General features: G+C 39.4%; 1 protein-coding gene across 1 annotated transcript; it reads right to left on the bottom strand.

Annotated features, from left to right (window-relative positions):
- Window positions 1-36,096: 36,096 nt before the first annotated feature.
- Window positions 36,097-38,737, bottom strand: LOC122167010. The gene is made up of 2 exons (XM_042831203.1): window positions 37,844-38,737; window positions 36,097-37,678 (listed from the first exon to the last, which is right to left on the bottom strand). The coding sequence occupies exons 1-2, from the start codon at window positions 38,660-38,662 to the stop codon at window positions 37,109-37,111; spliced, it is 1,389 nt and encodes a 462-aa protein (XP_042687137.1). The 5' UTR covers window positions 38,663-38,737; the 3' UTR covers window positions 36,097-37,108.
- Between the last annotated feature and the right edge of the window lie 33,352 nt (window positions 38,738-72,089).

Below are 72,089 nucleotides of genomic sequence, written 5' to 3'. Positions count from 1 at the left end.
AGACAGCGTTAAATTAGATCATCCAGACAGTAATGATAATACAATCAAAGCCATGGGAATGTTTGATCTAAACACATTTATCTTCAATTCAGTTCCAGTCTGAGTCCTTATAGCCTGCACATTGGCTCCTGTAGGTTGCTTTCTTCTATGCAATTAATTGAGGAGTACTCTGACAATGTCCATACAGACTTCCAAGGCAACTTAGTTGGGGTGATTTTAAGATGCCTTCAGAGCACTTATTTTTCTCTCTGTTTATTTGCAAGTACCCTCTATTCTCAGACATGAAAAAAGTAGAGAAGAAATACTACACCATAAAATGAAGGAATCCATTAATCACCTCATACTGTTAGTTACCAAGAAACAGTCTCTTACATGTTTTGGAAAGAAAGAAAGTGTGGAAGAGAAGCAAAGGGAGAAAAACAACTTCATGTGTTAGTTAAGAAATGCAAGCAACTTTAAAATTACTACTGGAGCGACACTACTTTCAAATGCTAAAATATTAAAATTGATTGAAGTTGTGAAACAAGTGTATTACTTAGCCTTCTGTGCATTAAAATTAATTTTTTATCTTCTTATCCAAGCATCTTCCCTAATGCCTTTTACTGAGCATTCTTAATATTTTATATGCTTAAGGAAAAACAAAACAAAACAAAACAAAAAACAAAAAAACAAAACAAAACAAAAAAACCCACTGCACTTTGACATCTCAACATGGGATGTATTTTTTTTTTCCCTCTCCGATGCAACACATTTTCAAATAATGCATGAACAAGAGGAAAAAAGAAAAAAAGAAAAAAAAAAAAACAAAACAAAACTGTTTTTGTTGCATTATTCTGGGCTTTAGTTCCCTTACAATTGTGTATGCAAGTGTTAAGAACACTATTCTTCTCTGCATTATTATTTTGCTCTTCTTTGTTTCCCACTATCTCACTCACGTGGCTTGCATCAGGCAGGAGCCCCAGCATTGTTGAGGACATCAATAATTTGACTGTAACTAAACAATAATAAACAATGAAGCAACTTCATCTGAGCTGGAAGATCTGGTCTTAACCTCTTCCTATTTACAGCTCTGGAAGGTTGGTATTCAGGAGAATTTAAATCAGCAGAGACGTGCCCGTCCTCATGTACTGCAGCACTGACATAAACATAGCAAAACTGCTGTTATTAGAAGATAAGTTCTTATTTTGTACCCCTACAAACAAAAGGTTTTAGTATATCATCGTTGGTACTAAAAGCAGCATAAGCAAATGGTCCCAGATAAGACAAACAAGTGCTTAAATCACTGTAGCTTGTTCTCTGCCAGGAAATTAAATATGCAAAACCTTCAGTATTATAGTCCTTATATTCACATGCTGAGGCTTTATCATTTGATACAGTAGAGCTTTATGCCCTAAGGGCCACTCTAGGAACTGCAGTTCTTCCAACAAAGCTGTAATTTTAAACCTTTCAGCCTGAAGTAATATGCATACCTGTGTATTCTCCTCTGAGTGCGACGGTCCTATCACTGTATACCTTTGGATTTACATGGACGAATCTTCACACAGTTACAGATAATCAGATCTGGACTGAGACATACAAGTCTGTTCCCTCTTGTGAGAACTACAGGTCTAGGCTTGCTTGTCTCATCATTCCTGTGGAAAATATTACCATCAGCACTCTTTACAGACAAACAAAACAAAACAAAAGAGCAAAACTAAAGATACATCTTGCTCATGGCTTCTTTCATTAGCTGTAATTCTCCTCTGTACTCAACATCATATATTGAAAACTGGAGTGGTTGGGAACTGCGGCAGGATGAAGTGAAGTTGGGATAATTAATTTTAACAGATCAAAGTTTCTATGAAAGAAGGCTTTGATTCTTTTCACCTAAATTTAAAAGAACTACTTAATGATTCAGGTAAGAAAAAGGGGCATCTTAAGCTCCATTTGCAAGTAGTGGAGAGAGATGGGCATCTCCACACCCTTGGAGTTATGGGCAAATTTTTGAAGAGAGGCAAACCCAGGTTGCATTGATTCCTTGCATTTTGTCTTCATAACCATTACAAAGGCATTTTATTCATTCAGTGAGCATCCTGTAACTTTACAAAGTCCTGCCACTTCTTTCTTCATTTCACCTTCTGTGTGTCCTGAGCGTTATGGTGTCCATACTGTCTTTTGCCAAAGAAAGAAATGGAGCCTTGCCTATTCCACAATGACTTCAGCTATTGCAGATATAATTCAGAGTTGCTTAAATCAGAGAGTAAAAATGATGTACTGGTTTTGGTTGGATCAATTTTCTTCATAGTGACCTGCATGGTGCTATGTTTTTTATTTGTAGATAAAAAGAATACAAGCAAACAAACAAAAAAAGCCCTTAAGTGCTTTAGCGAGAAAGTACTTACACAGCATCAAGGCTATGTCTCTCTCTCATGCTGCCTTGACAGCAACAAAGGCGGTGGTTGCACATGAAGTAGGGAAGGGACACGGATAGGACAGCTGATCCCAACTGACAGAAGGTATATTCTTTACCGTATGACAATATACTCTTCAATAAAAGCTGCAAGAAAAGGAGGAGAAAGAGTGGGACATTCAAAGTGATGGGTTTTGTCTTCCCAATAAATCATGATGTGTGATAGGCCCCGCTTTTCTGGAAACAGTTGAACAGTGTCTTTCTTGTGCATGCAGTTTTTGCTTTACCTTATAAACTGTCTTTACCTCAACCCCTGAGATTTCTCACTGTTTCCTTTTTGGCTCTCTTCACCATGCCACCTTGGGGAAGTGAGTGAATAATTATTTGGGGCTGGGTTACTGCTGGGAGCAAAGCACAGCATTCAGTAAATATCTCTTTGCACATCTGTCCTCTAAACCCCCTCGCAATTTGAAATCCTTCTTCACTGAAAGTTCTCTGGGGGAAAAAAAAAAAAGAGTGGCACAAAAATCAGAAGCCAAAACCTACTGAGACTCCTAACCAAAAGTTCCACTGCATTACTCTTTTTTTTTTTTTTTTTCCTAACACCCACTAGCAACATGAGACAATCCTAGACTGCTGTTCCTCTACTCTTGAGGCTTGTGGCACAGATCTCCTTTGTTCATCTATTACATTAGAAGGCTGCATTTGCTTTGTGGTCTCACAGGAGAGGTTTAGCTTTGATATTAGGAGGAAGTTTTTTACACAGAGTGTGGTGAAGCACTGGAACAGGTTGCCCAAGGAGGTTGTGGATGCCCCATCCCTGGAGGCATTCAAGGCCAGGCTGGATGTGGCTCTGGGCAGCCTGGCCCGATGGTCAGCAATCCTGCACACAGCAGGGAGGTTGAAAATAGATGGTCATTATGGACCTTTTCAATCCAGGCCATTCTGTGATTCTATGAAAATGTACCCATGCCTAAGAGCACTGCAGGAAGTGACATACAAACAAGTCATCTTCAGTAGTTTGGTCAGCTGTCACTGGTGGAGATTTTTCCCATGGGAGTCTCAGTTTACCTGGAGTAATAAAAGTCAGAGTCATGGGAGTCACTTACACAGCAGTTATAGGAGCATATGATGGGGATGGAGACAACTCTAGTTCACTTTTAAATATATTCTGAAGATGTCTGGACACATTTTCAGCGTAGAAACCAAGCTCTCATAATTTTCAGCCTTCATTTCTCAAACATTGCTTAAGCAGAACTTTTTCAGAGATAAAAAATTATTTGTTTCAAAGGATTGTGCAACTTTTGACCTTCCCTAAGTTAGGTGAGCAATGAAAGGTCAGCTGTAGAAGTTTTAGAATACTAGCATTTATGTATCAAGCACTGAGTTAAGAAGACCACATAATTACAGAGGCAACAAAAGTTTGAATGTTATTAACAACCTTTAAAATAAGAAGCATTTTATTTAGATTTCTGTGTAATGCCATCTGCCTGTACCAGATGTGATCTACTGAAACTTCCATATCTCCATTTTACATTATTGAATGTCCATAGTCAGATTACTCATAGCAGACAGTGTTAAGATCTTGCTAATATAGCAGCATAATATTCAAATACATCCTCAGAATTAAATGCAATCTGAATTTGTTCTTGATCACAATAGTTACACATTATAAATCAGGGCAAAGTTATATAAACATTATGAAAGCCACTGAAATATTGTGAAATCTACTGACATCATATTGCACCTGAAATCTCTGAATCTAACTTCACAGATCCATGAAACTAACAAAAAATGCTTTTTGTTTTTGGTTTTTTTTTTTTTGAGCCTAAGATTACTATAGCGCTATGTAGCCCATGTTCATATGAGAACAAGGAGTGGTCTCAGTTTGCTCTTAAACCGTGACTCTAGGACCTCGGTTCAAGTGCTGCACTTGATAGAGTATTCTGATTTGCCCTGAAAAGTTAGCATGTTAAGTCCCTTATGTACTCTTAATAATGAATGGAAACTTGCCAATCCACAGAAGACCAAAAAAGCAACTAAAGTAAGGTGAATGACTACAGAATAGACCTGCAAGATGAGCCTCATTTGTAGATGAAGAATAAAAAATTCAGACTGGTGAAAAAGGTAGTTTTTCTCTCCTGACTCTAGTCCTCTCAGTTTCTGTGAATTCAATAGGCTGTCTCATTTCAGCTTGTATTTATTTTTTGTCTTCCTTTTCTTTCAGAGTCTTCTAAATTACACATTGTGACTTACTCATTTTTAAGTTGTTTCTGAAGGCATCTGTTCTCTTCAGATATCTCTCCCTTTTCTTCTGGAGAAATAAATAAATGTATTATAGAATCCTAGGATATTCCAAGTTGTAAAGGATCCACAAGGATCACAAAATCCAATTCCTGGCCCCACACAGGATGATCCAAAAATCAAGTGCTATGCCTGAGAACACTGTCCAAAGACTTCTTGAACTTTGGCAGCTTGAGTCTGTGATCACTCCTATAGGGAGCCTGTTCAGTGCCTGACCCCCCTCAGGTGTAGAACCATTTCCCAATCTGACCTTCTCCTGATGCAGCTTCATGCTTTTTCTTTGGGTAATATTGCTGTCACCAGAAAGCTGAAATCAGAAAACACTTTTCCTTTCATGAAAAAGCTGTAGGCCACCACGAACCCTCCCTTCAGTCTCCTCCTCTCTAGCTTGAGCAAATAAAGGGATCTCAGTGACTACTCATACATCTTGCCCTCTAAGTCTTTCGCTATCTTTTTAGCCTTCCTTTTGACACTACCAACTAGCTTTATGTCCTTATGTTATGATGCCCAAAAGAGTACACAGTGCTCAAGGTGAAGCCACACCAGCATAGAGCAGAGTGGGACAATCCCTCTCCTCACCCATCTGGCAGTTGCCATTTTGGTTGCCAAGGCATATTGCTGGCTCACATTCAACTTGCCATTGACCAGAGTCCCCAGGATCCTTTCCATAGGGGTGCTCTCTGGCCTGTACATACATTCAAGTTTGTTCTTCTCACCTGCAGAATCTGAAAATTACTCTTGATAAATTCCATGTGACTGGTGATTGCCCAGCCCTGTGATTTGTCAAGGTTTCTCCACAAGACCTCTCTATTCTCAAAAGAGTCAGCAGAACCCCTACTTTAATATGCCCTGCAAACTTAGTATACATACAAGTCCTGCATCCAGATGAACTGTAAATACATTGATGAGATTTTCCTAAAATGAAGCCTTGCAGAACCTCAGTGTCTGCAGCCAGCCAAATGGAAGTCCATTTACAATAACCCTTTAAATCTTACCTATCAGCCAACTGTTTACCTATCATATCATGTACTTATTTAGATGCATATTGAGCATTCTGTGCAAAAGGATAGTGTGAGAATTGGTGTTGAAAACCCAAAACATTACATCAACAAGCTTCCCCTGGTGAACTTGATGGAATTTTATCATATATTTTCTCAAATGGGACTTTCCACACATGAACTTGCATAGGCTAAGATTGCAATGTCTTTAAAGTATTTTTCAAGAACTCTAATAGTAATCTCCGTTACTTTAATAATTGCTGAAGTTAAGACTGACATTTGTAGCAGAGTAAATTCATTTTCTCTTTTCTCTGTTTTATATCTCTTCTGTTTGAAGTTATTCATCTCTCCTAATGCTGAGAAGATTGTTGGATCTCCTAAAACTGGAATGAACTCTCAATACATTCTGAAATTATGGCATTAGATAGAGAAGGGATAGAAGCCTCAATGAGAATGAGAACAAGTTGATATCAGCCACACGCCTCCAACTATGGATACCTGATGAGTAAAGTCATTTTTCCCTGGAGATTTCCTTGGCTACATTGATTGTATCACTTTCAATATTTCTTCTGTGGTTACAGGCGACTCAAGAGATTTCTCTCTCTAAGTTGTCTAGCTTTGTCAATTCCAATTTATCTAGATATTCTTTTACCTTTTTCCTAGACAACAAAGGTTTGTGATCGATAGAAAGCCTCATAAAAGCCCTAGAAGGTATCACTAACCTTTCTACCATACATTACCTATTCCCCCATGGGTCTAAAGAAGAATGTTATCCAACAACTTGATTGGTTGGTGGATACCATCTGTACCAACAGTTTACTTGGCATCCTCATTTTCCTCCTAGCATGTCTCTGCTTCTGTTTAATGAGGTTTCTTTTTTACTTTTTTTTTTCTTCTTCTTTTATCCTATACTTAAAAATAATAATGAAATGAAATAAATTAAAAGATCTCTTCTGCTGTCTGGAAAACAAGCCAGTGACATTTTAACCCTTGGAGAGTGTCCATATTTTTATTCATCCAGAAATTCATAAATGATCTTTGCCTGCTGCATCCATTCGGTTTAAAATAAAAACACTGTCATTTTGTTCCTTTTACACTGAAATACTCCAAGCAAACAAACAAGCAAACAACAACAACAAAACAATGGAGGATCAATAGATAAATTATATTTTTGAATTCAGTCTAGGTTGGGAATTGCTGTGGCTAGCAGGTCATTTCATTAGCCATGTTATGTTCAATGCTCCCCAGTGCATTTGATTATTAAAAGTTCCAATTTTTCAGTAGTTGTAATACGAAAAAGCCAGTAAAGTAAAAAAGATGAACACCTGTGGTACACACTTCCTTTCAAGCCTACAAATGCATTTCAGAATATCAAACAGCATTTCTGCAAAATTTGGTACTCAAGAAGACACATGCAGGTTAAATTAAGTTTAAAATTCTTAAAAATATGGTGTTTGGTTGTTATTTTGGCATTAGTGAATGACTTACTGTAAAGAACAATCCCAGCATGCCAGAAAATCTCCTTTCTACATCACAGCACATCGAGCTAAAAATCTGAATGGATTTTCAATGGAGCAAAGCTAAAACAAATAAACAAGTAAACATAAACATTTGGAGCTGCTTTTTTCCTTAACAGGAAAAAGTAAAATAAAATAGAATAAGTTCTTCCAGATCAAAATGTGATCATACTGTTGAAATTTGACCAAACTTTTGTTAATTTAACATCCTCTGAAAACTGAATTACACCAACAGAGAATAATGAGTTTGCTCTGAAAAGAAAGGAAAAGGAGAAAGTCTTATGTTTTTCTCTTTATTCAGTAAAATCATGGAATTTCTACTTTGCACCTAGGGAGCAGTGGGAAGGAGAACATTCTGCTTTTCACTGTGGTTTGGAGATCCAGTAGTTGGATTGCCTTTAGGAGAGGCATAGTACTCAGATATCCGTGTGGCAACAAAGGAAACACTAGTGAGAAGGAGCTGCTGTCCAGCACAGCTTGTAAGATTATTTAGTCTTCTCACATTTAAAATGGAAAATGTAAACCATTTTCTTTCTATCGGCCTTAACCACTGATCAATACTGACAGCTTCTTATAAACAATGCACTCATCAAAGTAACACAATCTTCTTTCTCACAGAACTCTTAAATCTTAAGAAGAAAAAAAGGAAAAAAGGGAGGTGTGTGTGCATGTGAGTATGTAAGACAGAGAGAGAGATTAATTTTCTTTCACTTTGTCCAAGGATTCAGTTTGTTATCAATTTTCTATCATCAAACAACAGCTAATAATCCTGTTTGTTCTTCTGGTGACTGCCAATCAGTACAGTAATTTGAGATCTTCTCCCACCTCTCTTCCTGTGACCTATGTATTTGATCTTGCAGTTCCAGTGGCTGAAGTCAGAAATGATAGTCCCCTCAGTCTCCACAGACAATTGCTAACACTTGGCACATCGGGCTTTATTTTAAGAGATTCCTCTTTCATATTGTCTTTGAGAATGGAGTCTGAGAAGTGGTAAACATGGACATCTTCATCGGCAAGACATAGGGTAAAAGCCAACACAGACACACACACGTGTAAATATATTTGAAATGGTCTCTATGTGAATTTTCACTGTGTAAACAGAGACCTTTTGAATTTGTCATTTAATGAAAATCCTTTGGAGAGAGATAAGCAATATTTGTATATAAGAAGTAGCACCCTAGAAGCTTAGCCCTTGAGTTATTTAGGCTAGATCAATATTAATAAAACTCATGAAGTGCAAATATCACGATTGCCTGATTCAGGTCAGTTGTTGTCATGATCCCCAGCATTTGATCCTTGACACCTGACACTGCTCCATCCAACGCCTTTGAACTTGCCTAGGAGAGCATGACTCAATAACTTGTCCTATGATCCCTTTCTGGACAAAACTTGGAAGCCTGAACTTCTTCAATCAATTTTATGTGACTCTTTATCTCATGGTTACTTTGGAGCTGTATTTTTCCCTGTATTTCTTCCTCAACTTAGACCTGACAAATTTTTCTAGCCTACATTCTGGAATGAGTTTACTAAATATTTCCAGCAGTCTGCTGCTAAAGCTACTAATTTCAGTCTGTGGCTACCCAGAAAACATGAGATGTTAGCTGCATTCATCAGTTCTATAGCAATTTACATGAGCATGTAGTATTAAGACAAGGAGAAATGATTTTAAACTAAAGGAGAGAAGATTAGATATTTAAGAGGAAGTTTTTAATTCAGTGAGTGATAAGGTGCTGTAACAGATTGCCCAGATAAGTTGTGATGCCCTGCTCCTAAAGGTGTTCAAGGCTAGGTTGGATGGGATCCTGGGCAGCCTGATCTAGTAAGTGGCTACTATGCCACTACAATTAGATAATCTCTATGGACCCTTCCAACTCAAGTCATGCTATGAATCCACAATGCTATAGCTTCTGTTACTTCTACATGTCTAGCAATTTCAGACAAAAGGTCGGATTTCTGGAACATTTTCAAGTAAGAATTTTTAAACAATGGCTGTTCTGAAAGTAATGCCTTTTATTTTATTATGTTGGCTAATGACTTCAGAGATGGATGTTGGTAATATGGCAAGAGAGGTTGAACCTTTCTACCATTATTTCATTAATATTTGTTGCTATATAACAGATGGCAGCAGAGGGCCAGTCAGACACAATAGTGTCTGCCATGGAAGAGAGTATGAAGAAAAGATGTGTCTCTGAATTCCTTTATACACCCATAGACATTCACTAAGACCAGGGATGTGCCATCCCTGGGAGCATTCAAGGCCAGGCTAAATGAGGCTTTGAGCAACATGGTCTAGTGGGAAATGTCCCTGTCTATGACAGGGTCATTGGAACTACTTCATTTAAAGATCCCTTCCAAGCCAAACCATTTTATGATTCTATGATTCTATGACCCATCTTTAACATCTATATTGATTCTCATTTTGATAGCTTTATTATTATGTAAAGTTAATATAAATAAATGAATACTGCTTTATTAAATTAGGAATTATAAGTGGAACATAGGAATCTGGTATCTAAAGATGACTATTTCTTTTCATCACCATAGGAAGAGAGCAAGTAGTATCATAACAAGATAGCTCAGTTACCTGCCTAAAATCATATGGAAGCAATTGTTGTTCAGCCATTGCTAGTATCTTCTGGAAAAAAAAAAAAAAAAAAAGGAAAATTAATACATTGTAGGATTATCCTCATAAGCTATAAGAAGGAAGATGGGGCTGAGGAAGTAGAACTGCTTTAAGCCATTTTAGCTGCTTCCCAGTGGGAAAGGAAGTAGTCACTCCATGACATGGAAGAGCTAGAGGCATTTCATTTTTTTTCTTTATCCTTTTCTTTATCCTTTTCATTTATTTATTTATTTTTAAATAAGCCTTCCTTCCTTCCTTCCTTTCCTCCCTTCCTTCCTTCCTCCCTTCCTTTCCTCCCTTCCTTCCTTCCTCCCTTCCCTTCCTCCCTTCCTTTCCTTCCTCCCTTCCTCCCTTCCTCCCTTCCTTCCTTTCCTTCCTTTCCTTCCTTTCTTCCTTCCCTCTTTCTCTCCTTCCCTCCTTCCCTCTTTCCCTCCTTCCCTCCTTCCCTCCTTCCCTCCTTCCCTCCGTAATAATTTAAAGAGCATTAGTTTAGATGATTAACTGAAATATTTTTCAAATTATTCATGGTGACTGGAAAAGAAGCATGAGCCAGAGGACTACTGTCAGGTTAGATTCTCTGAAAAAAAAAGTCTTGGATTACAAAGTGTATTTCTTCACTGAATCAAATAATCAGTTTTTTGCTTTGCTAAAACCTTCAAATACCACAAATGGTCCCCTCTCATTTTTCCTATTTGCATTACCCAGTAACAATGAAAGAAAAAGACAGCTTGCCTCAGATTTTTGGACATGAAATACAGACCATAGCATTAACCCTTCTGCTGTTTTGTCACAAGATGAAATTCACATGCAGCATGGCTATCCTCCAAAGAGAAGCTGAGTTGAGACACATATCTGATATGCAACCTCAAGACTCATAAATTAATTTTCTGCTTAAATTTCTGAGTTGATCTGTTTTATAGCTAGACAACTTGCATATTGCATTTTTTGAGTGAGTTGTTTAAAATAAAACATGGGTACCTAAGTGCCTTTATGAGTCAGGATCTAAAATGAGAGGGGTTAATGGGAAAATCCAATTTTCAAGTGTTCCTGCTACTGAGAAAAGAGTAGAGTTCTGCTTCAGACATTCATGTGGAATTCTAAGACTCATCAAACATGTTACAGTAGCTCCAAAATTGAAGGGTTGCATCTGGAAAAGCACACTCAAGGAACATATGTAGGGCACCAACCTCTTTAAAGTTAACTTTACTGTGTCCAATGAACGAAATACAGAACAGCAGGCATATTATTTTTTAAAAGGGATATAAAACAATAGCACAGCATTGCTTGCTTATATTACAGTATCTATCTTCTCATGTATCAGCAAAAACTAGCATTGAAGTATACCTAATTATCATATTTACAATGGTACAGGTAGTAAAACAGTTATGTTTTGCATTGCTCAGGATGTTCAAGGCTGAAATAGATAAACTATGTGGGAGATTAGTAATAGGTAATTATTCTCTACTTACATATTCAGCTTCATATTTCTAAATTAAGGTAAGTGGAAAAAGCTTATAAAATATTCAGGGCTCTTTTATCTTTCCTCCTCCCTCTTATTAGAAACTGTGCATGAATTTGCATAGAATAAACTGAGCCCATAAATCATAGCAGAAACTGCAAGAATGCTCTTTGTAAGTTATAATTTAAGGTTAACTGTAGCACATTTTGCTTACTGTATTATTAATGACTTTAGTTCACTCATGACAAGATTACATATTAAAAATTGTTGGTAGACAAAACTCTAGCTCAAAATCAATTTGCTTCCTAACCTTAGAGAGCCACTCACCATATTCTCATTGTACTTCCAAAGGAGAGATTATCAGAAAGAAAGTAAGAAATGATTGAAAGGAAGTTTTACAGACAATATTTTACTTTTGCCATGATCTGAAATAGCCCTCCTGCATTTACTGAAGGGATTGAAGTGTGAAGCCTTGCTTGGAGTTTGAATTGTTTTAACGTGGCATAATGGCAGGCTTGGAAACTTAACCTGTACTCTTGGGTGACCTGGGGTGCATAGATTTACCTACATGACCAAAAACTGTAGAAACACCTGGAGAACTTTAAAGCAGAAACTATATTACCTGCAGAGTAACTTCATGATTCTTTATGCAAGCTAATGCAGAGCATTAAATCATAACACGGATATAATGAAACAGTATATTTGCACAACTCCACTGGTTGGATAGTTACTATAGCCTAGGAAGCTTCCAATCCTGATGCCACAAATCCCCTAGCACTGCTGAGCAAAATTCAAGCATTGCATCATCTCTGGTGGGGCTGTCTACTACTTGGCTCAGGAACTTAGTAAATACCAGAAGCCTCCTACAGTTCACTGTGTTACTTTTCCACAAGACATCGGAGTACTTGAACTCGTCCAACAGGACAGAACTCTGTAAATGCAATGCCTCTTCTTCCTGGAGTAAGGCAGCTTCATCAATAGGCTCTACTTGATCAGGTGGTCTGCTGTAGAACTAAGCCAGAAAGGCTTTTATTGACTCTCCCATATGCTTTCAAATTGCTTGTGTCCATTCTTCAGAGACAGGTCTTCACACTCGATTCCTTTCCTGATGTAGAGGGCAACACTTTATCCTCTCCTTCCTTGCCTGTCGCTGCTGAACGGTTTATAGATGTCAATAGCCATATGTCAATCACGGGAATCATCCCACCAGGTTTCAGTGACTGCAACTATGCAACTACTTTCAGGTTTTCCAGCAGCACAGTGCCTTCCAAATTCTGTTTTCTTCCCAAGTTGCTTTGGTTACAGCTGATGATATCCTAGAAATTTTATTAAAAACATCTTGACTTTGATTCTCAGGAAAGAAAAGTGGTTTCTACTGTCTCTATTCAAGTCCTACCACATAGTCTTCCAAGATCCATGACAGTCTATTAGATAGATGGAAAAGTAAAAGGAAAATACAGTGAATATGGACCAAAAAAATTACTACGTGTAAATCCTGCTGGTGTTAGCACAAGATTTCTGGTTTACAGAAAAGCAGAAGCATGTTATTTGGTACTGTCCAGAATAACAATTTCCTGTCATCACTCAAAATACTATTTTATTCTACCACTAAACTGCAGTTTGCTGGGGGAAAAAAAAAAAAAAATATATATATATAGTCTCATGATTTACTTGATCATTTAGAAGTAAATAAATAAATAAGCATCCAGAAATAGTCCTAAAATCAAAGAAAAAAAAAAAAAAAACAAACAAAACAAAAAAAAAAAACCAAAGCAATTACAAGAAGAAAATGTTCACTATAATGACTGAGTTCTTAAACTTTTTTTCTTTCTTGTATATCTCATTTTCACTTTTTATAAGGAATACTTATGATTCATTTGAAATGTCAACATTCAGAACATTTTTTAAAATAAATGTTTCAAGGATACTATTTCAATCTTGCCAAACTGTTTTTTCTTACTTCAAGCCTCTTATTCCTTCATGCTGAAGGTAGAATTTGGAGTCATATACTAGTCTCATAAAAATAAATGTTTGTAAATAAATGAAACTTCACATCAAACACATGAAAAAAAAAATAATATAAAGTCCCACTAAAATAAAAATCGTTACTGACCTGTAGACATGTTGTTTAATATCTGTAATACAGGAAATGGACATCAAAGAATCAATTATACTGCAAGCAGATTGTAAACTGTAATATCTTTAATGTCTACATTCCAGAGAAAAAAAATGGCTTTGTGAGTAAGATAAGTGTCCTTAATACTACACAAACAGAGCTGCAGGACTTTTTTTTTTTTTAAGGTTTGTTTTTTTTTTTTTTTTTTTTTATGTAAGTTTTTGTTGTTGTTGTTATTGTGTTTGTTTTGTTTTTTTTTTTTTTTTTTTTGAGAAGACATTTATTTTGCAGTTGTGTGCTTACGTTACTTAATCAGACACCATATTTTTTGTATGGATTTTGTCACACCAAAAGGAAGACAAAAAGAGATAGACAATAGCTTTCTGATGGTAAATCATCGTAGCACTTGTAAAGTGACACACTGTTCTACTTATTTGTGATTAGTCCTTCTTGTGTCTCACATTAGTGGTAACTTCTTCTGCAATCATTGCTCTGTAAAGTCAAGCCAGGTAAAGAATCTTTCATATTGCTAATTAGAATGAGACAGCTTTTAAAATATTCTAGATATAATATGCAATCAATCACTGGCACATTCTGAACTCCACAGTAATCTCAGAATGTTGTAGGCTCTTTAGAGTCAGGTACTAGTATGTGATGTTGAATTTGAAAACAATTAGCATAAAATGAGAATACAAAAGAAAACTTCATTCTTTTACACAGTTTACCCATTACTAAAGGGTAAAGTGAGGAAGGATTGCTTTAGTAAGAAAATGATTGGATAAGTGTAACACTGATTTGTGACAAATATTTTTATACACTGAAAATACTAAAAATATTGCTTCCAGACATAGTTATTCAAAAAATGCTCCATAGGCTGAACTTTCATGCATATGTAGGAAGAAGATAAGATTATTACAGAATGAAACACTATGTTAAAGCTTTCCTACACTGTAAAGAATGGCTTCTTGCTTTCCTCCTCATTTCAGTCATTAGAATAATTCCCATCTGGGTACAAATGTTAAATATTTAAATCAACAATCAACAAACCAAACCAAACAAACAAACAAACAAAAACCCTAATACTGTATTGGATTTTCCTATGATCCTGCTGTTCTTTCAAATAAAGGTAATTACTAAAGATACTTTTTGGTGCTAACTTTGAGAAGATACTATTAAAATGTTTGTAATGTACAAACAATACTTTCAAATGGGCCTATTCAGTTCTCTATCTTCTTAACTACAGTCACTGTGATTAATTGTGTAATAATAATGCATGATGATATGAGCAGAAATCACAGATTTACTACAGTAGTTTTACTACTAAAACTACAGAGTAGTTTAGCTGAAGGCTTACAGCCTGAGAGAAGACAGATTTGTATTTTCTTATTTTAATACTATCTGAAATTTGAGGCAGTGGGCTTAGATCTAGATAGACAGGCATGAAGAGCTAACTGGCAGAGCTTCAACAGTCCAAAACAGCCACATTGTTTAATTCTTGCATTAATAATTAAAACATGCAAGTAGACCTGAGAGTTAATAAGCCGAGAAAACTCCAGAATTAGGCATTTCTAAGTGGATTTGGTTAATACATGAAATATTTCAATGTTTACTCAAGCACTGAATGGAACTTGCAATCAATCTTTTGATTCTAAGGTGTGTCACTGTACTATTCTCATGACCATAGGCCTCTGAATGTTTAAGTATCAAGAAAAAAGCAGTATTAAAATAAGGTAAAAAAGTCAGTTCTTAGCAGCCTTATAAGAAAAATATGGCACACTGCCAGTCATACTTTTTGAAGGGTCCATGACGAGACAGCAGTAGGCTATATGCATATCAGCAGTTTCCCCATATATGAGGAGTATTTATTAAATCTATATTTCATGTACATACACTCGCCTCCTTGTTTGTCACAGTGAATTTACGAGTTATGGTTTATTCAGTCTGAAGAATTTAGGCTTCAGAATGGAAAATGAGTAGAAAAACCTCTTTAGCATTACAGGAAAATATAAATTTAGGACTCTCCGAGCCCTTACAGTGGTATATATCCTGCCTTCGGTCATCTCAAGTGAATTTACTGTGGTCCATTACATGACAGTCACAACAACTAAATTACAGTACCTCTCCATTAAATAACAAAGATATGATTGATAGTGTACTTTACATTCTCAAGGCTGCTTTCTAACCCCCTAAGTGGATAATTGTCAGTTATTGTTTTTAAACTGTTAGCCTTGTATGACTTTATTAAAAATTTACAATCCAAAACATTACTAAAGTAGTATCTGTAATCATAGGACTAACACAAAAGAAACAAAATCCAGAAATGGTTTGGAATATGTGTTGAGTTTGTAATAAGATTATGTATGTGCCTTCTATTTCAAGTAGTTTTGTCTTCAAGCAGCTATGGAACTGAAAAATCCTGTTTGTACTACTCTTTTTCTTTACTAGATTCCTCCAGACATGGTGACAACTAACAAGAAATACATCTATTCGTAAGCAGGTATTTTGAACAGAACATACATGTCATTGTTTGGAAAACAATACAAAGACAAGGAGAAAAGATACTCCCAAACACTTTATCCTAGGAGGGTAAATTATAAAATACCATGGTGATCAAAAGTGGATGCCTGTGTACAGAATACCTGATGTAGACTGGATACAGGGCCATTTGTCTGTCTTGACTCCACCACACATGGTATGATCTCCAGTCTCACTGAGGAGAAGAGAATTCTACATTACTAATAAGAGAGGGTGGAGGAATGCCTCAAATAACAAATCCTTCTGAAAGTAGAACTGGGCCTGTTCCAGTGCCTGATCACTCTTTTGGAGAAGTTTTTCCTAATACTGAACCTGGCGCAGCTAAGCAATCCCAGTTTCATCAGATAGTCCTCATAAGCCTTGTGCTCCAGACTCCTCGCCAGCTTTGTTACCCTTCTCTGGAGGTGCTCAGAGCCTTAATGTCTGTCTTATAGTGAGGGACCCAAAAGTGATCACAGTACTTGAGATGAGGCCTCACCAGAGCTGATACAGGGAATGCAGTTAAAGCAGAGTGTTCAAGACCTTGCCTGTCAAAGTTTTTAGTATCCCAAAGGATATTCTAAAACCTCTGTGTGTGCTTATTATGGAGGAAAAATAAATAAATCTAGCCAAAACTTCCTCTGCTTCAGCTTGTATCCATTGCTTCTTATCCTTCCAGAGTGCATCTCCAAGAAATGTCTGGATCCACTTTCTGTACAGCCTACCATTACGTAGTTGTCCACAACCTGTTAGCTTTCCCCTAAGTCTACACAAACCCACTGTAATTAAAAGGATCCAGTAAGACAGCTGGGGAAAGGCTATGTTTTCTTTAATACAAGTTTATTTCATGCAAGGTAGTAAAAAAAAAGAAGTGATGGCATATATCATTTGGGTTATGGATTTGTAATCCATACTTTACTATGTGAGATTGTGATGATAGCTAAATGCGGGTCTTTTTAGTACTATATCTCAAATGTGAACAGTTTAATGACTACTTTCACTATTATTTTATCCTCTGTACTAGAACATTTTATTCAGAAGAACTTTTTTAGTATAGTGAGATAGTACCATTTTAGACATGTATCGAGAAACAATGTCCTCAAAATACCCAGTTACGGAAACTATTCCTTTCAAATTTCCAAAAGACATGATCTGGCTACAAAAAGCAGAGAGCTACAGAATTGGCATGACATTTCTCTCTGGAAACAATTATTTTGTTCTCTTAAAGTTCCAATGTTTCTTTGAGGGAAAAAAAAAATCTAGAGGAAAATATATTTGTGTATAAAGGTATCTTAAAAGTTATCTGTCTACCATGTGAAAGTGCAAAAGAGTGGATGAAGGCAGGATGTGAATGATATCAGGTAGGCAAATGAGCAACAATTGTACATTATTTTCACAGAATAAAAATAAGTCAGTGAAATAATTATGAAGCAGAGTGAAAACAAGCAAGAAGAATTATGTCATCAGAATATGAAATTCATTGCCACATGATGCTGTGGTATCTAAAGCTTAAAAAGGATTAAACAAATTTGTGAAGGATTGGACTATTAAGGGCTATTAAATCCATCAGCTTGAGAAGTTTGTCAGAAGAATGATAGAAGCTGAAGAGCTACAGCAGAAAAACACTAATTTTGTACCTGCCCTGTCTCTTACGCTCTTTCAGTTCAGGCTAGAAGGGCGTTTGATCTCATGCAAGGATGATAGTTCTTTCAGAGATGTCAGTAATAGATCGCTGTCTTTGGACTTTGCTAGGGCACTGTGTCATTGGTTTGCAATCTATCGCCATGCAAGTCAGGGTCTACAACTTGTTCTGCAAGATGCCGTGAGATGGCTGTAAACAGCAGCGCATACTGGCAGGACATACTGCATAACAGGAGTGTGTTAGTAACAATCATTTACAGACTCAGACAAGCATAAGCCTTCTTCACTCAGAATGATATAGCCATCAAATCAAGGGAATTGTTCATAATATCCTTAGATGATGGTAAAGAGCATTCAACCGTATTTTATGTTCTGTGATCTGTGTGTACATTTAAATATGGGACAGAACAGGCAAAAAAAGTAGGGTTCACCTTATTGAGGATGAGCAGTCTGCATTATAAAACTATGCCTTCTTTTACTCTTTAACATTATACATGCAATTAGTAGATTGGTGTGCATTTTTTCCATCCATCCTAAACTCCATATATGTAAAAATCCTTCAAATTCTTGGAGAGTAACAATTTGATTCTTGTCAGCCACAACCTCCAAATGCATGCCTAATACTCCTCCTAGTATCCAACATCAAGATAAGTACAACCTGACCTTCAATAGTACTGATTTCCTCTGTAAAATATGGATATTTTAAAAAGAAAATTAACTTTGTCAGGCATCATTATATGGCAGAGTTACCAAGAAAATCTTCAGAGTCCAACAATCATGATTTATGAGTTGAGCTGAGTTCAGACACCTGGAAAATAAAAAGCATCATGGTTAGGTCTTGTACAGTTTGCTAGTACATTAGTTATAATATTGTTGTCATTGAGAGCCACATGTGTAGTTATGCTGTGGAAATGATACTTATTTCTACCAGCCAATTTAATTCACATCCTATATATCAAAGGAACATCATAAATTACATCACAGAGCAAGAAGGTACAAAATTGTAGTGCAACACCTTACCCAGGAAAGACTGACTTCAAACCTATGAAATTTAATTGAACAGAAACCCGGAAATCTACATAATCCAGGATGTACGTACTGTTCTTCTGATTTCTCAGTCATTTCTCAAATCTTTTTTAACACAGCTGTATCTAGAACCTTCAAGTAAAACAAACAAACAAACAAAAAAAAAAATTAAGTAAATTTTGCCATCTTCATTGTCTTGTTCTATTGGTGTGCACTGTCTATTAAAAGTGTTATGTCAGACCTTGACAGGAGAAGTAAAACCATTTGAAGAAGTAGGCTAACAACTAAACAAGCTGGGCAGTTGTGTGATAGTGGTGGAAGCACTGCATGTGTCTAGACCCCAAATTTGTTTTCGAAGACGGGAAACATCTTGCAAGCAACAAGCTCATCTTGCAAATAACAACTGAAAACGTAAATTTTGTCTGTCCACTATTTAGCACACTACAGACAGCCAAATGATCATGATTCTAGACAGACATGCTTTGGCTAAGAGTACAAGACAGTTTCATAGACATTGACAGTGTTGGATACATAGTATTGCTTTTTTTAAACGTATAATTAAGAATGGGTCATTCACTTATGGAACAGAATAGAGGATTGTTAAAAAGCAAATAAGTTAGAAAAAGTTATTAATAAATGCTGGAAAGAAAATAGACTTTTGTATGTCAGAGAAATTTAGCAGAAATACTGACTCTTGTAAAGAATGTCAGCCAAAGGGGACTTTTCCAGGGACATTTCTTTCTTCAAAGTATTTTCTTCAGATGCCAACATGTGTTCCAACAGTCAGCCATCAGAGTAGCTGCATTTCAAACAGTGACCACAATGAACTCCAGTACAGAAAAAATGCTTCAGTCAGCTTTCATAGGTCATTTCAGTGCTCCAAGTTCTGTGGGAGATCAAAATAGATAATGAGAACATTGTATTACAATAAGGAAAGTTTACAGGTTTTTCTCACATAGAGAAAAACAAGATTGATTTTATTTATTTGTTTGTTTGTTTGTTGATACTAAGAATATATGCAGAATTCAGATCTGGATATTTCTGAAAACAATTCAAGCTCTCTGTCTACACATATTATTATTAAAGAGACATTAATTAAAATAATATCCTACTGTCTTTTTCCTGGAAATATATTACAGAAAATGACTGTGATACAGGGAATCTTCATTGACAGTTTTATTTATGTTTTGAACATACATCTAGTATAAATATTTAGTACATATATTTTGTGTATTTATTTTTAGTACTATACTCAATTTTGTATACATAATCACTTTCCAGTTTTTCAGTCTTTTCATACAGAGATGCTTTGATACTTTCAATCTTTCCTTGACATTTCAGCCTTGAACTCTGGCTGATAAAGTTGCCCTTGATTTCTCTGGATGAGAAGAACATGTATAAATTAGAACAGATTTTTTTCTATGTAGAAATTTTAGAAATGGCACATAGTATAAATTTGGAAATTTTATCAACTTGCGGACTAATCCCTGTTTTCAATATCTGGTCAGAACTGCCCAGCATACTCCACAAAATTACTGAGTATGAGCTTTTGAATTTCACCAGAGCACACAGGTACATAAGTGGTCAATGTTGCTTTAAAAGTTTACTCAGTAAACATTGTAAATAATATTCATATTTCCACAAAAGCAGCACATTCACTGGTTATCCATCATTTGCATCACAATCATGATTACATTTCACTCTTCTATCTACCTTTCAACTTTGTTTTACACTAAATATTTATGTTCTTGGAATACTATCTGGAAGATGAATATTCCCTACAATTATTGTAAAAGTAATTCAAAAATATGGAGTTTATAATATTTCTGATTTTCTGGAAAAAAAAAAAAAAAAAAAAAAAAAAAAAAAAAAAAAAAAAAAAAAGATAAATATCCTTTTCCTATCTCTATGAAAACAAATAGGAATTGTAGATGCCTTTGGTGTGTTAAACCACATTAAACCACACTTCAGCAAAATTCATGATCACAGGAATCATAGTATATTGGAGAATGTGTGCTATAGCCCTCCCTGTACAATAAGTCTGCAGATGCTCTGAGTCTGTTCCAGCCCTAACAAACAAAATCTGGAACTTGAACTCAAACTATAATAGCTTATGTTTTCAGCTTGACTACATCTTGTTCTAGCCTTAAATGTCAGTCAAGATAGTATCTATTGCATAAGTAGATATTAAAACAACCTTTAGAATCAAAAGTACAGTCTTTACAGTTCTGAATAAATCAATCTTTTGAAGAGAATCTTGAATGTACATATTTATACAATGATCCATATAATTATTTGGCACTGGGCTAGTGTGAATAATAGCATTTCCAGTTGCAAGTTGGTCCCTTTATACTAAGGTAGGGATGAAATTAATAAATAAATAAATCTCTACATATTTATTAAAGCTATAACTGTTAAGTTTCACTTTGCATATATCTTCTCCTTTTCAACAAAATCTACCTTTGTATCCTTTTCAGATATTCTTCTTTCCAATCAAGATTGAAAATCCTGTTCAGTCTTTTTTTCCATTCCAAATGACACTGTCCAGCTCTTAGTTAATTTCTGTTGAGCAGTAAAGTTTTCATCTGTAAGTACGTATTAAGAGACTGGGACTTTGCAGGTTTCTTACACAAAGGAAATCAGTTGTGATGGTTTTGTGGTTTTTTTGTTTTCATAATCCACATCATAACATCATGTAGTGCACTGGGAGTTAAAGTGTTAATGCTCCAATTCTGGGTACCCATCCCTACACATCACGGAAGTCATAGGATCTGGCCCTTCCAGGTGGGGCTGTCTCTTACTGCCTTGCACTGGATGCTAGAGGGCGCTTTCCTAGTTGCACTAAGCTTTTCAGGTTTGACTCAGTCTCAAGAACTCTCTCTTCCTCCTATTTTATTTGATTTATTAGTCTTAATTTCAATTAGATTGTATGATATTGTGTTATCTTGCATTCTGATATCATAGTTAGTAAAATAAGTTTTCCTCCATAGATTGTTGCCGCAGTTTTGTGTTTTTTTGTTTTTTTTTTTTTTACCTTCCTTGAGCCCAGCTCCCATCTCCCTATCCCTTATCCATTTTCCTTCCCATTTTGTGGGACTGGGAGGGGGGGGGGGAGGGGGGCGACCCAGGAGCCTACTGCACCCCTGTCACAGGCATAGGTTGATCTAGTTAACTCCATGACATCAGTGCGTAATGGAATAGGACTTTGGATGTGATGATCCACTTAAGCTAGGTCTTAAACAGAATAACATAAATTCATGCAAACTGATCAATTTCCAATCACAAAGCCCAGTCTAGGTCTGCAATCAAGGTTAAATTAATTAATTGATGTGACATATGTGAACGCTTCCAATTTGTACCTCCATATGACAAGGCAGGAAGAATTAGAATGAATGAGTTATTCCCAGTTTCCTTTCTGACATGAAAAATCAAAAACTGGTTTGTTTGTTCTTTTTGGGTTTTTATTTTTTGTTTGTTTTCATATTTTTGTTTTGTTTTACTTTCTATGCTTAATCTCAATCATAGAAACATAACTGTATTATTTATTTGGTGTACTAACATAATCCAGATATGTTGTGTTTTTCCCATATTATATTCTGTTAAGAAATAATTCAGATTTTTTTTTCCACATAAGTAGAAAAACTCAGATGTATTAAGATCCTTCATTATCTCACTAACTAGAATTTGATTATTTCTCTAAAATCTTTGAAAAGTTTTCCTTGAGTATGACAAAACAAAAAGCTATTGATGTCACCTTCTATCCTTCTGAGAGAAAATTTTGCCTAGATTCCTTGACTTGCAATATAATTCCTAAGCTCAGCATCAAGTATCTTATTATTTGCTAGTCATAATATATTTGTTGGCCTTCTGAAACACAATTTTAATGCCAAAATTATATGATTTTAAAGATTAAAAGACAAATATTTTTCCTATCTGTTTTTGCAGAAGAAAACAAATAATTTAGCTAGATAATAGCAGATTTGTTTCTACCTGCTTTGTATGTTTATCAGTATCAACACTTCATTTGGATACCCCTCTAAATTCCAGAATGCATCTAATGACCAGTCCTCATGCCTCTTTCCACTGCAAGGTAAAAGAAGACTTTCTGAAGACTTACAGCCATTCAAATAGTTCATCTAGTTCAATCCCAGTTTTCTGTAGTTACATCTTCATTGCTAGGAAACAACATGAGTTACAAATTGAGAAAAATGTTTACTCAGTCCTAATCGTGAGTGTGGGTCAATAACTGAGATCCCAAAACAATTCAATAGTACTGGAATAGGCAAGCACCCCCTTCTGGGCCATGTACACTTCAGCATAGTGAATGCAAGGATGAAGGAGCCCTTATTGGTAACCTTTCCAGCATGAAAAATCAAATGCAATTTACCATATTAGTGGGCTTAGTCTCTGTCTGATTATCTGGCGCCACAAAGATGTGACCCATGCCTATGCCTCTGGTTTTTAATAAACACATTTGCTGGGTCCAATAGTTTGGCAATTTGTACAGTAAATTAGATGTAATTTGCCCTGAATGCCACTGGTTTCTCAGATAGTTTGCAGCAATGCTAGGCAGCTCAGCTAAGAAAAAATATGTAGCCTGTGCAACTGAATCAGTCTGAAGAGCAGATTTCCTTGCTAGAGCCCTCTGCTGCCTGCTTCAGGTTCAGGCTTTCAATTCCTCCAATTTCCACAGCCTCCTACTTATCTTCTTTAGTCTCCCTCCACAGTCCTGTCTGCTATCCTATTGCTCCCTCTCACTTTTTATATAAGATGTACAATGTTAAAGGTCTGACTAGTAATAAATATGCTTGTTTCTCCCATTGAAATTGAGGAGATTTCTGCAGACTATCCAACAAGGAGCTTCAACATGTATCAATTTTGACTCTCCCCTAGTGTTTCCATGATATGAAAGGATTTTTGGTTACCTGTCAATTTAATAAACTGTTCTGACAAACTAATAAAGATATATATATACATCTTCTTCAGGATTTTATTCTATTGCATTTTATTTTGTTTTATTTGGTAGCCTATTCTTCCTTGCTACCCAACAGGGAACCTAGATGTCTGCTGCTTGTTCAGGCTAGCTTGAATAACCTGTGAGACCCACTGGCATTTTTAAAAATTCTTCTTCTTGGCTACTTTTGGTTCCATTCCTAAATAAAATTAAATAAAATGTTTGGATGCCATCTAAAAAAGTTACCTTAGGACATCTTGTCAAGGAAGATACTTTAAACGTTATCCTCCAAGAAGACAATAAGGCCAGCTGCCTAGCTGAAGTGCCTCTACACCACAGCATGCAGTTTGGGAAGCAAACAGGAAGAGCTGGAAGCCAACATGCTGCTGGAAAACCGTAATGTAGTTCCATCACTGAAACCTGGTGGGATGATGCACATAACTGAAGTGTGGCTATTGACAGCTGCAAGCTGTTCAGAAGGGACAGGCTAGGAATAAGAGGAGTAAGTTTGGGTGTTGCCCTCTATATCAAGAAAGGAATAGAGTGTGAAGAGCTGTCCATGAAATGGCTGAGTAAGTTGAAAGCCAGTGGGTGAGAAACAGAGTCTGAAGCAAGAAAGGGAGACTTCTGAGTGTTATCTGCTATAGATCACCTGATCAGGAGCCTGTTGAAGAAGCCTTCTTCCTCCAGCTACAGAAGGCATCACGACTGCAGGGTCTCATCCTGCTGGAGGACTGGAGGACCAACCAGATGTGCTGAAAAAGTAGCATGGAGGCTACTGAAATTCAATGAGGATAAATTATTGAGCCAAATAATAGACAGCCCTGTGCCGGTCTGCCTAAACCAAATGCCGAGCAACTTGATCTAACTGTAAATGTTCCAGCTCATTGCTGGAGAGCTGGATCAGATGACCTTTAAATGAGAGGGTCTGTAGCAGTTCTACTATTCTATTATCCCAAGTAAATGTGGGACATTTGTGATCCTGTTCTCTTACTTTCTGGACTGTACTTCTTCTTTTTCCTTCTCTTCTCTGCTAACCTTTCTTCCTCACTTTCCTTCTGTTCAGTTGCTCCTCTTCCTCTCCCATCTGGTCTTGGCTTTCATTTCTGTGTTTCCCTTCTCTAGCTACAGGCATATCTCCTCCTCCCTTCTGAGATCAACGCACTGCTGTGTGAAACAGAGCTGTTTCTCTGAGTAGTGTTGTAGCAGCTTTCCAATATTGTTTAAAGACAGTAACATAAACATTAAAATAAAATAAAATTATAGAACAGATAATATTTAATATGAAATACTAATAGGGGTAAAGTCACTTTAAAGTGGCACTTTATAGTGCCACAGTATTTTGTAGAATTGAATAAAGAAGAAATAAAAAAGACATGCCACTTTTTTTTTTTTTTTTTTTTTCCCCTAGGTTATTTTTTTCCTATAATTACCGATAACCCGCTACTAGGCTTCAAGGACAAAAATAACAGACTGTCTAGATATCAAACCAGAACTACTCTTTTTCGCTGGCAGCAGTTTGGAAAGATGATTCCTCAAGGTACCTGAAGTCTATAATTGTCAGATCAGTCATTCCCATGGAGAAGTCCAGGCAGGTGGTATCTACTCTGTGATTATGTCTTTTTTTTTTTTTTTTTTTTTTTTTTTTTTTAAGTTGGTTTCACATCATCCGCAAAAGCCAAATCTGATGAAATGGAATATTTGTATTTTGGGGAGAGAGAAGTGTATTGGAAGGGGTTAGCTCTATCTACACTGGTGCAAGCATTGGCAACTTCTGTGTTTAATTTCTCATTTCCAACCATTTTCTGAGGGTTTTCAGGGGGGAAATGTGTAAAGGCCCCAGGTGGGAAACAGGTCCCTACATGCAAGGTGCTGTACAAACACATTAAATTCCCTGACTTGAAGATCTTACAGTGTAAGCAGAGAGGATGAGGGAGAGGCTGGAGGGTAGAGGCAGAATGAGCACAATCTTTGTTTTACAGCAAACAGCTAAATTAAATGTTGTCCCCAGTGGGCTAAAAGAAATCTAAGGTAGAAATGGACATCAAACATCGATTACCTGAACCTCAGTGTTTTGCTCATAAAGCAGTTTAGTCTTCAGGCAAAATCTGGCCTCAGGTTTGATCTTTCAATAACATTTTTCACTTTCTTATCATTTTCAGAAGCAATGAACTTTCAACTGATGCATTGTAAGGTAGACCAGGCACAAAGGAAGAGCAATTCACTGCCCATTCATATGCAGCCGTCTCTTGTGCAGAGCACAGCAGGTATGTAAGAGCTACCTAGCCATACTACTGAGAATAAAGAAGACAGTGTTTAGCAGATACCTGGGCGGAATGACTAGCAGGTGGGGTCTAACCTTCATTCCGGAACAGAAGTGTTATCATATTTTTAATGATCATAGATTAGACAAAGGACATACACAGACTCCCTCTCTCTTTTTCTCTGTGTGCATCTGTGTGTGGGAATAAGATCATGTCTGTCTCTGACAGCTGGGCCATGCCTAGGAGAGTAGAATAAGTGATCTGCTAATAGAGGATAGTAAAAAGCTCCTAGAGATCAAAAGATAGCAGACTGCGCCTTTTCTTTCTCGTTTCTTCTTTCTCTCGTTTTCTTCTTCTTTTTTTTTTCTTTTTTCTTTTTTTCTTTTTTTTTTTTTTTTCTTTTTTCTTTTTTCTTTTTCCCCTAAGCCGAAAGAAGCAGGGATCTATTCTCAGCTTTACCGTTTAAGATGGGTGATTTGTCTCGTAATTGTGTTCGCTGACTGCAGCAGATGGATTCATTACTAGGGCTGGTCAGAAATCTTTCAACACAATGTGTTTTTGTGTGTGTGTGAAAATGATGAATCATCAAAACTGAAACTTTTCATGAAGATACAGAGGAAACTTTTGTCACAGAAGTTTTCTCAGCTCCCCACTGGGACTTGTGATTAAAACCAGAGAAAGCAAAAGCTTCTCATCTTAGGGTAACCTGGAAGACAGGATATGTGGGCAGTGAGATTTTCGGTTTCTCTCTTATTCTGGGCTGTTTCTTTTTTGAATGAAGTGTGGTAGTTACTTTATTATAAAATTATGCAGCACATTTCCTTAGGTATGTGTGAGTACATATAGAAATGCAAAGTGAGTAGAAAAGCTTTAATAAGAGGCACTGAGAGAAAGATGATGGCATGCTGAACACTATTAAACAAATGCAGGCAATGTTGCCAGCTAAAGCCACCATTTGCCTTTTTGAAGTCAGAAAAGCATTTGCGATCTACAGAGGGAACAGCTTGCTCATTGCAGACCCTTTCACCCTAATCCACCAGATCCCACTCCTTTTGTTTCAACTGAAATTATCAAAATAATCCAGAATGAAGAATGCTCAAGGAAGAGTTTTGAAGGTAAAGTCACTTAGCTCATGACCACCGCTGAAGAGTAAAATTTTACAAGGAAAGGAGGTCAAATGCCTAGTTATCTGCTCATGTTTACATGCTGTTAAAACCCTTTCTCCTCTGAGTGAGTGTTTAACTTGTATATAAACTACTGCTGATTGTACTGCTGCCTTTGGGAACCAATCTTATGCATGACTTAACCTGTGCATATAGAAGTTTGTCTTGGTCCTCTTTAGCAAATGTTCAGTGTAGGCTCTAATCAGAACAGAGAGACATGCTTCCAACAGGAGCTACAACCATCAAGAGACTTTAGAAGACAAGCAGGACACCAAATGCCTTTTTTAAATAGGACAAGGCAGCTTGCTAATGAGTAGGAACTTGGCCCTGAGGTTTCAGCCTATGACAGTCATGTAAATAGCAATCCTGCTGTTGTAATTGGAGGAGGAAATTAATATTAAGACTGTCCAATCAGTAGGAACAATAATGAGGAACAACTAAAAGATTACTGAGCAGTAAAATGCTAGACTGGGATTTATGGGGAACGGAGTAGAAAGGAATTGGTGTCAAGTCTTCTTTGCTAATAAATGGCATGAGAATCAAAAGAAAAGTGTCTTACTAGCAGAACAGAAACAAGAAGAGGTAAACAAAATTGGCAGAAAAGATGTTGTTAATCTTAGAAAAAAAATGAGTCGTTCCAAATTACTACAAAGACTTATTCTATCCACCATCCCCAACACTTCTTTCACATCATTCACAGCACAGTTGAGAATTTTGCATTTCTTCCCTCTTTCATTCTTTCCGCGGAAATTTACTTTTAATGTAGAAATACCTTCTCTTTAAGGAAAAGTAATTCTGTAACTTACAGTTGGGATACATCATTTTTCTAGACAATTTGTAACATGCAAATTGTACGAAGCTTATTTTCCAGGTTGATTAATATACACAATCCTTTGTAAAGTGTAAGTTGGATCAAAGTATTCTAAAAATTCTGAATTTGAATTACCAGTAAGATTCAAGTTATTTCTGCTCCTTCCCACAAGTTTCTTGAAACAACAAATAGAAGAATATTCTCTGTGTTTTAAAAATTATAGAGCTGTTTATTTTAGAATATTTATCATAGTATTTTCAACATTTTTTAATTCAAGGACTATCTTAAGCTTGGTACAACTTAGCAGGTGTTACAATGGTTTTCATTTCACAAAGAAATAAAAATTTGGCTGAATTTTGTGCATTTATTATTATTCCCTCACATTGCCTTTTTTTTTTCTTTTTTCTTTTTTTTTTTCTTACGTAGATTTGCATGTTTATCTAATGCAGCAATAAAATGTGAGGGTTTTGTGAACTATCGTTTTGATGTTTTATAAATTAGCCCAAATCACAGAGAAACACTGACTGCTGTTTATTATCTTTTACTATAAAGCCAGCACAAGCTATTCCCTGCCCCTCCTTCCCCCAGAGTCTGTTTTTATAGCTATGTCCAAATGTAAATGTTAGAAGACATTTGGCTTTAATCCATGTTATCTTGGAGCCATCCCCTTACAGTTAAAGGTGCCAGCTAAAGCCTGATTTTCTTTCACAATTTTATATATTTACATTGGCAAAAACTTATAAGTATATTGTGTATGGACAAAACTTTGCACTACATGATCACTCCTTATTTGCATTTTTAATAGTCTCCATTAGACAGACTCCAAACTAATTAGCCAAGCATCTGTAATAGAAAAATTATGTTTGCTATTTTCAGAACTAAGAAACTAATGGCTAAACTACTACTAGAACAATTGAGCAATAAGAAAAATAGTGTGTTAAGATTGGCAATATAGCTCTTGCCATAAATCACTGCAATAATTATTTCTATCTAAAAATATTGCAGATGATTTAAAAAAAAAAAAAAAAAAAAAAGACAAATTACACATTATTTCTGTGTGCTCCACAATAGGTACTCCAGAGAATAAACAAACAAACAAAACTGCATGGTGTACATATATGTTAAGTTAATCAATAAGGGTATATTGGTGTCGTGTTTGTTTTTGTTATTATTTTTATTATTTTGGCATAACCTTAGTTTTTACTACGACAAAATCTGTTCTTAGGAAAAATAAGCTCATAAATTTTAGCAAAATTTCAGCTACCAAATTTTCACTATATTTACATATTTTTTAACTGCATGGATTAGATATCCTCGAAAAATTGATGAGACATTTGCTTACTAACTTAATATGTGAAAGTCCTGAAGTGTATTTTGTGCCTAAGTCTCTTAGATGAAGATCTGTTTCTTTGGCTATCGTAAGTTATCCTACTTCCATCCAGCTAAGTTGCTAAGTGGATGAAAGGGCATTAAACACTCATGTTCTGATAACAGAATTTTGTTCCAAGTAATTTAAGTTTTCAGAACTTTATTCAGCATTTAATTTCAGTTTTCTGTGATCCAGAATGACAGAAGTTGTCAAAAAGGGAATTATTTCAAAGTATCCGCTTCAACAAATAAAATATGCAGTAGACTAATTGGACAGCACAATTTTTGCTAATATATTTGTTCTCAGAGTCCACCTCAGCCATTAGAATGCTAAAACTCCATATAATGAATTGAATGATTACTTATGACATAGTGTTCACAAAGTAAAACTGTTTGGGAGTTTTCAAATCAAATTTGTTCCACTGCCATTTCAACATTCTAGAAATAAAATAAAATAAAATAAAATAAAATAAAATAAAATAAATCAACACCTTCTATGGATCATTAACAAATTATTTAAATTTCATAGAATCATAAAATCAAATGATCAATGAGTTTCACCCCCCCTGCTGGTGCAGGGTTAACAATGACTAGACCAGGCTTCCCAAAGCCACATCCAGCCTGGCCTTGAATGCCTCCGGGGAATAAATATATAATAAAATAAATATGAAATATAAAGTATAAAATAAATATAAAATAAAATAAATCAACACTTTCTATGGATCATTGACAAATGATTTAAATTTCCAGTCAATTTGGATAACCTTAGTGGTTGAAATGGGTTTTTCAGTTGTTCTGAGCAATAATTCTCATAAAAGAATCAAATGAAAAAATAAACAAAGACAAACAAGGAAGAAAAATGACTTTCTCTGAGAGATCTTGGAATGTAAATGGTTTCTCGTTTTATAATTCAGTCCCTTCAAAAACTGCTGTTATTTTAACATATTTGCTTTCTTCTTCAAGCTATGTATGTCCTCCGAAGTACACTATAATTGCTCAAAAATATTACATACTTGTTTTTATAATATTAAAATATAAATCAGAGTTCACACATTTATCTTGCTTTGCTTTTTTTAGACAATATATTGAAAATTTTAATTTTTTTTGCCCTCTGCAAAAGTGGAACAAAACACTATTATTTAAGAAATTCATAATATTTTTTTCAAATTTTACTAATGGAATTATTAATTTAGTAAAGCCATGTAAGATTTGATTTCTTTTTTTTCGACAGTGAGAGTGGGAATAGTAAAATTTGTTACTAAAAAAATGTAATACTTTTCTTCACTTATGTACATTACTACACAAATTCAGTTAACTTTGTAATGAACTTAGTAATATGCTTAAAGCTATGGAACTAAATAATTATATATTTGCAAAACTAATGGAATTCCCTAACTATTCTAATGTAAGGGAAACTTAATGTTAAGATCATGTGCAAGTATTTTAAAAATGTGGTCTTATTATCCAGCTAAGCATCAGCAAGAGATATAATATTTTTAAACATCTTTTACTCTTGAAATAGTATCACATCAAGTATAAGCCTGTATAAACTTGCCATTACAAAGTACCTTAGGACTCATTTAGCACCTAAGTTTTCTGTAATTTGTTCTGTTTTTCTTACTTAGTCTCTTCATAAATTACAAGATTATTCAACAGAAGAAAGCATTAAAACAACTGTTAAGGAAATTCAAGTTTCTAGACATGTAATAGAAAAGCTAACCCCCAGATCTTCAAAAGACACTTTCTGTGGTACTTACTGAATATAGCCTTGCATTACAGTAAAAAGAAATAAAAAATAAATAAAAATTTAAAGAGTTCTGATTTGCAACTCCATTGTATGCCAGCACTGGATCCTTGCATACACAAAGGCTGCTTCAAAAGTAATGCCTCCTGTTTTGTTACCTTGGCCCACAATGCCAGAAGCAGATGTTGGCAGAATGGCAATAAAGGTTGAATCTTTACACCAATATTCCATTACATTTTGTTGTCATGCAACAAATGGAGCAGAAGGGTAGTCTGACAAAATGGTGTCTGACATGGAAGTGCTTGTGAAGCAAAGGTGGGTCACTGAATTTCTCCATAAAGAATAAATTGTATCCATTTGCATTCATCCACATGTGCTGAATGTTTATGGAGACCAAACGGAGGATGTGAGTTCAGTGAGGTGGTTGATGGTGCATTTCAGTACTTATGACAGTTACAGGTTCCCCTCCACTGGTCAGATTTTTATCAGTGTGGCATGCAGTCTTCTGTCCATCTCTCACACAATTCAGAGTGCATGGTGGTGACTGTGCTGAAAAACAGTGTTTTGTAGCTGAGAATTTGCTCTATCAAATACTGCTACTGTGTTCTTTGTATGTGTTGTAGTTTCCATGAAAATAAACAACTGCCATTACTTTTGGAGCAACATACATCTATTATTATTATAACTTGCCTGTCATTCCGCTTCTTAATCTGACTCTTCTCTCTTCACTTTCCCTGTTACCAATACATCTCTGTGTAGGCTTCATCATATAGTTATTCCAAGCTTCATTCTGTGAATCTCAGCAGCAACCTGAAGCAACCTGAATCCTGCCTGTGCCAGCCACTGTGGCACTGAAATTAGCATAGATGGAGATGTACTAACGTCATTTGGAAGAGCAATGAGAGCCAGAAGTCGTGCTTGGTTTGGAGATGAAAGGCTGGTGAACTAGCACATTGTTTTTGCCTATTACACCACTTGGTAGGAGACAATAACTTTCCCAAACTTGTCCAATACAGCCAAAAAAAAATAATGACACAAAAGCAGTTGTGTTTGTTTCTTATCAGCAGGGATCCTATTGCTGCAAGCTCCACAGTGCTTTGGACTCTAGTTCTACTCATCAAACCATTCCTCCTGCTCCACTCGCCAAGCAGCTTACAGAAGGCAATTAACAATTGCATAAGCATTTGACTGTAAACAATTATGGAACTCAATGTCCTGTAGCTTGGAGGGGAAAAAAAGCTTCATGCACTGGCTGAGCTGATAATCAGTGACTTTGACAGTGGAAAACTCTGGCTCCGAAAGCCAAATAAAGCTGTTTGAACAGTTATGCCATCTTCATATTCCACCACAAACTGTCTTCAACTGGGAGATTATTTCTTTTACAGTGTCTGGCAGTTGATGAGATCCAAATGCCAGAGAAGAACTGGCACAGACTTTTCACTGTTCAGTTTGACCACTGCAGTCTGAGTGAACACACAAAAGTATGTCATGCTGTGTGCTGTTTTGAAGCTGATGATGAGAGCTGAACCATGGTGGGAGACAAGCAAATGAGCAATGTGGCATAATTCAAACAGCCTGTGTGGCTAAAATGTACTGTACGGTATACTGAAGATGGGATACAAATAGTTAAGCTTTGGGCAACATGGAAGCTTCATATCAAGAAACAGGAGACTCAGAAAGCAGATCAGCAATCTGCAGTTTTCATAACAGCACAAAGTTTATGGCAATAGCTTTGTGGGAAAAGTGATGATGAATCATTTGATGTAAGAGATCCAGGCAAAACTTTAAAATTTCTCCATTAAATGCCATAGTGCCTTTGCAGCTCACATCAGAGGTTTCTTTGCTGTGACAAGAAGTGATATCCTCGGTCAGACCAGTGCATTATCTAGTTGTTTTTTGTTTTGTTTTGTTTTGTTTTGTTTTGTTTCCCTCCTCTTTCCCCCCAACACACAAAATGTTGCTTTTGGTCACCAGATGTTCATTTGTAGAGGTATTGCTTACTGTATTTCCAAAATACTGTTCTTATCACTTGGCCACAAATATAATGTTTCCCTGAAACTAAGTGATTCCTTGATCAAGTTGTTCTCTGTAGGGAGAAAAGAAAGCTTCATAATCATGTTAGTGGTAAAAAATCTTGCAGTTGTTTTCACATAAAAATCATAAATCAAACCTTAGTATTCAGCAGATGGTGTTATTCCTTCTTTCAAATAAGTAAAATAATCAAGAGATGATATCTTGAACTTTTGCAAGGTAATGTGCATTCAGATTTACCCTTAATTATACGCATGGTGGTTAAACTGGTACTCTAAGTTCTTTCCCTGAAAAAGCACATCTAATAGAGGATCTATCTCATCCCAAGATCAGTTATGTATCTAAAATAAAATTAAACATCCTTATATTATTCACAGGAATTCTAAGAAATGTAACTAAATGAACATTAGATTTTTAAAGCTAGAGAAGGCAAATATCCTTTAATAGTGAATAATGTGCTGTCTGGTGACATCATTGAATAATTACACCATAACATTAAGAATTTGTAGATTGGAGAGACAGTAAGCCAATGTCAGAGTTTGAACAGAAGGTCTGGATGAGATATTGACTCCCGATGAGATTTTGGCTCCTCAGAAGCCAGTGACACACTGATATTTACTTCAGCAATATGGAACTTTATCCAGACCTCTCATCCTCTAAATCTGTTAAAAGATAAACAAATATGCACATGCTAAGTCAGCCATCTACAGAAGAATCTCTCCTATGGGTAGTGTCTGGTGTTTAGGAGTAAGGGACAGGAATCAGGACAGGAGCAGGATGTGATGTGGGGCACAGAATCCAGGCTGCAAAAGCAGAGACCCAATCTGTGTGGGCAGGCACTCTGATCTCCTAAAACCAGCAATGGCCTTCTCCAGACTAGCTTGATTCCTGTGTCAATCATGTCTGCACATGTTCTGAAACAAGTTCCTCCAGTGCCACTTCTTTCTTGGGCAGCCAAGTACCTGGTCTGATAGGCCACACCTTTCACTCAGGAAGTTAGAGAAAGCCAGTTCATTTTAGGCAAAATCTCTTGAAGCACTTTTCCAGGCTCATAGAAGGTTCTCAGGGATTGTGACACTTTCCCACAAGGAAGATGAAAATCCAGATATTTGTGGGCAGAAAAGACAGGACAGTCTCTGTAGCTTTAAGTACTGTATGGTGATTTTACCTTGGTTGCAGGCCCACATTCAGAGGATCCAACTCCAGTCTGAAAGGGTTGAGATGCAGATTACACTAGCTCCTGTAAGAAATCATATCCCAAGAAATACATGGAGATCAATGCTTTCCCCAGGCAGCACTAGTCTATCTACTGAAACCACTTTCCTGAGATCTGCTTGAGCTTTTCTCATCTGATGGCTAGATGGTTCACATTTCCTGCAGAGACTAGCTTCTCAACAGGTAAATCTGCACTGGCAAGGGATCTGGAATTAAAAGGCCAGCCAAAAAGCAATTTTAAGTCTTTTTTTTAAAGGCCTTTTTGAGGCTAGCATCAGCACCGCACTTCTGCTAGGAGCTGGAAGCTTGTGGACGGGCTCCAGAGTCTCCCAGGGTGGATCTGGCACATTAGCGGCACAGTTTAAACACCCGCCCTTAACCTTCACACCTGGTAATAAGCTTTAAATAGCTTCGATTACACAAAACAAACCTGGTGAGAAAACATAGTTTCTGCTCACTGAGAAAGGGGAGGTTCAGTGAGTGAGCACAGCCCACAGTTCCCATAGGGTGCTACCTCTGTGCGTGTGGGAGGTGGGTCTAGTGGTGAGAACTGTAAGCTTTTGTCCCTCCTTGCTCAGGAGACCAGTTTTCCTTTGCAGTCTCTGAGACTACAGGCTGAAACATGGTCTCCACTAGACAACGGGCTTATTCTAAGAAAGCCGTGGCAAGCCAGACGAAGAGCTTGCTGAGAAATGTTGCTGTTCAGGTCTGTGGCTGCAGGGAGTGCCTGAGCCTACTTCTGCCTGGGGAGAGTGGCAGGGACTCCACCTGTGCGAGGTGTGAGCAGATGGTGGTGGAGCTCAAGGATGAGGTGCAGAGACTTAGGACCATCAGGGAGCGTGAGCAGGAGATTGACTGGTGGAGTAACTCACTGGCTTACCAGAGGCAAGGGTTCTGAGAAAAAAAAAAACAAAACAGAAAGGTGGTGGACCCCCTGCCCTGTCACAGTCAGACAGACCTGACTGATGGGGAAGGTTGGAAGAGAGTCCTGACTCTGTGTCACAAGAGACACCCCCACCTGTCCAGTCTGCTTCCCTAGCTCCCTCTAAGTAACAGGTTCCAGATGCTGGAAGTTGAAGGGGAGGTGACTGGAGAGGTGATGGAGGATCTGCCTAGGAGAGAGCCTAGGGCAAGGCGGTCACCCCCATGCTTTGAGACTGCCTCTGACAGGAAAGAAAGAAGGGTGGTTGTGATGGGTGACTCCCTTCTCAGAGGAACAGAGGGCCCCATATGCAGACCTGACTCAGACCGTCTGGAAGTGTGATCCCTTTCTGGGGCTTGGGTCAGGGACATAACTGGGAAACTTCCTAAGCTGGTTAGGTCATCTGACTACTTTCCATTACTCGTAGTTCAGGTGGGCAGTGATGAAATTGCTCAGACAAGCCTACGAACTATAAAAAAATATTTGAGGGGTTTAGGACATTTAGTTCAAGGAGCGGGAGCTCAAGTGATCTTCTGCTCTATACCTTCCGGGGCAGTAAGGGACAGTGAGTGGGATGGGAAAGCACGAGCAATGAATAATTGGCTCAGAGGCTGGTGTCGAGCCAGAAACTTTTGGTTCTTTGATCATGGGGCAGTTTACTTGGCCCCTGGCCTGTTGTCTGTCTGTGGAACCCATCTGTCTCAAATGGGGCAATAAATACTAGTGCAGGAGCTAGCAGGGCTTATTGAAAGAGCTTTAAACTAGCTATGGAGGGGGAAGGGTGAAGCCTTTCGCCTGCGAAAGACCTCATACAGGTGTTCGCAATCGTTAGGGACTCCTCGGTCTGTCCATTTACCCAAGGTGCACACCAATGTGATGTATGGTAAAATGGCGTTAATTGCAAGGAGCACATCCTTCTTAAAACTTTCCCCATGCCTTAGGGCTACTACCTGACCAATGGACATGTGGCATGTCTTGTTTCTTCCTTATTTGGTCTATCTTGTTCTTCTCCCTTATCTTCAGGCCATTTGTTGCCATGGTTTCCCAGGGGCCGAGGGGCCCCTGTCGACCCTGTTCGACTACATTTCCCCCTCCCTATGCATAAGCGTAACTACTACATTCTGAGAGGACCCTAACCGCGTACAACCCGAAATCCCCGCATTGCGCCTATACATGCCATTGTCCTCTCAGTTAAGCCTTGCCCCGTTACATCCCGATTCGCAAAATATTCTTGCCCTACCGTAATAACCCTATAACCTATAAACCTAATAATCCTAATATCTTAAACGTGAGTTCTATGTAAAGCTATATATTCCATTCTCTCAATGCTGATTCGTTCATCTTGGCATTTGCCATATGAGTCATTTGTCTCAGCACACACTATACTTATATCTGTAATATACCTATATATCTATATATAATATGACTATAAGCGTAAAGTGTATTAATATTAGACCTAATACAACTATAACTGAATAATGAATAGAGTTAAACAGAGTTAAACATTCCCGTCGCATTGGTGGACCATCCCAGAAGCACTTCCCATAAGTGATGTTCTCCGTCCTTCTTTACTCTCTCTAGGACACGATGGATCTCTTCTGGGTCATGGTGAATGGTGATCAAGGTTTTCGGCCCATTGTCTCTGTCACGTTTCAGGATTGGTGCAGGTCATCATGTTGCAAAAGCTTCCTTACCAAGTTCCTTCCTTGGTAAGCCAAAGCGAGATTCATCCCACTTGGAGTAGGTGATAGGTCTTTAATCACCGTGTAATTATCCTGCAAGAACTGATGTGATGTCACGACACTTAATAATTAAAGCCACATCCTACAATACTAGTAAAGTTATAGACAGAGAGATTAGAGATTAGAGTGATTGCTGATAGCTCTAGTGGCACTATCTGTGCCCAATATATACCAACATTGTCTCAGGTACCTGTTGGAATGTACCTCAAAAATGATAAACATTTGTTCAATAACAAGGCAGATGTCTCAGGCTTTGAGAGCATTGCTCTCACAAACCTGCTGTATGGAATTGCTTGTTCTCCAGGCCTCAATCTGGCCACCTGTCCCTGAAGGGAAACCATTCTGATGCCCACAATGTATACTGCACTGGCTTAAGAACCATGCACATCAGATTTGTTACATGAGGAAAGAGAAGGCCTGATGCTGTCAGGACTTCTAATGCATTTAAAGTGAGGGATGATTTCAATCCCCATTTCTCTGCACAATCTATCAGGTGTGTGATGCCTTTCAGATCGAGGGATACCCCTCCCGGACCTCTGTTATCATTCCCTTCTGTCAGGAAGGTCTCTAGTGCTCTTCCTTCCTCTATCAGGCTAGATCTAAACTTCCCACAATCTGTTAGTGCATCTCTCTTAACTCCCAAATGCAGATTCACCTCTCTCCTTTCGCTATCCTTTTCAGTCACAGCTGGAAGCTGCGGGCTCCGCACCGCTCCCACTGTGCCCATCTCCCTTTGATCATACACTGACTGTTGTAGAGGCTTCTGATTGGTTGCATGCGCACTCAATCTTGTAAAAGGATGTGTGGGTCGAGTCAATGGGTCTGAACACTGTGGCAGAGAGTGGGTCCGGAGACTGTCGTTATTTCTTTCTCCATCGGGTGCAACCTGAGCAGAGGGCGCCGGCCGGACGCCACCTACTCCTTCAGGCGCAATCAGGGTGGACAGTGCTGGCCGGACACTGTCATCCCAGCGCCTGTAAGTTACATCGCTTCCCTTTCTCTCTGCTTTTTCTTCTACTACCTCTCTAACTTTTGACCAATCCGTACCCGAGCCTTGCCCGCAGTCCCCACCCCCCTGGGTGTTACTGCATTCCACCTCCTGAGAGGAGACAGCAAGTGTCCCATCCCAGCTCACTATTCCCCCTGCCCCCACAGGTGGTGTTAGGTTACACAGAGAAGGATACAGCGGTTGTCCTGGATACGGCTGGGGAGTTTCAGCGACCTTGGATTCCTGCACTTGAGCCGTTTTGCAAGATAAAAGTGCAGACAGTTCAGCGCAGTCTTCTTCTACTTGTTTATGCGAAGCTGGAGCCGAGGGGGGAGCAGAAGGGGGTGCCGATGGTGCGGACGAGATGTTAGTCGCCATAGCTGAGGGCATATTTGCGGTGTTCTCTTCCTCAGGGGAGCTGCAAGAAAGTACGCTTCCCGCTCCGTTTCTCACGGTGTTATTAAATTCGAAGCCCATCATAACGCGCGCAGCCATTTTCCCTTTCTCCTCATCGACCTGAGGCTCAGTAGTTGGCTTTCCTGTGGGACATGTGGGAGAGACCTTCCCTCCCCCCAAGCCCAACCAAAACTTCGCCTGTTCAGATGTAACCTGTTCCTCCCGCGCCGCCTTCAACGCCCCCAAAACCAGTCCCCAGGTTTTCAATTCTCCTGACTTCCCGAGTACCATCGCCCGCTGGGAAAGCGCTGCGGTGATGGGATCCCAGGACCCCGGGGAATACAAATCTGAGGGAGATGTAAGCAGTCCCTCCTTTTGTAAAAGGGACAACATTGCCCCTATTTCCTTCTTAGAAGGAGAAGTTTTCCCGCAGTAGGTCTTACACGCGGACGAAATCACCTTTATGACGGCCTCCATAGTCCCTCCACCGGGCGTACTCCCGCGGATCTCCACCGGGCACTCTCCCGCGGATCACACAACCACCGGGCTCCTCTTCCGATGGTCACCTGGGTCCTCGGCAGGTCAAACAGGCTCTCGCGCGCAGAGCCCCCTCCGATGCTACCCAGCTTCCACTCTCCTAAGCCGCAGCCCCCTCTTCTAGGGTCATCGCCTCCTTCCCCAAGGGAGACGGATGAGAGCAGGATCGCCACGCCGCCTGTGGCCGACCACTATTCCCTAACGATCACGTCGGGGTCACCAGATGAAGCCTTTCGCCTGCGAAAGACCTCATACAGGTGTTCGCAATCGTTAGGGACTCCTCGGTCTGTCCATTTACCCAAGGTGCACACCAATGTGATGTATGGTAAAATGGCGTTAATTGCAAGGAGCACATCCTTCTTAAAACTTTCCCCATGCCTTAGGGCTACTACCTGACCAATGGACATGTGGCATGTCTTGTTTCTTCCTTATTTGGTCTATCTTGTTCTTCTCCCTTATCTTCAGGCCATTTGTTGCCATGGTTTCCCAGGGGCCGAGGGGCCCCTGTCGACCCTGTTCGACTACAGAAGGGGGACAAAACAGACCTCTCAAGAGATGAATCTAGGGGAATGATGCTTGAGCTAGGGGTGAGGCAGATGACTCAACTGAAGTGCATCTATACCAATGCACGCAGCATGGGCAATAAGCAGGAAGAGTTGGAAGCGATTGTGAGTTATTATCATGACCTTGTTGCTATTACCAAAACATGGTGGGACCACTCCCGTGACTGGAGTGCTGAGATAGATGGCTACAAGTTCTTCAGAAGGGATAGACGAGGGAAGAAGGGCAGTGGTGTGGCCCTTTATATTAAAGACTTTTCCGATGTTGAAGAGCTTGCGGTTAGGAATGACGGAGTGGAATGTCTATGGGTAAGGAGCAGGAGGAAGGCCTATAAGGGCGACATCTTGGTGGCGATCTGTTATAGACTGCCTAGCCAGGACGAAGAGTTGGATGAAGCATTCTATGAGCAGATTGCGGAAGTCACGCAATCAATGAGCACTTGTTCTCATGGGAAACTTCAACTTCCCTGATGTATGTTGGAAATACAATATAGCACAGAGGAAACAGTCCAGGAGGTTTCTAGACTGCGTGGAAGATAGCTTCCTTATGCAACTGGTAGGAGAGCCTACCAGGGGTGGTGCCCTGCTGGATCTGGTTTTTGCTAACATAGAAAGTCTGGTGGGAGATGTGAAGGTTGGGGATTGTCTTGGGCAGAGCAGCCACAGAATTGTAGAATTCTCTGTTCTTGGAGATGTCAAAAGAATGACCAGTAAAACTACTTTCTTGAACTTCTAGAGGGCAGACTTTGATCTGTTCAGGGCGCTTGTGGCACAGGTCCCCTGGAGTCACTTCTCAAGGGTAAAGGGGTCCAGGAAGCCTGTATACTCCTCAAGAAGGAAATGTCAAAGGCACAAGAACAGGCTGTCCTGAGTGCTGTAAGGAGAGCCGTAGGGGAAGACGACCGGTGTGGATGAGCTGGGAACTATTGTTGAGACTCCAGGAGAAAAAGAGAGTTTATGTTCTTTGGAAGAAGGGACAGGCTACTAGGGGAGGTTACAACGGAGTAGCTAAGGTATGCAGGGAGGAAGATAGGAAGGCAAAAGCCCAACCTGAACTCAGATTGGCCAGTGCAGTAAAAGTGAATAAGAAATCGTTTTATAAATATATCAATGGTAAAAGAAGAACCAAAGATGATTCTCATCATATATTTGATACAGCAGGGAATGTGGCCACTGAAGACAAGGAGGAGGCTAAGGTCCTCAATGTCACTTTTACATCTGCCTTTAACAGCCAGATAAGTTATCCTCTGGGCATTTTATGCCCTGATCTGGAAGTCTGGGACACTGTTCAGAATATACCCCCAGCGATTCAGGTGGAGACACTTAGAGAGCTCCTCCTCCATGTGGTCTGTCACAAGTCCATGGGTCTGGATGGGCTACATCCTCAGATGTGGAGGGAGCTGGCGGGGGTAATTGCTGAGCCTGACACCTGCCTTTTATGAACCCGTGCTGGCTGTGCCTGATCCCCTGGGCACCATGCATGTGCCGTGTGATCTCACCCAAGATGATTTGCTCCATTACTTTCCCTGGTATCAAGGAGAGGCTAACAGGCCTATAGTTCCCCGGATCATCCTTACAGCCCTTCTTGTAGATGGGATTCACGTTTGCAAGCCTCCAATGCTCTGGGACCTCTCCAGTTAACCAGGAGCGCTGATAGATGGCTGAGAGCGGCTCAGCAATGACCTCTACCAGCTCCCTCAGCACCCTATGATGAAGCCCATACAGTCCCATGGATTTGTGACAGTCCAAACAGAGGAGTTCTCTAAATGTCTCCATCTGAATAATTAGGGGTATATTCTGCATAACATTCCAGGCTTCCAGATCAGGGTGTAAAGTGCCCTGAGGTTAAATGATCTGCCTATTAAAGGCAGATGTAAAGGTGGCATTGAGGGCCTCAGCCTTCTCCTTATCCTCAGTGGTCACACTCCCTGCTGCATCAAAAAAAGGATAGAAATTCTTCCCGGTTCTTCTCTTACCATTGATATATTTGCAAAAGGATTTCTTATTCACTTTTACTGCACTGGCCAATCTGAGTTCAAGTTGGGCTTTTGCCCTCCTAACTTCCTCCCTGAATACCTTAACAACTTCCTTGTAACCTCCCGTAGTAGTCTGTCCCTTCTTCCAGAGGACATAGACTCTCTTTTTCTCCTGGAGTCTCAACAACAGTTCCCAGTTCATCCACACCAGACTCACTTTACAGCACTCAGGACAGCCTGTTCTTGTGCTTTTAAGATTTCCTTCTTGAGGAGCGTCCAGACTTCCTGGACCCCTTTACCCTTGAGAAACGACTCCCTAGGGACCTGTGCCACAAGCGCCCTGAACAGATCAAAGATACCCCTTCAAAGATGATCTGATGCCTGAGAAAAAGAAATGGGCTGACATGGAAGAAGGCATCCATTATTTGAGAGAATATGCTGTGGTGGAAACGCTACATAGCCCCAGTTTCATTCCTAATGAGCCAGACCAAGAGCATGATCCTGAGAGAGTCAGGTGTACACCAAACATGTGGTATACATTCACAAAGACTGCACAAGAAAAGTACACCAGTACATTTGCAGCAATGTATGGCAGAAGAGAAAGAAGACTCCTTATAAATGAATTGGTTTATAAACTTCGAGACTTTGAGTTGCATTTAAGCCTTCTATGAGCTTGTGTTTCAGCCATTGCAAAAGTAGCTGAAAAGCTGGACAGAATGGAGAACAAACAAGAAGATATAATAGACAAGCTATCAACCGTGCCTGATACTGATGAATCCATGGTGGTAACAGATACATCCAGTAGGGAGCAGAATTCCCAAAACAGCCTGCTGGAGGGGCTAATCAACTTGATTTCCTCCCAGCCGGTGTCATCCAATGTCTCAGCTATCAAAAGAAGATGTCCTCTTGCTCAGGCAAGTGACAACAGTAAGACTATGTCACATTTTGCCTTGTGACATTACCTACGTGACCATGGAGATGTGAAGGAGTGGCATAAATAACCTACTCCTGCACTTCAAGCACGGGTTAAAGAATTACAAGACAAATCAACCACCAAGGTGAACCTCTCCAAAAAGGTATTTGCTCCAGTTGCTGCAGACAACAGAGGTAACAAATAGAGGGGCCCTGCCCCCAGCCAGGGGGAAGAAAGGGATAATAGAGTTTATTGGACTGTGTGGATTAGATGGCCTGGCACATCAGAACCACAGAAATATAAGGCCCTGGTGGATACTGGTGCACAGTGCACTCTAATACCCTCGAGTCACGAAGGGACAAAATCAATTTATATTCATGGGGTGACTGGGGGTTCCCAAGAGCTGACTATGTTGGAGGCCAAAATCAGCCTCACTGGTAAAGATTGGCAAAAGCACCCTATTGTGACTGGTCCAGGGGCTCCATGTATACTTGGTATTGATTACCTCAGAAGGGGATATTTTAAGGATCCCAAAGGGTATCGATGGGCTTTTGGAATAGCTGCTGTAGACACAGAAGGTGTTAAGCAGTTGTCTGTTTTGCCTGGCCTGTCAGAAGATCCATCTGTTGTGGGGTTGCTACGAGTGAAAGAGCAACAGGTACCAATTGCTACAAAAACTGTGCACAGGTGTCAGTACCGCACCAACAGGGATTCCTTGACCCCTGTTCAGAAGTTAATTCGTCAATTAGAGAATCAGGGAGTGATCAGCAAAACTCACTCACCTTTTAACAGCCCCATATGGCCAGTGCATAAAGCCAGTGGAGAATGGAAGCTGACTGTGGACTACCGTGGCTTGACTGAAGTCACACTCCCATTGAGTGCTGCTGTGCCAGATATGTTAGACCTCCATTATGAACTGGAGTCAAAAGCAGCCAAATGGTATGCCACCACTGATACTGCTAATGCATTTTTCTTCATTCCTTTGGCCAAAGAATCTAGGCCACAATTTGCTTCCACCTGGAGGGGCATTCAGTATACCTGGAATCGTTTGCCCCAGGGATGGAAACACAACCCAACCATTTGCCATGGGTTGATCCAAGCCTCACAGGAACAGGCAGGTGCTCCTGAGCATTTACAGTATATTGATTACAGCACTGTCTGGGGCAACACAGCAAAGGAAGTTTTTGAGAAAAGAGAGCAAATAATCCAGATTCTTCTGCATGCTGGTTTCGCTATTAAGAGAAGCAAAGTGAAAGGAACTGCCCAGGAAATTCAGTTCCTAGATATAAAGTGTCAAGATGGCCATTGTCACATCCCGACAGATGTGGTCAACAAAATCACTGCCATGTCTCCACCCACTAATAAGAAAGAGACACAATTGTTTCTGAATGCATGTTCCAAACTACAGCCTCATTGTAAGCCCCCTTTATCAGATGACACAGAAGAATGATTTTTTTGTGGGGTCCTGAGTAGCAGCAGGCTTTTGAGCAGATTAAACAGGAGATAGCCCATAGTGTAGCCCTGGGGCCAGTATGGATAGAACAGGATGGAAGAACATCCTCTATACTGCTGCTAGAGAGAAAGTCCCACTTGGAGTTTGAGGCTGAGACCCTCAGGAGAGAATCGAGGTTGACCCCTGGGATTTTGGATTTTGGAGTCAGGCCTACAGAGGGTCTGAAGAGTGCTACACTCCAACTGAGAAGGAGATCTTAGCCTCATATGAGGGGGTTCGGGCTGCTTCTGAAGTAATCAGTACTGAAACATAGCTCCTTCTGGCACCTTGACTGCCAGTGCTGAGCTGGATGTTCAAGGGAAAGGTTCCCTCCACCCATCATGCTACTGATGCCGCTTGGAGTAAGTGGACTGTGTTGATTATGCAGTGAGTGTGGATGGGGAACCTCACCCATCCAGGGATCCTAGAGGTGATCATGGACTGGCCTGAAGGCAAAAAGTTTGGAGCATCACCAGCAGAAGAGGTATCACATGTAAAGAGGCCCCACCATACAGTGAACTACCAGAAAATGAAAAGACATATGCCCTGTTCACAGATGGATCGTGTCGTACTGTGGGGAAGCATCACAGATGGAAAGCTGCTGTGTGGAGCCCCACATGACAAGTTGCAGAGGCCACTGAAGGGAAAGGAGAATCAAGCCAGTTTATCCTGACTCATGGATGGTAGCAAATGCCTTATGGGGGTGATTACATCAGTGGGATCAAAATAACTGGCAAAGAAGGGGTAAACCTATTTGGGCTGCTGAGCTGTGGAAAGACACTGCTACCTGAACAAAAAATATGGTTATAAAGGTGCATCACATAGATGCTCATGTGCCCAAGAGTTGGACTAATGAAGACCAGCAAAATAACCATCAGGTAGACCGAGCTGCCAGAATTGAGGTGGCTCAAACAGACCTAGATTGGCAGAACAAGGGTGAATTATTTCTAGTTCAATGGGCCCATGAGACCTCAGGCCATCAAGGAAGAGACACGACATTTAAGTGGGCTAGAGATTGAGGGGTGGATTTAAGTATGGACTCTATTGCACAAATCATTCATGACTGTGACACATGCACCACAATTAAACAAGCCAAGAGGATGAAACCTCTCTGGGGGGAAGGACGATGGCAAAAGTACAGATATGGGGAGGCACGGCAGGTTGATTATACTTTGCCATGATGTCACAATGGTAAGCGTTATGTGCTCACCATGGTGGAGGCAACCACTGGGTGGCTTGAAACATATGCAGTACCCCATGCTACCACTCAAAATGCCATATTAGGTCTGGAGAGGGAAATCCTGTGGAGACACGGCACCCCGGAAAGAATTGAGTCCGATAATGGGACTCATTTCAAAAATTCACTTGTGGATACTTGGGCCAGAGAACATGGCATCGAGTGGATTTTTCATATCCCCTATCATGCACCAGCCTCTGGTAAGATTGAATGCTACAACGGGTTGTTAAAAACCATGTTAAAAGCAATGGGTGGCAGAACATTTAAGCACTGGGAGAAGTATTTGGCAGAAGCCTCCTGGCTGTTCAGCACCAGAGGATTGGTCAGTCAAGATGGTCCTACCCAATTCAGCTCCCTACTTGTAGAGGGAGCTATATTGTATATCGCTCTATATTGTAGAGGGAGATAAGGTCCCTGTAGTACATGTAATGTATGTTGGGATGTTGGGAAAAGCAGTTTGGGTCTTTCCAGCTTCTGGGAAGGGTAGACCTCCAAACCTCTTCGTGGAACTGTTTTTGCCCAGGGACCTGGGTCCACTTGGTGGGTAATGCAGAAAAATGGGGATGTTCAATGTGTACCATAAGGGAATTTGATGATGGGGGAGTGCAGTCAGCAATTCCATGTGTTTATACATAGGTTTGTATGTGCATGTGTTTATATTTTGTCTGTATATATTAAGGATTATGTAGTGATGTAGAATAAGGTGTGGAAAGAAATGTCAACGTTTTATGGGCTGGTTTGGCCCGGTTCTGTGACCAGCAGGGTGGAGGGATTTGCGGATCTGCACCTCCGGAAAAGGGAAACAGGGAACCCCAAAATAATTGAAAACATCGGCAACGATCTGAGGTGAAACAATCTTATTCACTAAATATAGTATCAGCAAAATATGAGAGAGAGAGAGAGTGTGTCTGAAAGGTTGATAGGCCTCACCACAACGCTGAGGTGAGAAATGCAGTCCAGTTGAGCCAATGAAGCAAAGCAGACTGAGAAGAGCAGATGGAGAAGAGCAGGCGAAGAAGAGCAGGCAAAGAAGAGCCGGTGAAGAAGAGCTGGTGAAGAAGAGAGCATCGGGTTACCTTGCCAAGAATTATATCTACTTGCTGATCGCAAAGCCTCCTGGGGAAATGTAGCTCTTCTCTTCCAGTTCCAGACCCGGAACTTAAGCACCAGCAGTCAAACACCCAGTGCATTGTATGATGCTATGATATGGAATACTGATAACCAAAAATCATAAAACCATGACAATGTAGTATGATTTATCTTCCATCGGTATCTATTTTCATTGACTGTGCAGAGAAACAAAGAGTAAGATTTGTTTGAAAAATCATACATTTCATAGTTTAATCTTACCCTTGGTTTATCTTGTAGTCAAAACAAAAAATTGGCATTGGTAAAGTAGAATTCAGCTCATCCCATAGATAACTTGTAAGTAGAGCCAAGGAACCACTACCTAAAAAAATGACTATTTATTTTACTAGCTTGAAAGTGATATCCCAGGATTAGAAGTTGCTGTCTTTTGAAGTTCCATCTCAAAGAAGTAAAATGATTTAAGCTTTAGGACAAGAAAAAAATCTATAGATATCCAAGCATTTACATATTACAGAAATTTTACAGTATTGGTGATAATTTCGTATTGGTGATGATTTATAGCAGAAACTAAAGGAAAAAGACTTGATCTTTCTATGTTATTTAAATCTTGCTGAATAATTAACATTTTCCTATTGCAATTCAATTTTGTCAGTGAGTGGGGTTTTACTGTAAATGACCAGGGCATGACTTTTGGCTTATATTACTTCACAGTAGGCAAGCTCAGTTCTACCCAGAATGCTTTATGTGTCTGAGGTCAGATTCACAGAGAACCTCATTAGCATCCTTTTATTTTAAAATGCAAAATTCTGATAGGTAGGATGAGACTTAGCCTGCGTAAAAGGTGGGAAATCAGTAAGCTTAATGAAGGTTTAGTAAGCATGCTACTATCTCAGGCATTGCATTCAATTACCCTAACAGCTGTCTTTGATGCTATAAATTATATTCTTATTTTGACTAAAAGAAAATGCATGATGAGTTGTGAAGCTTATAAAAATCAAGTCAATATTAGAGAAAATGTCTGGATGATAGACAGTGAGACAAAGTATAATCTCTGTGATTTCCAGTTGAAACATACACTGAGGCTTAACCTAATCCCTGAGGAAATGACAGCAAAAATAAGGTGAAAGACCAATTAGTCTCCTTCCATACTAATCTTAGTTAGAGCAGCTTACTGTTTTTTGTACTTTCTTAGGAGCATGGAAAATCAAAATTTCATTGTCCATATCATTTCTTCAGAATAATTCCACTGTGATAGAATATCAATTCTTGCTGTCTACAGTTTTGCCACACACCAAATTTGAAAGATTTCTGATTTCACTGCAAGATTTGTTAGTGGTATGATGAGAAAGTAAACCAAACATGAAAATAAAGCCTAGATAGAGTGATTTTAAGTTTATTCCATTTAAATTAAATAATTAAATGAAAGGGTGAAAATAGGTCTATAACTAAGATTTTCAATGATAAAGAACAAAAGGGACAAGGAGAAATTAGGCAGAGAATTCAGCTGAGTGTAACAGATCCAGAACATGAATATTAAGAAAGTCTATATATTTTCCTTTTCAAATACAGGAAAACTACTGGGATGTTGTATCTTAGACATAAGTTGTCAGGCTATGCTGAAAAAAGGATAATATAAAACTGAGATAGGAGAAAAGAAACACTAATAAGCAGTAGAAGAAAAAAAAGTTAGATATAGATATATATAGATACTGGACAAAGTATGTCCAACGTCAAAAGGTTGATAAAAGAAACATTCTTGACATTCTTCAGGAGTCTTCAGCAAGGAAACACTATATATGAAGAGATAGAAGTTAAAAGATAACAAATTAATATATAAAGAGTTAAGGGAAAAACTTATCAGACATCAGTAGCAAATTAACTATATTCCTGATTTTCATAGTAAATTAAAATACTAAGAAGAATTGAGAAAAAGAAATGGAGTAAGTGTAAAAACATAAATTTTTCAAATACATTCCAGCCATACATTTTATCTTTACAGTCTAGCTCTGAGGAAAGAAAAAAGGGTGTGATAATGCATGACTTTAAAAATACTGTTACGACATGACTAAAAAAACAACAAACTGCAAACAAAGAAAGCACTTCAATACATTCTATTACAAAACTTTGGGGAAAGATGGACAGATACTTCATGTCCCTGAATGTTCAAGAAGTGATAGATTTAAGTTTGCTTCATGATTGACATAAAATCTGACAGAGGCAATTTTCATACGAGTCATTTGCCTATTTATTAACTGAAAAACCATTTTTAAAAAAGCTGTAATATTTACACCATTCATGTTTCACGTAATTCCCTCTGATGGAACACTCCAACAAACAGAAAGTTTCATTAATAATGAATCTTAAGATGATTGTTATTCAGAATTTTAACTTCTGTCCAGTTCAGTGAGAAGCAATTATATATGTTGATTGTTTTTAATGTTATACTTTTTTGAAATTTGAAATAAATAAATAAAGTGAATACTGCGTTGGGCAAAAAATCCATTACACTGTACTAAATAAATGCAGATAAATGATATTACTGTAGATATATTATCGTATCTGGGGAAACCATTATTTCTTGCAGAACAAAATAAGCAAGACGTATCATTGTGTGCCCTTTCTTGTGAGAACAACCAGTATGTAATGACATGTGATCTCAAGAACGTCCTTCAGTTGAGGACATAATAGAAAAACTAGTATCGTGCAGCATAAAAACAATGTTTGTAGATATTAAAATAGTTGAATGTTTGTAGTAAAAATAACTCAATAAATGCAATGTTTCATATAAAATATTCACTATGCAGCCCCGTCTCTCAGCCTGTTCTTGTAGGAGATGTGTTCCTTGGATAATTTTTGTGATCCTTCTCTAGACATGCTCAAACAGATCTGTACTGCAGACTTCACACCTGGATGTACTACTGTCAGTGAAGTCTCATCAGCACAGAGTAGAGGGGCACACAATCACCAGCCTCAATTTCCTGATCACGCTTCTTTTGATGCAGCCCAGGATATGGCACATTGCTGGCTCTTGTCCAGCTTGCCATCCACCAGTACACCAATGTCATTTCAGCAATACTGTTCTCCACTCTCACATTCCCCCAGCTTGTATTCATAGTGGGGGTTGCCATGACCAAGGCGCAAGACCTTACACTTGGGTTTGTTGAACATCATGATGGGCCTCATTTGAAGGATGTCACCAGAAAACTACCTAATCTGATACAGCTGTCACACCACAACCCCTTAACTGCTTTTCCACTTAGGAAGAGATGAAGCAGTTAAAGTATGTCAAGGGGCTATCAAAAGGAGGGTCAGGGTCTTTGGACAATGTCTAAAGGACTTAAATGCATAGATCATCTTTTCTTCACTGCTTCCTTTATTGGGTAAGGACACAAAAACAAACCGAAGGATCTTAGTTTTAAATACCTGTCTTTGTGACTGATGCTACTGCCAGAACTTTAGTTTTTCTGACAATCAAATGACATATATCAATCCAAGAGATTCCTGGAGTCTATTGAGGACAACTTCCTGGTCCAAGTACTAGACGGACCGACCCAAGGTGAAGCCCTACTAGGCCCGGTGCTCACCAATGCAAAGGAAAATAGAACATTAGAGAGGTTAAGACTGGAGGCAGCCTGGAATTTAATGACCACGTACCTGATGGACTTTCTGGCCATCTTGAAGAATGGCCTGTCAGAAAGCAGAGTCAGGACCCTGTGCTTCAGGAGACCAAAATTTAGGCTGCTCAAGGAATTGCTGGATGGGATCCCCTGAGAAACTGCCCTTAAGGGCATGAGAACAGAACAGAGCTCGCAGCTCTGTTAGGACACACTTCAGTGAGTACAATGGCTCTCCATCCCCCAGCAGAAGAAGTACAGGGGAGGCAAGCAACCGATGTGATTGTGCAAGGACCTGCAGCTTAAACTGAGAGAAAAGAGGAAAATGTACAGAAAGTGGAAGTAGAGTAGCGTACCCTGGGAAGAATTCAGGCCTGTTGTCCATATGTATAGAGATAGGATTAGGAAAGCCAAGGCACAGAGGGAGCTGAAGGGATGTGAAAGATAACAATAAGGGGTTCTACAAGTACATAGGAAGGAAAATACTGGCGAAAAAGAGTGTTCCCCCTCTGATAAAAGGTAACGGAGAGCTGACTTCCTCAAACACGGACAAAGCTGAGGTACTCAGCTTCAGTCTTCACTGGCAATCACGCTTCCCAAGTTTGCTAGGACCCTGAAACTCTAGGTGAGGGTGTGGGGAGGAGATTCTATCTCAGTGTAACAATGGAACAAATCAAAGACCTTGTAATGCATTTGATTGTGTGTAAGTCCATAGGACTGGATGATATCCATCCTAGTGTTCTGAGAGAAATGGTTGATGTTGCCAAGCTGCTCTCCATTGTATTTGAAAAGTAATCATTGTCTGGTGAAGACCCTGATGACTGCAAAAAAGGGAAACATTACTCCCATTTTTAAAAAAGGGAGAAAGGAAGACCCGGGGAACTACAGGCCAGTGAGCCTCACCTCTGTGCCTGGGAAGATCATGGAGCAGATAATCCTAGAAGCTATGTTAAGGCACACACAAGATAAAGAGGTGACTCATGTCAGCCAGTATGGCTTTGCCATGTGCAGATTGTGCCTGACCAATCTGGTGGTTTTCTGTGATGGAGTGATGGCTTTGGTGGATGGGGAGAGGGTGATGGATGTCATCTCACTGGACTTCTGCAAAGCCTTTGACATGGTCTCTCACCACATCCTTCTTTCTAAATTGGAGAGGTAGAGATTTGAAGGATGGACTGTTCGATGGATTAGGAATTGGTTGGCTGGTTGCAGCCAAAGAGTTATGATCAGTGGTTCTGTGCCAGGGTGAAAGCTGGTCACAAGTGATGTACCTCAGGGATCAGTCTCAGGACCGGTGCTCTTCAACATCTTCATGTCTTGCTCCAATTTATAGGAGGGAAAGGAGGTTCTTTTAAATATATGTATACCTGGTGTGAGATTAAGAAACAATGGTTCAACTGTTGGTCCAACCAGTTTATTATAAATACTAATCACGGAGATGGAGAAGGGAAGGGGAGTGACTATTATGAATTAGGGTGACAGGGAAGGGAAGGAGGGTGATAGAAAATATAGGAAATAAACAAGAATTCTGTGAAGTGGGGATAGTCACCACCAGGATCTAGCAGCGGTACCGTTGCATGCTGTTTCGAAGGTTCGAGGCAAAAGCACAAGGGGAGAACAGCAGCAGTGTGACCGACCTTGGGCAGCAAGCACGTAGCTGGAAGAAATCACAGAGCCAGTCTGGGGGGGAGCAGCAGGACTCAGGTAGCAGGCCCAGGAGTGTCTGTCAGCATGCAGGAATTCTGTAGGGAGAAATCTGATGGCAGTCAACTATCCTCATGGTTGTTGATCTCTCTTTTATCCTCCTTTTTTTCCTGCCTACCTGACATCCCTGGGTGCTTGAGCAAGTGTCATGTGAGTACTCCCTGAGATGGCCATCTTCCTTGAGATAATTCCACACAAAAGGCTGCTTCATGGCCATTAAACTGTGGCTTATCTCTGTCTTGTTGCCCCTGGCCTTGTCCATCTGTGTCCCTCAGACAAAGGATTTTGCAACTCTTGCCCAGGGCTTGTCCATTAGTGTTCTCCAGACAGAGGATTTCTCAACCCTTGCCCAGGACTTGCTTGGACTTGTTCATCTTGTCCCCAGCAAGCTTTGAGACAATGATGTAAAAGGATAATGTCTTACACTTCATCAGTGACATAGATGATGGAATCGAGTGCACCCTCAGCAAGTTTGCAGATGACACCCACCTGAGTGGTGCAGCTGATACATTGGAAGGAAGGAAAGCCATACAGAGAGACCTGGACAGGCTGGAGAGGTGGGCCCATGAAAATCTTCAACAAGGCCAAGTGCAGGGGGCTGCACTTGGGCTGGGGCAGTCCCAAATATTTGTACAGGCTGGGGGAAGACCTTACCTTCTTGAGAGTAGCCCTGTGGAGAAGGACTTGGGATTCTGGTAGATGATAACCTGGATGTGAGTCATCAGTGTGCACTTGCAGCCCGGAAAGCCAACTGCGTTCCGGCCTGCAATAAAGAAGGGTTGGCCATCAGGGACAGGGAGGTGACTGTTCCCTCTACTTGGTTCTTATGAGACCTCTCTTATGAGGAGTACTGCATTCAGGCCTGGGGCCCCCAGCACAAGAAAGATGTGGAACTTTTGGAGCAGGTTTAGAGGAGGACCACTAAGATGATCAGAGGACTGGAGCACCTTTCCTATGAAGAAAGGTTGAGGGAACTGGGCTCGTTCAGCTTGGAGAAGAGGAGGCTCCAAGGAGGCCTCATTGTGGCTTTCCAGTACTTGAAGGGAGTGTAAAACAGGAGTGGAAACAACAGTTAAGAAGGGTGGATAGTGATAGGGCAAGGGGGAATGATTTTAAACTGAGAGGAGGTTTTAGTTAGATATTTGGAAGAAGTTTGTCGCACAGAGGGTGGTGAAGCAACTGGAACAGATTGCCCAAGGAAGCTGTGGATCCCATTCCTGGAGGCATTCAAGACCAGGCTGGATGTGGATATGGGCAGCATGATTTGGTGGTTGGCAACCCTGAACGTAGTAGGGGGGTTGAAACTAGATGATCACTGTGTTTCTTTCCAACCCAGGCTATTCTGTGATTCTGAGATTCTATGAATCTATATGGCACTGGATATGTGGGCAACAGATGAGGTTCACCTTTCTCAAAGGGAGAGAAGAGTCCCTGGGGAAAAGCTAGCAGGGCTTGTTGGGAGGGCTTTGAATTAAGTCTCAAGGGGGACAGGTGGAATAGTGAGCCTTCCCATGACAAGGTGTGGTATGGTATAGCTATATTAGAACTCAAGGTACTAGCAGGGGCTTTGAAAGACCTGCTGCCTTGACAGGTGCTTGCAACACTGCCTCACCCATGAAATCCCATGATGATGGGGCAGTGATGGCTGGTGAAATATGAGGAGGCAATGGGGAAAATCAAGGGAAAAACTTGAAAGGAATTGAGGAGTTATTCTTTAAGGGAGTGACAAGATCTGCTGCCCAGCTGAAATGCCTGTACAACAATGCACGCAGCTGGGAAACAAACATGAAGAGTTGGAAGATACTCTGCTGCCAGAAAACCACTATATAGTTGCCATCACTGGAACGTGGTGGAATGATTCCCTTGACTGAAGTATGGCTATTGATGTCTACATGCTTTTCAGAAGGATGATGCAAGGAAAGAGAAGAGAGGATGTTGCTGTCTACATCAGGAAAGGAATAGAATGTGAACAGCTATTGCTAAAAAATAGTCATGAGCAAGCTGAAAGCGTATGGTTGACAATTAGAGACTGAGGCAGCAGTGGGAGCCTTGTGATCAGTATCTGCTACAGGCCACCCAATTATGCAGAGCCTGTCGATGAGGCCTACCTACAGCTACAGGAGGCATCATAATCGCAAGGGCTTATCTTGCTGGGGGACTTCAACCACTCAAACAACTGCTGGAAAAGTAATACAGTGAGGTGTAGGCAATCCAAGAGGCTCCTGGAATGCATTGAGGATAATTGCTTGAGTGAAATAATTGATGGTCCTACTGGGAGGAATGCAATACTGGATCTATTGCTCATCACTGCACATGAACTGATTGATGACATTAAGACTGGAGACTGCCTGGGCTGTAGTGATCATACTATGTTTGAGTTCATGCTCCAAAGAGATATGAAACAGAGAAAGAGTAAAATTAGGATGTTACATTTTAGGAAAGTTAACTTTCAGCTCCTCTGGGACTCAATGAGCAAAACACCCTGGGAAACTGTCCTCACAGATAAGGGTGCAGAGCAGAGCTGGCAGATCTTTAAGGAAGCGTTCCTTAACAGAAGTTCTCCATCCCCCAGTGTAGCAAGTCAGGAAAGTGAAGCAAGAGACTAGCATGGCTGAAACAGGTCCTGCTGGTCAAACTGAAGAGCAAAAAAAATGCACAGGCAATGGAAATAGGAACAGGAGCCATGGGAAGAGTGTGAGGCAACTGCTAGGCTGTATAGGAATGAAGTCAGGAAAAACAAGGCTCTTCCCTGGAGACTTTCAAGGTGATACTGGATCAGGACCTGGGCAGGTCATTGATCTCTGGGTGTCCCTGTTCTTTGTAGGAGATTTGGACTAGATGACCTTTAAATTTCCTTTTCAACTAGTAGGTTTTAGTAAGATTTAGAGTTTTTTCAGTACTTTCCATAATCTGTATGTGAAACAAACTCTCTGCACATCAAGACATTTTTACTAAATTCAGATTTGTACAAGTATTAACAAATATTGCTAGTTACCTCTGTGATTTTTATCACAGTATTTCAGAGTTACAGTGTGAAAACTGCAGTGAAAACATCACCACAGTAAGATACCCAGCCACTGAGAGTCATGGCATTGGAATATACTGCAAAAAACTGTGGATGAAATGATGATCCAAGTTCACCTCTCAAAGTTGAGCCAACGTAGATCAGGTTGTTAAGTGTTGTGTCTGTCAAAATTCTTAATATTTTATCTTGTAGTGAGAAATTATAATTTTTTTAAAAAAAAGGAAAAAAAAAAAAAAAAAAAAAGACTAATTAGAACTGAAGAAGATCATTAAAATCAAATCAGAAAGTATGATAGATCCCAAAGTGGACCCATTTGTTTCATCTCACTGTATTCACTGTATCAGTACTACAATGTAAGACAAACATTGTTTTGACACCGACATTTACAGTGGTGTTCTGAATCTGTCTAGAATGCAGTTACCTGTCTTCATAAGAGCCCAGGTAGTGCAGTGCTTTGGATTTCTGACTGTAACCATTGATAACACATTAGTGCTTTGGTTAACCTTAGGATGCATATCATAAGGTATTCTCCTTTTCACTCTCCACCTCTGCAGCAAGTAGGCTATGAATGAACAAGAATTTGGGATGATACAGCCAAGACAGCTGCCTCTAATTGACCATAAGTATAGTCCATGCCAATTAATGTCAGGAAAATGAAAAATTGGTGCTGGAAGTTGTAACTCTTGCTCGGAGACTGACAAAGAAACAGTCTGACTATGCAAGTGGTGCATAATCTTTGCGTACTTGGCTGTTTTTTGTTGTTGTTGCTGTTTGCTCGTTTTCCCCTCTTTCCTTAACTTTTTAAACCATCTTATCTTTATCCGTGAATTTTCTGATTCTTACTCTTCTTCTTTTCTCTTCAGTTCCACTGCAGGAATTGATATGAATATGCATCTCCAAGAGTGCTTAATTTCTTGTGGGTCACCCCACAGCAAATGTCCAGAAAATGGGATAGAATAATAACGTTTTCCTTCTGTACAAATATGTATGAACAATCATAGCCTTACTTCTGGAGTTGTTTGTCTACTGTTACAATATAATATTATTTCTTTTCCTTCAATAACACTCAGAGATTTTAACTACACTTAAGATTTCAAACACAGACATACTATTTTGTATTCATATGCATGCCATCTGAGTTTATACATTTACTTCTTTGTGTACTTTTGTCTTACACAGCAATTGTTTGCAGAGGAAAAAGTAGAGAGTTGGTGTTATATATGAAATAGATAGGTAGTGTTTCACTAGAGAGAACATTTCCTCTAACAATTATAATTTATAAAATAGAATATCCTGAGTATGACACTAGTCAATTTCTTCTGGTATAAAATAGGGACAGTGTTTTCTTTCATTTATATTTTTATGATACATAATGTCTTCATAATTTCTACCACTCCACATCAAAGCTGCCAACTACTGAGTGTCTAACTAAGTAGCATGTGTAGAAAATGAATGAATTGCTAAATGTCCCATAACATCCATGGAGAATACTCTTGCATTTGGAGTCAGGAATTTTAATATTGGGACAACAAATGAATGTTTTTCACTCCAGTGGAGTGAGGGTTTTGTCAGCGGCAATTCTTTTATGCTCTGTGTCTGAATGAGAAGAGAAAATCAGAAACAGAGAGAAGAATGAATGGAACACTCAAAAGCTACAAGCCTATTGTAATACATGAACTCAAAACTGAATGGCAATTACATCAAGAGAAATGGAGAAAAATAAATATGCCAGAACTTGGTGCATCTGGTGTTATTTTATCTGGAAGGGTTGAAATATGTTTTTAGAAAGACTGGATGGAGATAGGAGTGAAGAGACTGGAAAATGATAATTTTTACAATTTCTAGTATCTTCACAGAGTACATTTCCATTAATGTCTGGATGGATTCAGTGGAATGTATTTAATATTTGGAAATTGTGGCTGGATTCCTAAACATCTATGACTGTGAAGTGAAATAATGTCCAGAATTATTCCTGAGAATATTAAGGATCTATCAGTATCCTCTCTGTCTCAGTTTCGATACATAACAACTAAGAAAATTGTAATATGTGGCAGATTTTAGGATTTAGAATCACTCACTGCAAATAACTAGTCCAGGTATATTCAACCTCTTTGAAAGCTTAGAGAACTCACAAATGTGGTCCCAAACCATTTGCTTCTTAAACTTTGTGATCAAGAAATGTCCCCCATCCAATTAGATTTCATACTGTATGTATATTCCTAATGATTGTCATAAACTTGACACTAAGAATAAAGTAAATTTACCTAGACTCCCCTTTCAGTATCTAAAGGAGAGCTATCATGAAAAGAAGAGAACGGACTCCCTAGGAGGGTATGTGGTAATAAGACAAAGGGAAATGATTTCAAAGTTAAAGAAGGTAGATTTAGGTTGGATATAGGGAAAAAAATCTTCAAGAGTGAGGGTAGTGAGGAACCAGGATAGATTGCCCAGAAATGTGGTGGATGCCCCATCCCTGGAGACAGGTTGAGAAGTCTCCCTCTCGGTGTAGGAAACCTGCTTCGGCAGGGGGGTTGGACTCGATGATCTCTGAAAGTTCCTTCCAACTCCTATGATTCTGTGATTCTGTGATTCATGGTGGAGCTGGATCAAGCCCTGGGCAATCGTGTTTATCTGTGCATGTCCCTGTTTACTGCAGAGAAGTTGGGATAGATGACCTTTAAAAGTCCTTTCCAACTCTTAAGGAGTTTATGATTCTGTGATTTTATGATCTTTATTTAATGTCATTTGAGATGCCCCTGGCTCTCCTTCTTTGTTGCCACTTCAAACAAACAGAATTTTACCCTACTAGTGTCATATCTACCAACTCCTTACAAATATTTTAGACGCTACAGAGCATCTCAAATTACATTTAAATGCGTCAACTCTATCTTGGCTCTCTCTGCAATGCTGTCAGTGCTAATCAAGGGCCAAAAAGGAAATTGCCTGATGAGAAAACAACACAAGAACTCCACACAGAGCAAAAGCTGGTTTTCCTGCACTTTCAAAATCAGTCCAACTTCTACTCTGGTTCAAATGACTTTACCCTCTATGAGAAGAATCCGGCATTGAGGTGTCAAAATGGGATTGAAAGGTTTTGTCCTGTTACACAGGATAGTTTTGGGGATAAATACTACCATGTATCTGTGGATATCTTACCAAGAAACCTGAAGAAAGTCCCTGAACATATTGCATTACAGTAAGCAACTATCCAAAGGGTGAAAGACTCAAGTCTTAAATTACAGTGCTTGAAGTAAAAACAGGATGTCATGTTGTATTAGCATATTCTGGTTTATTCTGTTTTTTACAGTGTACCATAATATGAAATGACAGGTGAAAACATTCATAGATTTGTGTCATTAATTTTAGGATATGATTTTTTGCTGTTGTTTTGATCTTTTTGTTGTTGTTGTTTTTATATATTATTATTATTGTTCCTGTTACTGTTAGATTTTTCTTGGTCTATTATGGCTGTTTTTTCACTCCAAGTTTGGCAGGTGGATAATGAATATTGTCTATTGTGCCATTATTATGATTAGAAGTGGATAGCAGTTGTTCTGCTATTGACTCATTTCTGCTATTGACAAGCTAATTCTGACATTTTTTTTCAGCTTATCAAAATCTATTGTCGGCTGTAGCATTTGTATCTTGCATCTAACAAGCCAATCTTTTACTAAATTGTAGAATCCTGCCCATTAATTTGTCAATGCATATAGTATTTTTTACCCTTCACAATTATTTAATACTGATTTCATAACATTCTAACTCATCTGCTGAGTTTCAAGGTGAATGACTCACGGACCAAAAACAAATCAAACAAACAAAACAAACAAATAAACAGGCAAAAACTTCTAATAGTCATATGATCCTTAACTAACCAATAGTTTGTGTGGTCAAGATGAAGTGCCTTGCCATATTATCATTTTTTAACTGTCTGAAAGTTAATTATCAAACACAGGTTAATCTTATGGGCTCCTCTAGAGAACATTTCATGCTAGCTGCCAATGACATTTTCTTTTACTAATGTGAACTAATTCCTGAAAGTGAATGCAGAAGGAGAGAAAGAGTCTCTATAAAGTTTCAGAATGACTGAGTACATAGGACTGCAAGAGAGTTCAAGGTAGAAAGGTGGAAAATTTGCTCAAATTCTTGCTCAAAGTAGACTTAGATTTAATTTAATTTATATATTTAATCTTGTCCTGAAAATCTTTGTAAATGCGGATTTCACATTCTGTCTGAAGAACTTGTTTAACTGCTTGAGACAGGCATAGTTAGCTGAAATTAATTTTACAGTAAGGACCCAAATCGCACAATAAGGGCATATAAATAAGTAACAGTCAAGGTTCAAAATTCAACCTCAACACTTCTGATAATGTCATGCAATTTGATAGGTGGATAGTATTAATTTCTTTCTATATCTAAATATGCTATTGACTATTTCCAAAATTAAGAATTTTTAGTTAGTTACTGAAAGGTTTTTGCTAATTTGTTTCTTTTTATGTTTGTTTTAGAACCGGTTATGGAAATAGTGGATACTACTGCTGAAGTTCCAGGCTCTATGTAAAGCACATTTAGGGCAAAAAAAATAGTTGTTAAATTGCACAGTAAAATATATAGTAAGCCAGGAGTTTTCAGTTTACGGGGCAAATTATCATCCCTATACATGAGAAAGTAATCTCCAGTGGGCAATAATGCCTAACACTGAATTATATCCACTTTCTCATCCCATCAGTCAATAGCTTTCCACTATAAACATCAACTCTAGTCAATATGATATGCTGCAGACTGATATATTGACTAATGGTACTATTAAAAGCTCACAAAATGTCAGCAACTGGGAATTTCTCATGCATATACATCTGCATTTCAGTAAATAAGTTGCTCTCAGTAACTTACATAGCCATGCGCAGCTGGGAACAGTCTCTGTAATACTCCCCATTTTGTTTTCCTAATAGATTCCAAAGTTCTCCAATGCCTCCACTCCTCCAATTTTGTTTCATATTGGTTTGTTTTTATTATTTCATTTCATTTCATTTCATTTCATTTCATTTCATTTCATTTCATTATTTATTTTGTTGCCATTGTTTTTTTAATTTTATTTCCTTTTGCAAAACGAACTTCCTCCTTTTGTAAAAGAAGTAATCTAGAGACTTCCTTCTTGCAAAAGGTAACAAATAATTACCCTTTTTCTTTATATAAGGCATGCCATAGAGTGAAATTTTTCTTTCTTTTTTTCACAATGAAGACATTGGCTCATATCTCCTTTGTTGACAGAAAGTCTCTGAATCCATAAGGCAGGTACATGAAAAGGAACATTGTATGTTTTCAAGATGTGTTTAGTTTAAGCACTAATGATCAAGGCAGAGGATTAGTGAACTTCCAGGAAAAACTCATGGCCTAGCGAACACCTAGAGAATATTATCACCATCTGGTTACAAGTTCCAAACACACAACAAAAAAAACAAAACAACTGATCTGTATGGGCACATTACTTGTACTTAGTTTGATTTGATTATTTCCAGAAAAGTTATATTTTGTTTATTGATTTTCAAATATTTACCAAACTAAGGAAAGGTATGTGTGCATAAAAATCAGATGAATTGGCAAGACAAAAAATACATATGTGAATCACATCTCCAGCTCTTAGTATATTTTTGGCATGTAAGTGTCTTGTTTACACCTACCATTGTTTAACATCATGCACAAATTAACAGTGAAAATGTGTATGTATTCATGAACTTGGTCTGAAGTGTCTGACAGTTTGTCAATCACCTCTTCAAGGTATTGCAGACTCGTTAGACAGATCATTTAAATTTTCATCAGCTGTACAGATGTCACATTCCATCCAACTAGTAGTTGTATACCATGTGTGTCATACAGCATCATTTGTTGACAGTTTGAAAAGTCCTTCAGGATTAAAAGCAGCAACAATAGGAACAGTGATTCTGTTGTGTGTTTTGTTATTGTTGTTTATTTGTTTTGTTTGTTTCTTATATCACATGATTTTTTCAGGAGAAATAATTACGAGTCTTAAAACAATAATAGAATTCTCATAAAAGGTAAATCAAATTCTCATTTTCTTAGAATTTATTTATTTTCTCCAAATATTTCCACTGCAGGTTGGAAAAAAAAAAAAATGTGTGTTTGTGTTTAGTTGTCATTTCTCTTGCAAGCAGGTATTTTTTAATTTGTCATAGAAAACATCTTTTCTAATAACATTTATTTATGAGAAGCTTTTCACACAAATGTAGGACTTGGGAACATGTACCATTTCAGAAACCTACATACCATTTCTATTCTGACAAGCTGGTATTAGAAGATCTTTATCCTGTGCTTCTTGTACATTGACAAATTAACTTCAACAGACACCCAACAGGGAATAGCAGTTCACCACAGAAGTTTTATAGTGGATGATCAGTGTCTTGGAATGTTTAACAGAAACAGTAGCTGTCAGGAAAAAAAGCTTTTATCCATATGACACATTCAACATTTTTGACACCCCACTTGCTGAGTATGGTTCAACGTGTGAATGCATAACCACAGAGGGCTCTGGGAAATATCATCCATTTTCAGAACTCAGCTGGCAGAGAATAATATGAAGATGAAGAACATGAGCTATAAATCCTACTACATACTTTACTGACTTTTCTAAATCCAAATACTTTTGGTTTTAGCTGAACATTCCACATTTCACTTTTTTTACTTTCATTTGAGATGTACCTTTTTTTTTTCTTTTTCCAAAAGTTTAAATGTTCATAAAAAGAAAACTAAATTCATTTCTTTTCAAAACAGCTTAATTATAATTCCAGTTTTCTATCACAAAGGGATTAGACAAAAATGTTTCAGTCTAACCTACAAATAGTCATTATTTATCCTGATCTACCTAACTTCACGTTATTAATTGAGAAAATAGAAATAATGATAATTGCTGATATACTTGTAAGAACTGTGAACATGAATGGACGTTCTTGAAGTATGATAAGATGCAAAATGACAGATAATGAATATGTCCAAAGTATCCTTATTTTGGCTTATACCTGCCGAAGGCAAATGCATCTATGGGAATTATTATACACAATATCTCATTTTAGTATCAAACTTCTCTTATCGGTTTAAAAAATAATTATCGTAGACTTTAATTTTATTACCAAGAAATATATTAAAAATGTAGATCTTTTATAATTCCTTCAATTAACAGTAGACACTTCTTGATTACTTTCTAATTAAATCATTTCACTCCAAGACTTGGTAATTACAACAAGAGGTTATTAAAATTAGAAAACATTTGCTAACTCAGTACTTTTGATTATTAAGCCTTTATCACTTAATATCACCAAACAGTCTATGAAGATATATGAGGTTGGAAACTAATTTTAATGTATGCAGCTATGATAATTAACCACAGGTGTTCCAAACAATGCAATGCCTCTTTTCTGTCACATAGTTTCCAATGAAAGCTATTGTTCCTGTCATTGAACAGTTTTGTTTTTTTTTTTATCTTGTTGAGGTACCTTTCCATTGACAATATATTATTGGTCCAACTACAGGGAATAGTGCTCTTGATACTACTCTATTCATCTGGAAGAAATAACAATGAATAAAATGTGTCTTTATATATAATATTAATGTGTCTTTATCCAGGGAAAGCCATCTTATAGAATCATAGAATCATAGAATTACAAGGTTGGAAACGACCTTCAAGATCATCTAGTCCAACCATCTTCTCATCACCATTGCTACCACAAGCACTAAATCATATCTCACAGCTCCTCATCCAGACGCCTCTTGAACATTGCTAGGGATGGTGACTGCACCACCTCCCTGGGCAGCCATTCCAGTGACTGACCATCCTGCGAGAGAAAAAGTTTTTCCTCGTGTCCAACCTAAATCTCCTCTGGTACAACTTGCGGCCATTTCCTTGGGTCCTGTTCGTTGCCTGGGAGAAGAGGCCAAACCCCTCTTCACCACAACCTCCCTTCAGGTAGAGTAGAGTGCAATGAGGTCTCCCCTGAGCCTCCTCTTCTCCAGACTAACACAATCCCAGCTCCCTCAGTTACTCCTCATAAGGCTTGTGCTCCAGACCCCTCATCAGTTTTATTGCCCTTCTCTGAACACGTTTCAGGGCCTCAGTGTCTTTCTTGTAATGAGGAGCCCAAAACTGAACACAGTAATCAAGGTGCGGCCTCACCAGTGCTGAGTAGATGGGGATGATCACCTCCCTGCTCCTGCTGGCCACACTATTTCTAATGCAGGCCAGGATGTCGTTGGCCCTCTTGGCCACCTGGGCACACTGTCAGCTCATGTTCAGCTGAACATCAACCAATACCCTCGGGACCCTTTCCTCTTCACAGTCATCCAGCCACTCATCCCCAAGCCTATAACGCTGCATGGGGTTATTGTGGCCAAAGTGCAGGACCCAATACTTGGCCTTCTTGAACCTCATCCACTGTTTTATTATATTTATTATATGTATTTAGATATCATACCTGAGTACTGTATGTTCCTGCATGTGCATGAAAGAAGAGTCAACCAGAGAATCAACAAACAGTGTTCTTCTAATCAATAAGATAGTTTTGGTCAAGGGAGATTTCACAGAATACACTGTGTTTAAGTAGGAATGCATTACGTTGTACATAAGTACATTCGGAGAACAGAATGGTCAGCAGTTTAAAAAAAAAAAAAATACTTTAAAAAAAAAAAGTAGGTGTGCAATTTAGCAACCTCTTGACTTGGGTGAAGGAGCTGCAGTGATCCAGGTTTGTTTCAAAAGACAGTCTTTGCTAACAGTTGGGGTGAAATCTTGACTTTAATACATTCAATAGAAATTACTGTTGGAATCATATAATCACAGAATCACAGGACTTGGAAGGGATCTCTGAAGACCCACTAATTCAATGGTCAGAAAAGCATCCAGGCATGTTTTGAATATATCTGGAGGGGATTCCACACACTCCCTGGGCAGCTTGATCCAGTACTCTGTCACCCCCAAAATAAAGAAGTTCAAATGAGCTTCCTGTGTTCCAGTTTGTGCTTGTTATCCATAGTCCTTTCTCTGGGCACCACCAAAAAAAGTCTGGCCCCATCCTCTTGATGTCAGCCCATTAGATATTTATAAACTTTGATGAGATCCTCCCTCAGTCTTCTCTTCTCCAAGCTAAGCAACCCCAGATCTATCAGCTTTTCCTCAAGTGTGAGACCCTCCAGGCACACAGTCATCTTTGTGGTCCACAGCAGGACTCTCTCCAGTAGTTTCCTGCCTTTCTTCTTTATGTCTTTTTCTTTAAAGATGCCAGGCAGGGATCTTAGGCTGTGTCTTTTTGCTCTGGGTCATTAAAAATATTTAGGTAAGTAACATATAAATCATTGTGCCCTAGACCCTGAAACATAAGTTATCTGTACAAATTGGAGAACCTGAACATTTGTTCATTATCATATGTATTTACATAAGCTCAGTATGATGAGTTCGACTTCCTTTGTAGTTATGAAACTAACAATACCGTGCTTTGCAGCAATAACACAGTGATTAGCGTGCATCCAGCACAGGACATTTTTGTGTGACAGAAATTCTGCAAGGAAACACTGTACAAATCAGCATCAGAAGAATCTGGCTGGGGACTGAAGGCTACTACTGTCATTCTAGTTAAATTCTACTCAATAAAACTGAGCTTCCATTGGGAGTACTCATACCTTGACCATTGTTCTGTTTTTAATTAAATACATACACTGGCAAATAGTTTTCTGATGGAGACATTATATAAAGGAATCAGTCAAACATAGAAATTTAGACTTGGAGTAACCCCACTCATTTGTGGAGCATCTGAGAGTTTTTAAACTGGAATATAGTTGAGTTGAGCTTCATATCTAGTCAAGGAAGAGAGATAAGTTTTTGGGTTTTTTTTGTTTTTGTTTTTGTTTACCGGTTAACTGAGATCTGAGAATGACTAAGTTATCCTCTGGAGAAATTAAGGTCCTGCTTTTAACATCATAGAGTATTTTACACAGAATCACAGAATCACAGAATCACCCGGGTTGGAAGGGACCTCAAGGATCATGTAGTTCCAACCCCCCTGCCTAGCAGGGCCACCAAACACACACATTCAGATCAGGTTGCCCAGGACCCCGTCCAACCTGGCCTTAAACACATCCAAGGACGGGGCATCCACAACCTCCCTGGGCAGCCCGTTCCAGGGCCTAACCACTCTCCTTGTATAGAACTTCCCCCTAACATCCAACCTAAATCTTCCCTTCTTCAACTTGGATCCATTTCCCCTAGTCCTGCTGTTGTCAGCCCTTTTGAAGAGTTCACTCCCCTCGTGGGTGTAGGTTCCGTTCAGGTATTGATAGGCTGCAATGAGGTCACCCCGCAGCCTTCTCTTCTCCAGGCTGAACAAGCCCAACTCCCTCAGCCTGTCCTCATAGGGGAGGTGCTCCAGCCCCCTGATCATCTTAGTCGCCCTCCTCTGGACCTTTTCCAAAATCTCAATGTCTTTCTTGTACTGAGGGCTCCACACCTGGACACAGTACTCCAGATGGGGCCTCACAAGAGCCGAGTAGAGAGGGACAATCACCTCCCTGTCCCTGCTGACCACCCCTCTCCTGATGGAGCCCAGGATCCCATTTGCCTTTCGAGCTGCCAGAGCGCACTGCTGGCTCATGTTCAGTCTCTCGTCCATCAGGACCCCCAGGTCCTTCTCTGCCGAGCTGCTCTCAAGGACCACTCCTCCCAGCCTGTACGGGTGCTTGGGGTTCTTCCGGCCCAAATGCAAAACCTTGCACTTTGCCGTGTTGAACCTCATTAGGTTCACCCGAGCCCAGCCCTCCAGCCTGTCGAGGTCCCTCTGAATGGCATCCCTTCCTTCCACCGTATCAACCGCACCACTCAGCTTGGTGTCGTCAGCAAACTTGCTGAGGGTGCACTCAATTCCCTCATCGATGTCATTAATAAAGATGTTAAAGAGCACCGGTCCCAAGACAGACCCTTGGGGGACACCACTTGTTACCGGCCTCCACCTGGACATAGAGCCATTGACCACCACCCTCTGTCTGCGGCCTTTCAACCAGTTTCTTACCCATCGGGTCGTCCACCCATCAAATCCACTTCCCTCCAATTTGGAGATGAGGATGTGGTGGGGGACCATGTCAAAGGCCTTGCTCAGGTCCAGGTAAATGACATCAGTCGCCTCCCTTCGTCCACCAATGCCGTCACTCCATCATAGAAGGCCACAAGATTAGTTAGGCATGACCTTCCTTTGGTGAAGCCGTGCTGGCTGTCTCGGATCACATGCTCATTCTTTATGTGATCGAGCATGTTGTCCAGGAGGATCTGTTCCATGATCTTCCCAGGCACGGAGGTGAGACTCACCGGCCTGTAGTTCCCCGGGTCCTCCCTGCTCCCCTTCTTGTATATGGGAGTGACGTGACCCTTCCTCCAGTCATCCGGGACCTCACCTGACAGCCACGACTTCTCAAATATGATGGAGAGCGGCTCGGCAACCACCTCAGCCAGCTCCTTCAGGACCCTGGGATGCACGCCATCCGGCCCCATAGACTTGAATTCATTCAGTCTAAGGAGGCACTCTCGGACTTGCTCTGCCCTTACAGTGGGGAGGGATTTACCTCCTTGGTCCCCACATAGAGGTTTGGGGATGCAGGGTTCAGGGACGTGAAAAAGACTAGAATCCTGGCCACCAGTGAAGACCGAGGTGAAGAACTCATTCAGCACCTCAGCTTTCTCTTCATCTGTTGAAGCCAGTTCTCCTTTTAAATTTACCAAAGTAGGTACGCCCGTTTTGGCCTGTCTCTTCTGGCCAATGTACCTGTAGAAGGTTTTCTTATTGTTTTTCACGTCCCTTGCCAAGTTCAGTTCTGCCTGCGCCTTGGCTTCCCTGATCCCACGTCTGCAAGTCCGGACGGCATTCCTGTATTCTTCCCAGGTGACACAGCCTTGTTTCCAGAGCTTGTACACCCCTTTCTTCGCCCTCAGTTCTCTCAGCAGGTCCATGCTGAGCCATGCCGGTTTCCTACCTCGCCTGCCCACTTTCTTATTCAGAGGAATGGAGACCTCTTGTGCTTCCAGGAGGGCATCTTTGAAGAGCCGCCAGCTCTCCTCAACATCCTTGTCTTTGAGGGCAGCGCGCCAGGGGATCTTGGCCAGCAATCCATTGAGTAGTTTGAAGTCTGCTTTTCTAAAGTTTAGTGTCCTGATCCTGCTCTTTGCCAGGCCCACATCGCTTGAGATCACAAACTCAACCAGGGCGTGGTCACTGGAGCCCAGGCAGCCTCCGACCTTGACGCCTTTGATGATCTCCTCAGCGTTGGTGAGCAGCAGTTCTAGCAACGCTTCACCTCTGGTCGGTCTGTCCAATACCTGAACCAGAAAGCTGTCGTCAATGGATTCCAAGAGCCTTCTGGAGCTCTTGCAGCTCGCCGTGTGGTTTTCCCAGCAGATGTCCGGATGGTTGAAGTCCCCCACCAGGACAAGAGCCCGTGAGCCAGACATCTCACGCATCTGGAGCAAGAAAGCCTCGTCAACGGCCTCCCCTTGATCAGGTGGTCTGTAGTATACCCCTAACACCAGCTGACCTATATTAGTCCCATCTCTAATCCTAACCCACAGGCTCTCAACCTGTTCCTGACTGTTTCTCGTAGGGAGCTCCTCACAGTTTATCCAATCCCTGACATAGAGAGCAACTCCCCCACCCCTCCTACCTCGCCTATCTCTCCTAAAGAGTCTATAGCCGTCGATGGCAGTATCCCAATTGTGGGAGTCATCCCACCATGTTTCTGTGATAGCGACAAGGTCATAACTTTCTGAGTGCATCACAGTTTCCAGTTCCTCCTGCTTGTTACTCAGGCTGCGTGCATTGGTATAAAGGCACTTCAGCCGGGCTATCCGTCTCACCACCTTTATATGGGATCTAGGATCCCCTAGAACAGCAGCATCCCCAGCATCCCCCTGCCCTACTCCTTCCCTATGCACTCTGCCGTCATTGCCCATGGAGTTTGGTACAAGCCCTCGAATGACCCGTTCAACCCCAGTAGCCCTTATTTTGTCCCCTTCCCCCTTCATTCCTAGTTTAAAGACCTGTCAATGAGTCCCGCTAATTCTTCAGCTAAGATCCTCTTACCCCTCAGGGACAGGCTGCATGCATCAGCAGCCATCATGCCAGGTGCAGTGTAAATTGCCCCATGCTCAAAAAAGCCGAAATTCTTGCGCCTGCACCAGCTCTTAAGCCATCTATTGAAGAGTTGGGTATTTTGGATCCTCCCTGTACCTTTCCCTGACACCACAGGCATAGAAGAAAAGACCACTTGCACCCCAGCTCCTTCAAGTATACGCCCCATTCCCCTGAAGTCTTTCTTGACAGACCTCAGGCTTTCCTTATCAACTTCCTCGACAGACCTCAGGCTTTCCTTATCAACTTCCTCGATATATATATATATAATATGATATCTTCAAACAGATTTATTTTTCAGATGACTGGTTCCTAATGTCATTTTGGCATTGCACACTTCTGCTATTGGTTATATTTCTCTCCTGACTTAAAATATATTGTTTATTACTGCTACAAGTTATTAATTGCAGCATGAGAATGACTAGAAGCTATAGTCAACCCCTTGTCAGGAATTGTTCAAACCTGTTCCTGATACAGACCTTACAATTTAAGACAATTATATAATCATTTAGATATACAACAAGCCCTTATGTCCAGCCATGCTTATCTATTGTCCTTCTCTCCCTTATTGGTAATTATCACTTGAAAACAAAGCATGGAATTTTGATTTTGGGGTATTTTACGCTCAACAAAGTAAAGAAATGCATCTGCAAAGTCTCTAATATAGAAAATGCTGTGAGGCTAGTTATCCCAGTTAACTTCAAGGAATTAACTAAGGCATCTAATTTAGAAGCCTGATTACTACAGGTTGCAAATGAACTTTGAGGAGTGTCCATGAATAGCTAGTTTTTTTCTGAAAGTAATTGATTGGACATTTAAGGACCATGCAATTCTTTCATTTGTGTCTTTTGCTTACAGTACAGATATTGAAAAACTTCAGAGATTCATATAAAGATCATCCCTTACATTAAAGATGAACAGAACAAATGTCACATAAAAAGTTAGATGTCATTTCCCTCCTTTGATAATGTGATCTAACCCAATTTAGTAGCAGACAGAAACTGAAAGATTTTCCTGGATTCTACTTCAGCAGTAAACTATACAGATCTTCAATCCTGACCCTTTGGAATGTGGAGATCAGGGACCACTGAGGCAAATAAACATAAACAAAAACAAAAATAAACAAACAAGCAAAATAATAAGTTTTAAGGTGAGGAATGATTATATGCCTTGGGGTGACAAAGATATTTTAAATGTAAAGCTTGAGTACTTAGAAATTGTGAGAACTTTTTTTCTTCCAATTCCATTCAGGACTTAAGTTTATGTTAAGGAGAGCAAACAGTAGAGTGATGAGTGATAGGTCAGTGGCTAGACGTGGACATGCTAGCAGGTTGTGTTCTTTCACTAGCATATAATTAAGCTGTGGTATACTTCACTGAAAGATGGTATAGAGGCGCAAAGATGATAACATACTGACAAGGTAGGTATGGGTTCAGTTTGGTCCTATAACTTATTATTTCTGTGGATGGGTCTACAGGTGCAAATGAGAAAACACGTGGCTGATAGGGGTGAAGGAGTGGTAGAAAATAATGTAGTCCATCAGAAATCTTAATGCAAAGAGGGATTGTGAAGAAACCCTTTTACTATCAGTTGAGAAGATGGTGATGGATCTGAATCACCACAAATGAAATACTCTGCTGTGTCCCAGTGCCTAATATGGAGCAGATAACACAGAGGGCTTTGTGTCTCTTGAAGCCTGTAACACAGAGGTCCCAAAATGTTGAAAGACAAGTATTTATACCATTGCTCTGGGTGCTATAAATATAGATTGCAAACTCCGGAGCCTTTCAGAAGAATCTTCGGAAGAGAAACAAATGCTGCCAGCCCATTCCACACAGATGTCTGTACCTGGCTGGGCTACAGTATACTAAACAACTGCAGAAAGCAACAAATCACTACTCTATACGACAAGCCATCCCAGCTAAATCAAGCTGTCATTTATTTTTAACTTGCTCTTGCCCCAGGATCAGTAGCTGTTTCTTTCAGGTTGAGAATGGAGCAATTTGAAAGTGCAAAAGCCTATTAGAAAAAATGGCATGAAGGGTTAGTTATAGCAGCGACGGTTGCACTTTGTCATCTGTAGTTAACCCTTTTGCCCCAGGGTTTCAGAGACTTTCTGTATGGTTCACAGGTCACTCAGAATCTCTGCTGCAAGTAAGCATTTAAAGGTGAAACCTGGAAGCAGAACTGACATAAAGACATGGGTGGTGTGCATTAGCGTGTGTGGTAGAGGGGAGCTGTTAATCAAGATAATATTTTAAATGGAAGACAGCTCCCCTGGAGTCAAAAAATAAAATAAAATAAAATAACCTCTTTCATTTGGTAGCAGCAGGAAGCCAATCAGGGAAAACAGACAATTTTAAACAGTGTGTTGCAATTGCTGTCTCTTTTTCACTGTTGTCTTACAAATCAGAAACCACAGCTGAACAGTGGATTTAGTTGGATGGAAAACAAAAACAAAAACAAAAAAACAAAACAAACAAACAAACAAACAAAATGATCTTATTTCTTAAGAAAAAAAGAGAGTCAAGTATTAAGAAGAGTTAACTGTTAAGTTTTAGGATAATTGTGCCTGTAATATTTTGACTTAAACTAAAACACTAAGCTTATCTTTTTTTGCTAAAAGTTTTTCTCTGTGCTTAATAGCTTGACTCTATTTGTCTCATACCAATTACAATGCTAAGAGAAAGATTTCCTGTTTTTTTTTTTTTTGTTACTGTAATAAAGGATGACCAACCAGGCATGCATGGTTGAATGGGTAGGCATGTAAAGTAGGATTTAGGAAGAAATGAGGTCTTCAAGTTATCTGCTATCCACTGGGCTGGCACAGATACATGTAGCTGTACAGCTAGCCTCAAGGAAAAAAAAGAGGCAGCTTCTGTGCATTTTCTCAGGCCTGTCAAGAAGATATGTGTATCCAAAATGCATATTAAGACTGAATAAAGCAATTCCAACTACTACACTGTTGGTTTATTCAAACATTTCTGTAGGAGCACGTGTCAGAAGAGCTTACCTTAACTGCGCTAATATGGGGTTCCCTGTTAATGGGTGCAGCTTTCCCAAAATACTGCATAGCATTAATCACTTACAGTGTCAGAATAATTGTAAATTTGTATTTTAACAGTGTTGTGGGTTGTTTTTTGTTGTTTTTTGTTTGTTTATTTGTTTTTTTTTTTCTCTCCCTCGCACTTCCTTGGCCTATATAAACATGTGTAATTCCACTTTTTACTCTGCTAACCTAGGATACTGGTAAGATCTTGGACATCCCAACCTGAAGAACTAAAACATTGCTTTTTCTCTCTCTTACTATTCCCACCAGATTATATATATGACTATGCTATGACACTGTCTATCCATGCTGTTCCATTTATGTTGTCCATGGAAGCTTGCTGTACCTTTTGTCTTCATTTTGAAGTTGGCTTCTTTTATAAAAGCAAGACTGACAGATTAGGACTCACTCTGATATTTTGTAGAAGAAATGAGAGACCATCAAGAAATGAGAGATGGAAAAGAATCTCTGACATTTGAAAACAAAGATTTTGTTTTGCTTTGTTTTGTTTTATTTTGTAAAGTTTGTCAGCAGTCTGGGCTCAACTTTAGCCTCTGCTGAATTCTTAAAATGTAAAAAGAGACTTACATAATGGGTACTGAATAAGGGGAGCTGGACACGTCATGCAAGAAAACTGAAAACTATCAATCACCAACTATTACTCTACTCTTGGTATTTGAGCAATGTCTCAGACATTCTGGAGAGATTAACTCAGAATAAGTAAATGCTGTAGTGGAAACTGTCTACACATATCCATCCATGTTTTAACTAAGATAATTACACAGTGCTTTATAAACTGACCAGGTCAATCCCAGCTAAATCAGGCATCTCTCAGACATAAGTATAACAAGTTAGATTAATCTGACACGACTTAGTTGAAAGTCCCTTATCTTTCACACAAATTGTCATGCAGTTAAACAGTGAAGATAGCTGGCTTGAAGATTTGACCTTCTTTAGAGGCAAAAGAAGTGAGAAATTGTAATTATGTCTTAGAGCCATTCCACAGATTATTTCTTGGTTTCTAATATCTCCTGAATTGCAGATTAAGAAGGATTGAGTTAACCTAGTATGTTAGTTATCATCTAAAAGCAAAATATGGGTCAAAAACTAATTTTCTGAATTTTACACATGATTAAATGGATAGCCATGAAGTCAATTCCCATACATTTTACAGAACCCCTTTAGAAAACAATCCCCAATTAGACCTTTGAAGAATATTTTGCTTGAGCAAGTGAGATCTTCCTTCAGGATAAATCATTGCAGGGATCCAAGTCAACACAAAATGCTTCCCACTCCATCCACTCCCAAAGAACATGAAATAAAGGTTAGTCTAAGCTCTTTGAAAGCAATGTTCCTTCAGATTCCTTGTTCAGTGAGAAAAATTTGGCCTCTGTAATCACCTAAAGAAAAAGCAAATGCAGCATTAAAACTACTCTCTTATCCTGAGAAACCTCTTTTTCCGAGGTGACAAGTGATGGCACATGAGAAAACATCCTCACTTTACATTAGAAGAGATTTAGATTGGAAATCAGGAAG

This window comes from Centrocercus urophasianus, unplaced genomic scaffold (assembly GCF_019232065.1).
Source record: "Centrocercus urophasianus isolate 14NV4802_14NV808 unplaced genomic scaffold, USGS_Curo_1.0 seq_35, whole genome shotgun sequence".
Lineage (NCBI taxonomy): Eukaryota > Metazoa > Chordata > Aves > Galliformes > Phasianidae > Centrocercus > Centrocercus urophasianus.
The sequence above is the reverse complement of the archived record's forward strand: the minus strand, read 5'-3'. Positions and strand labels throughout refer to the sequence as shown.

Excerpts from the sequence above, each read along its gene's own strand:
- LOC122167010 (XM_042831203.1), bottom strand. The coding sequence starts at position 38,662 with ATGGAGGCCGTCATAAAGGTGATTTCGTCCGCGTGTAAGACCTACTGC. Across the intron at positions 37,679-37,843 it reads GCGGGCAAGGCTCGGGTACG|GATGGAGAAAGAAATAACGA; the intron begins GATTGGTCAAAA and ends CAGGTTGCACCC.